A 72,089-nucleotide genomic window follows, 5' to 3' on the forward strand; every position below is an offset into this window, starting at 1 on the left:
TGGCAAGAGTGTAAGTGAAATCAGGGACATGTTAGTCCAAGTTTATGGGGATAACACCATGAAGAAAACAGCAGCCTACAAACGCATTAAATGTTTTTCAGAGGGGAGAGAAATCGTCACTGATGAAGAGAGGTCAAGGCAGCCAGTAACAAGCAGAACTGATGGAAACATTGGAAAAATTTGTCAATTGTGAATCCAAATCACCAGCTGACTGTGCCAAGCATAGTGACCACGTGAGCATCGACAAAGAAACAGTTAAGAACAAACTGAAAATCTTGGGATGACAAAGATGTGTGCGGAAATGGGCTCAAAGGAGCTCCCCAAGGAACACTGTCTGGGAGGGAGTTTTTAGCCAGTAAACAAATAACTGTATTGGAACACCCTCCCGCTCACCTGATCTGGCCCCCAGTGACTTTTTTCTTTACTTGAACCTAAGGGAATATTGAAAGGAAGACATTTTGGTGACATTCAGGATATTAAGGGTAGTATAACGACAGCTTTGATGGCCATTCCAGAAAAAGTTACACAATTGCTTTGGAGGGTAGTCTATGTGCCCGAGTCAGGGCAGCTTCCCCGGGGAGCATTTCAAAGGTGACCACAGTAATTTTCAGCAATGAGATATATAGCACTTTTTCTAGGATGAATTTGTTAACTTAATTGTCAAAGCAAGGCTTAAACAGCAAATTAAATGCTGTTTAAAATGGTGTATATAGAGATTTAAGCCTTTTAAGCAAAAATTTTGTAAGTGTGACCACTTGACTCTCAGGCAGTCTGGTAAGTGCTGGGATTATATTCTGATCTGCAGAGGATGAAAAGATACCTGGACACCCTCACCACCTTCTCACTGGAGGGTGTGAAACTGGGTTTACCCTGAGATGTCTCTCATTTATAATTCTGCCTTTATCCCCTGCATAGCAAATAGCTTTTGGAGGACATAGCTAGTGTCCTGGTCAAGGCTTGTTAGCAGTGGTTCTTCATTCCTCTTAGAGTACAGATTTCCTCTGTACAGAAGCTCCTTCAGTGCCTGATGGGGATGTCCTGGATTCTCACCGTCTGCTTCTGGGCGTGGGCTGAGATGTGGACATGCGACTCAAGCTTGGAAACCTGGACTTTCCTGGTTAATTGAATCTTGAGGGGAATTGTGCAAAGTCTAAAGCAACCGTTGGAGCTCACACATCCAGGGACATTCCCCTGATGGTGATGTGTGGTCCCTGGCCCCATTCCTATCCTGCTCCCATGTTTCCATCAATCTGGGAAGGAGAGAAACAAGGTAACAAATGGCTGTGGGGGCTGAGAATGGCTAGGGAGACCCTCAGGAACCAGAAAGAAGGGAGCAGAGAAGGGCTCAGAGCAAAGCTTCAGCTATTCCCAGAGTCCAGCCAAAGGGACTTTTCTCTTTTTCTTTATTTTGGTTTTTGGCAGGGAAGTTTTCTCCCATCTAAGTACTAACCAGGCCCAATCCTTCTTGGCTTCCGAGATCATATGGGACTGGGCATGTTCAGTGTGATATAGCCGAAAGAGGTAGAGTGGTTTTCTGTTGCATACAATCAGAAAGTTCTAAATGCTGTAGCCAAGCTCTGACCCTGTCTCACCACCTCCCCTGGTCTACTACCTGCCTTCTCTTACCTGGGATACTATAACAGCCTCTTCACTGATTGAAGCAGATAAACACAGGTAGATAGATATGAAAACACTTAGAAGTCAAATCAAGTTGGCTCTCTGCTCAAAACCTCCCCTGGCTCCCCAGTCCACTCTGAGGCAAGAGCAAAACCTCTGTAGTGTCTAGGAAGGCCTGCCACGGCCTGGCTCCCTGTTACTCTATGACCTTACCTGCACCCCCTTCTCCTTCCTTGCTGCCCTGGCCCCCAGTCCTCTCACCAGCTTCCTCCTGCCCCTGCATTTTCACCTGGCTCTTCTCTCTCCTTAGTCACCTTTTCTCCAGAGAGCCACTCTGGCTGATTCTCACCCCACTGTCTGCAGATTACAGGGGATATTCTCTTGGCTTCAGTATTATCTGGATGGTAAGACTGTGATCATCTTTTGTTTATTTAATTTTTTCTTTCTTTCTTTCTTTCTTTCTTTTTTTTTTTTTTTTTTTTTTAGACAGAACCTCAAGCTGTCCCCCTGGGTAGAGTGCTGTGGCATCATAGCTCATAGCAACCTCAAACTCCTGGACTCAAGCGATCCCCTTGCCTCAGCCTTCTGAGTAGCTGGGACTACAAGTGCTAGCCACAATATCTAGTTATTTTTAGAGACAGGGTCTCGCTCTTGTTCCAGCTGGTCTCGAACTCCTGAGCTCAGTCCACCCGCCTCGGCCTCCCAGAGTGCTAGGATTGCAGGCACGTGCCCCCATGCCCAGCCTGATCACCATTTGAAGTAGCCACACTTTTCCACTGCAGATATTTTCTACCCGTTCCTTAGTTTATAATGCATTTTGCCATAGAATTTTATCATCATATAAGATGCCATAGTTATAAAATTGATTTTTAACTGATGCCTGTATTCCTAGCACTCTGGGAGGCTGAGGTGAGTGCCTGAGCAAGAGCAAGATCCCATCTCTAAAAATAGCTGGGATTTGTGGTGGGCGCCTGTCATTCTAGATACTTGGAGGCTGAGGCAAGAGAATCGCTTGAGCCCAAGAGTTTGAGGTTGCTGTGACCTACAAAGGGTAACTGGGGAGACGCAAAACAAACAAACAAATAAATGAAACAAAAACAAAACAAACAAACAAAAAAAGATTTCCTGTGGATGCCCACTGGAATGTAAGCTTCACATAGGCATCAGGCGTGTCCACTGCCGTGTCCCCGCATATAAGAAAATAGAGCTTAGCACATTAATTGTTAAATAAATGATGTAGCCCTGGGGGAGCACCTGGGTATTACTCGACTTATATCCATGAGATCTAGTACAGACCATGGCACAGAATGGGCTATATATATATATATATATATATTTATTATTCCTAGCTGCTGTGACTATTAAACAGGATGGTCTTCAGGATGTAATCTTTTCATGGTTTCGCTGTGGTAGATAAGTGGTTTGTAATGATCATAGGAACTAACTCCACTGGGTATTTGAGCTTACATTCATTTTGATGGGAAAAAAGAAGAAGAAGAAAAAAAAAGCAACCAGATCAGGAAAGAACTTGATTAAAGAAAAGCTGAGATTAGTTTCAGTAAGTTTACACAGTCCAGTCAGCGTTTTGGAGGTGAAACTCTGAAGTGAATCAAGCCAAGAAATACAATTGATCGTCCTCATCTGCAAATTTCATTTGCAATTTCAACTGAAGTGTGAGTGTAATGGGATGTTATTAGTTCTCTTAGAGGCAAAGATTTCCAGGGTAGGAAAATGTGTGTGTGCTCGCTGGGTCAGTGAGACATGGGCTGTTCCCAGACACTCCTTGGAAAGACAGAAGAGAATGTCAGTAAGGAAGACGTTTTGGTCCCTCCATCCTCTTCTCCCCTGCCCCCACCCCCCCAACTGAGCCAAATGGTTGGAGCATTGTGACAAAAAAGAAAGATAATTTTATTCCGAATTTAGTCCATTCTTTCAGTGTGAATATTTCTTTTCTTCCTTTTGCAATCAAGCATTCTAATATTCTCCTCCCATTCCCAAATTGTGTCTTTTAGGCTGGCAGGGCTTCCAATTGTATTACTCATAATTTCTAATTGTTGAAACTGATTATTTCAGTGATTAATGAGAACTACTTCTATGATTATAGGATACTGTTGAACAATGGGCTCTTTTCAAAATCTCATTGGTCAGTTTCGATTTAGTTAGAAAAAAATCACAGAGGCAAAAATATAAGTTTTGAGAAATTAACTTTTTTCGCTTCAGAAAGACACTAACTTACGTTCTTCTTACCAAAAATAGGAGAGGAAAAAATTTGCTGTTTACTTGATAGAGTACTGCTTAAGTTAAACTTTAAAACACAAAAGAACTTTTCCTTCTTGAGATCTGGCAATTTTGAAATGCTGAGCTACTTTAATTCTTTCCTTTTATAACTTAACTCTGGAGTTTCTGCTTTAGATTTGTGAATTCCCAACCTCCAAGAGCATAGTCCAAGTTTATTTTAATGGTTTTTCTTTTTAATAAAAATAATACATGGCATTGACAATATTTGCATTAGATAAATCCCAGTTAAGGTAAAGTCCAACTTGTTTGAGACCTGTTGTTCACGTCAAAGCCACCTGGCCCTGGAGGCGGTTCCTCAGCATTGGTGTCCCCAGGACAGGAACAGCTTCTGAAAGGGAGGAGAGAGTTGAAGCACAGATCTGTCAGATCAGAGGGTGCATAGCAATGGAAGAAATGAGATAAGTATCTAAGAACTACAAGCAAGAATGAACTGTTTTGTTTTGTTCTGGTTTGTTTTTTGTGTTAGGCTTACACGGTTATGGAAATAGAATTTGTTGTTGGATTTTTAATGGATATTCAAATGGCAGCATTGATTTTCTATTTTTATTTTATTTTGTGTCTGATAAGTGTTGTTCTTATACATGTAAGGTCAAATAAAGTAACTGTCTAGCTTGGGAGATCAGTTTTGTTATTTATCAGATAATATGTACTAATAGTCAGCAGAATAATTGTAAGTCCAGATAGCAGGGAATTTTTCTGTTGCCAGAGCTCAGAACACATCCCATCATGCACAGGACACAGTAGGTGCTCTGTTGTACACATGCTTAAGTGAATCCGTTGGACTAATGGGATTTTTTTTTAAATGTTTTTTGACCATTGACCAGAAACTGCATCACTTATCTCTTTCATATGCTCTATTCTCATGCCATTTACAGTTTTTAGGATATGAGCATTAGGTTTATAATAACAGTTCCTTGAGTTTGAGTAACTTTATGAGAAACACTCATATACATTATTGTAGCATGTTCCTACCACATCCCTCTGAGTTAGGAAGCTTGGACACATAAAGGCTAACCAACAACTGTTCATTATCAATATTTATTCTGACACCTTTGCCCATTCTCTACTTTTCCTAACCATTTGGTGGGTGTGATGAACACATTATTAACTTCTAACAAAAAATTTCCTGCCTAAAGACTTGTTGCTTAATAGGGTTAAAATAATGATAAAGCTTCTGACACCTTTGCATTGTTGGCATGAGATTGAAGGTTTTATTTTAAGTAGCTGTTTTCTAAACTGAAGTTCAGCATGATGGAAGAGTAACCTCTAAGGGCTATCTACTTGAAGATTGTTTACTTGGGGATTAGCAAGACGCTTGGTGGCTTATTACAAGTTTGGCTTCTTCCTGGAGACACCTGAAGGTTGGTATGTGCCCACAGATTGCAAAATACTGTAGTTTTTATAGCAAATTCAACACAACAGAAATGTTTTCTGAATTATGAGACTCATGCATGTATTGTTAAATTCCCCAGTGGGAGAATTCAGAGCTGATTTGAAGTGAAAACCAGTATATTACAGAACTTATTTAAGGTCTGCAAACGTATTAGGAAAAAAATAGTCTGTCTTTTCTTAAAGTTGTCTGCCTAAAGTTTTTTCCCTCTGGTTTGCCAATTTTATTGTCTTTGTCTTTCTTACTCTCTTCTCTGCAAAGATGCAAGATCAGTTGCCTCTTCTTCCCGTAAGCAATTTCTGTAGTTGGTCCTTTCAACAAGACAGTGCATATTTATTTGATTAATCAATTTGATTAATATTTTCAGAATTTTAGATCTGGAAAAGTTTTATCGGTTTTGGGTTTTTTGGGCAAAATTTAATCTTAATCATCCTGGTCATCAAGCTTGCCCTTATGTTTGCTCAGACTAAGCTCTCTTCATTTCCTGAATTTTATTGTAGAAATAGAGCTTGGTTTGGCTGGCACTCTCCCTCTCTCTCTCTCTCTCTCTAGTCATCTCACCATGTTGCTCGGGCTGCAAGGCAGTGGTTATTCACAGGTGCAATCATAGCTCAGTGCAGCCTTGAACTCCTGGGGTCAAGGGATCCACCCTCATCAGCCTCCTGAGTAGCTGCAACTAAAGGTACACACCATGCCTGGCTTTGAAATTGTTAATTAATACCTCCAGAAACTTTCCTTAAGGCAACTAAATTGTTCCTCAATTGTTTTTTTCTCTAAATGACCTAATTCAAAATCTTTAAGTATTTTTATTCTTCTTCCTTTTCAATACTCTCTGATTTTAAATATCCTGAAAGACATACCCAACTATAGATTGACTCAGATTTAATTGTAATTTATTGTAACTTTCCATTTTTTCCATCTAACGTGTAAACCTCTTATAGTCAAGGACCTTGCCTTGCTCCATATTCCTCTGTCCAACCTTGTCCTGTAGGAAGTCTCTGTTCCAGTCACAGGACAGGCTTGCATAGGGTTACTTGCTAAATGATCAGTCTGATAGATGTCTGCACCTGTATCGCCGAAGTGTGACGACAAGCACTTTGAACGTCATTCCCACATGAATGTTAGCTACATTAGTGGAGGCAGTAACAGTGAACTTTTTTTTTGTTAACAGAACTGAGGGTTACAGCAGTGATTAATGCATAATGCTGTGTGCCAAAGATGACAGTGAGGTCATCTCCATGTGGCTTTATGTTCTGTCACCTTGTTTACTCTGTCCTTTGATGTCTGAATAGGCATCAATTTAATGACTAGTCTTGTATAGTTATCTTCTTTTCTTCCTTTTTTTTTTCCTTTTGCGACGGAGTCTCATTTTTTCGCCCTTGATAGAGTGCTGTGTTGTCAGAGCTCACAGCAACCTCATACTCTTGGGCTCAAGTGATTCTCTCCTCTCAGTCTCCTGAGTAGCTGAGACTACAGGCGCCTACCAGAATACCTGGCTATTTTTAGAGACGGGGGTCTGCTCTGGCTCAGGCTGGTCTCAAACCTGTGAGCTCAAGTGATCTACCTGCCTTGGCCTCCCAGGGTGCTAGGATTACAGGGGTGAGTCATGTGCCCAGACCTTTTTCTTCCTTGATTACGCTTTTAAAATACTATTCCAATTTTATTTTTATTCATTTATTTATTTTTAGTTTGGGGAGGTTGAGGAACTTTTTCTCCCCAGTTATTTATTTAGCGCTGATTAGCAGTGGGCAAGGAGAGGCCCACCCCACCTCTGGAGCACTCACTCTTGGAGAAGTAACTTCTCTCCTTAAGCAAGGGAGGATGATCAGCTCCTATGTGAAAGGGGGAAAGGGAGAATCCACGGGGGAAGGCTGAGAAAGAGAGAGAAAAAAAGCAGGAAAAGTAATGGGTTTAAAGTGCATAATTCAAACCAGTTTCTAATTCTTCCCATCTTGAGGACAAAACATGGTCACTTGGTGAAGGCACAGGAGACAGGTGCCAGAGCAGCTGTCTGGGTTTCACCAGCTCAGGCCGTGATTCATTCTAAGCTTGTTATCTAACTAGAAGGATTCTCTCATCTTTAAGAGCAAAACCATCATGGATATGTTCTTCAAAGTTGATGACAGGATTTTCTTAACATTTTGAATGGTATCCAAAGTGCTCTTAGATTTTAGAGAGTGAACTTTTGAGTTACTAGGTCAATGACTGCGAACTCCATAAATGTCATATTTCATAGGTAGATAAGAATAATTGTAACTTCTTATTTACAGACACCGCAGTGATCTTTCTCAGTGATGGAGCCGACGTCTAAAGGTTAGCTCTTTAAAGTTAGAGTTTAAGATAGTGAGATACTCCATCAGGTGTGTGAGTGGGTTCTTCATCTGATGTTGAGCACTGTGAGAGGGCTTTGGGCTTTGCCTGCCTGCCTTTGGGTCCTGAATCCTGGCTCTGTCATCTTCTAGCCCTGTGGAAGTGTTAGCCAGTCATCAGCATTTTGGTGTCCATTTTCCTTTTTGTAAAAGTTCCCTCTGAGGATCATTGTGAACTTGAAATGATGTGTATATATACTCAGCTTAAAGTGCTCAGTTTGCACCCAGTAAAAGTCAGATACCATCACTCTTCCCGTTCTATGTCACATCTCTCTATTTTTTTAGCCAACTGCTCCACTTTGTCAGGTGTTCCCTGGCCCGGGGGGACTAGTTCAGGGTCTGGTCCCAGACTTCTTCCCCTGCTGCTCCCCTTTCCTTTCCTCTTTTCCAAGATGGCAGTGTTATGGAAGGCAATATTTCTCATTTCCTATCACTTTCATTGTCAGAGTTTTGACCTTATACTAAGATAAAACAGAGTTCAAAAAGTGTTAGGATGTGTTAAAGCTTAAATTGTACAGAATTCTTACCATTCCAACTTCTGGTATAATTCTTGCTTTCCTTGCAGACATAGTCTCCATTTATTCAAAAAGTACCTGTTTTCTCCTTTCTTCATGAAGACCCTCTTCCTCCAGAAGGATCAGTCCAGATGGTGGTGGGCTTGTGCGATGGGGTGACTACGATAGATTTCTGCTTCATGTAGGAAAGGTCCCTTTGGGAATTCTTTGGCAAACTCAGCACAAAACATGTTGTAGTAATAATTTCTCAAATTCAAAAAGTGCTTGTTGTTACTTAGTATGGGATTTCTAATCTTGCCAAAGCAAAGTATCACTGCAATTGGTGAGGAATCTACGTTCAGAAGTAGATTGTAAAATGGATCTTTTGTAAGCACATTACCCTCTGCAGAAGAACTCATGAGCAAACTGCTGTCTTGCTGAAGTATCAGTTGATTATTGGTTTTCCTAAATGACTGTTTTACTTTATCTTAAAGCTCATACAATGTATAACTGGTAAAGGTCATTTTTTTCTGTTATTTTATGTTTTTTTAACCTCACCTTCCCCCACTTTCTTTTTATTGTTTGCATTTAGACTTAGTGACTTTTCCTGTATTTTAAATACTTTTAAGCTACTTTAAATATTTCCTGAAATCAGGTGTTGCATAAAGCTGTTGTATTTGTGAGTATTCAAATTGTGGCATCTCTAAATCCTTCATTTTCCCACAATAATTATAGTTATTACTTCTTTCTCTCTGTGTTCTGTGAACTGTGTGCAAAAATACTTTGTAAATCATCTCTTTTAAACGCTACAACAGCAGGATGCACAAGATGTTATTTCTCTTTTGTAGGTGAGACAACTAAAGTGTAAAGAGGTTAAGGTCATGAAATTAGTAAATTAGGAAGTCAGATTTTCAACTCAGTCGGACCCAGTGCTTAAGCTCTAGCCTCTACCATTTCTAATTACTTTAAAAAGGTGATAAGGTGAGTTGGTCTTCCTTCTTTTGAAGGCCTATTGACTCTTATCAATGTTAGTATTTTTCTCATTAGTATCTTCATTGACAACAGTATTTGAAGAATTCAATGTTCTAGGACTTTAAAATATGTTGGAATAGTTTAGCATGGTTATCTAATGTCAAATTACAAATCAGGGTGGATATAATAGACATTTTAATTTGCAATCATCCCTAAGTCCCTAAGATAATTTTACCTGAATTTATTTGAAATTTGTAGAGAGTGGTCAGAGGCGATTATTAGATGCATCATTACAAATTATTATTATTGTGAAACTGAAATTGCTCGTGTGAAGACAGGTTCTCCTAGGGTTGAATTTTTATAATTGTTGTTCCTTTAATTTTATTTATTTTATCCCCCTGAGAATTTAGACAGATGTTCATTTTTAAAGTGAATTGTAAATTCATCTGAAAGTGAGCTGATGTCCTTTGGTGTTGCCTCTTACCCTGCCTGGAAGCAGGAGGGCTCCCCACCCACTCCACACCACACCTCTGAGTGGCCCTGACCATCAGGGAAGGAGAAGGGAGAAGAGGGGAGGAGAGGGGAGGAAAGAGGGGAGAGAGGGGAGGAGAGGGGAGGAGAGGGGAGAGAGGGAAGGATTGGGGAGAGAGGGGAGACAGGGGAGGAGAGGGTAGGAGAGGGGAGGAGAGAGGAGGAAAGAGGGGAGAGAAGGAAGGATTGGGGAGAGAGGGGAGACGGGAGGAGAGGGGAGGAGAGAGGAGGAAAGAGGGGAGAGAGGGGAGGAGAGGGGAGGAGAGGGGAGAGAGGGAAGGATTGGGGAGAGAGAGGAGAGAGGGGAGGAGAGGGGAGAGAGGGGAGGAATAGGGGAGGAGATGGGAGAGGAGCCTGTCTTCTCTGCCCTTGACTGAGAAGTCCAAAGGGCTGTTTTCCTCACTTTATGAGTATGGCTTTATGGTTTTATGCATAATATGAAGTGACAGGAGGAAATTATTTTCTTTTTCTCTTTTTGTTCCCAATTCCCTTTTTTTTCCTCCTAATGTTTTGGAAAGCATCCCCTTTCCAGGCATTTAAAAGCTTTTTTGGCATCTAATGCTGCCAGTGTTAACACTGGCAATTGGTGCAATTTACAATAGTACATTAAATATAAATCTGATTTTTACATCACTTACTTAAAGTCTATTTGTGATAACCCTTGTTGGTAATAATAGATATGTATTATAAATTATTGCCTGTGAAGTCTATGCACTTGAACTATATGGAGGAAAGCAATTATGTGTTAATTTAAGAAGTATTAATGAGTCTCTGTAATTTAATTTTTGTTGTGTTTTTGTCAGCTTTGAATAAGGCCAGGAGAGTTTCTATGTCCTTGAGTTAGGTAATTTCCTGTCTGGGAAAGAGACACTGAGTAATTAAAATAAATGATTTTAAGCACTTTTTGGAATTTCAAATTAACTTCTGATAAAAACCTTTCTCATCTGGATAACTTCGCAGCCTTGAAACTTTCGGAGGCATGCCCCGTTCCGCTGGTGTGATTAGAGCATTGCAGGTATGTGAGCATTTGGCTGTTTATTATTCTGCCCTGTGAAGCAGGGTATTTTTTCAGCTTTCCTGGTCTGTCTCTTTCTGTGAATGGGCACATTTGTTTGGGTTTCACTGCCGTGTATTTGATCTTCGTCTGTCTGAGGTCTCCTCCTCTGCAGGCCCTGCAGCTGTGTTTTGCTCAGAGCGCCAGCCTGTGGGGGTCTGGCTTTCCTCTCTGCTACCTTAGTTCTCTAGAGACCTTTTGGCTTCTGTTTCATTTTTCAGTGTTGTACTAGGGTCTGTGCCTTTACCAAACTTGATTTCCCCCTCAATTTAGCCTGGCTTTTTCTTGGCTTCAGCCGAGGTGCAGGTAAGAGAAGCAAGACTTATTGCAAAATATTCCAACAGTTGTTCTCTCGTCCCACGAGAGCGGTGCACACGGGGTCTGGCCCTTCTGGACGCGAGGAAGAGACACGCACTCCGGCCCATTAGTGCCTCCGGGGCTAGTGCAGAGCCCTGATGCAGCACAACAGTCAAACTTGGGTTTGTTTTTTTTTTAAAATTTTTTTTTCAATTTCAAAATATTAAGGGATGAAAATGTTTTAGGTTCCATGGCTTTTTTTGGTAAAGCTTGAGTCTCAGCTGTGGGTGTGTGTCACTCAAGTAGTGCCCTCCCCCGCCCCTCCCCTGGTCCATTTTCCCGGAGGGCGACTCCCCTGTGCAGGCTGTACCCACCGGTTAGCTGCAGTTTAACAGGAGCACATGTGGTGCTTGTTTTCCATTCTTGGGATACTTCACTTAGGAATGGTTTCCAGTTCCATAAAGATTGTTGGAAAAGGCATTAATCCATCTTTTTGGTAGCTGAGTAGTACTCCGTGGTACTCAGATTCTTCTTCTCCTCCTTTTTTTTTTTTTGAGATAGAGTCTCACTCTGTCACCCTAGGTAGAGTATTGTGGGATCATCATAGCTCACAGCAACCTCAAACTTCCAGGCTCAAGACGTCCCCTTGCCTCAGCCTCCTGAGTAGCTAGGACTCCAGGTGCCCAACTCAATGCTCGGCTATTTTTTTTAAGTAAAGACAGAGTCTCACTCTCTCTCAGGCTGGTCTCAAACTCCTGAGATCAAGCGATCCCTCAGCCTCAGCCTTCCGGAGCACCAGGATCCCAGGTGCAAGCTGCCGCAGCTGCCTTTATTCTACTTTTTATTAATCTGCTTGTGAATTGAGGGGCACTTGGTTGGTTGCATCTTTGCAATTGGGAATATTGTTGCAATAAACATTTGAGTGCAGGTGTCTTTTTGGTGAAAAGTTTTCTTTTCCTTTGGGTAAATTCGCAGTCGTGACATTGCTGGGTTGAACAGTAGAAATGTGTACCAAAGGATGGGTGGGACGGCTGACAGTCCCAGTGCCACACTGTGTGGTTTGATGTACAGATCACCTTCCTGATGGACCATCTCATCTCGTAGGAGATGTGCTGGAAATAGGGCCACGGATAGATCTTTAATTAGATTTTTTATTATTCTTTTTTTTTTTTTTCCAAAGGCTTACAGGAGGCCTGGGCTAGGTCAAATATGTTAGTTTCTCTTGCAGCTGAAATGATAAAATAGACAGTGAAATGCCCGAGCTCTGGGGCAGTAGGGCCACATTCATTTTTGTGCTCTCCTCTGTCTTTGGCACCTGCAGTTTCCAGCCTATTTGTGGGTATATGATAAATATTTTTGATAAAAGTAAAATGTAATCTAGACATGATATACTTTGTATACTCATTCTTGATCTTCTCCAATGGGATTTTATATACTTTCATTTAAAATGTCTAGAGATTATAAATAGAACATGAGCCTTGTTATGGCCTTCATGAAAGTGGATAAAAATTCAGAAAATGCTTGCAGGGATTTGTTTCATGAAGAAATTCAACCATCAATATGAGAGCATGCTTCCTGGGATGTCTCTGACAAGAAGCTTGGATACCCTGGTTCCTGGGGCTGTGGCTGACACTGCACGAGACAAGATGAGGCAGGAATACCATCCGACATGTTCCTGTCAGGAGCTGTCATGAGGTGCTGCTTTTACTGGGAAGAAATTGGTCAGTAATATGAAGGCCTTGATACGAGAGTGACTACCCTGGCACAGAATGTGTGAAATAAAGAACTCAGTACCATTTCTCAACCCACTTGGGGATAATTGGGCTCAAAATGACATTGGAGAAGTTTTTCTACATTATATGTACTGAAAACAATGTGGCTGTGGTGACAGGGATCCAATGAGAACACAAAATTATTTAGAAAATGTTCAAGGCATTGACAAGCAGAAAAGCTTATGTGCTTTCAAATGCTATGAAGCTGTTTCTAAAATATATTAATGCTAATAGCATTGTCTTGATTACCTTTGATTTTTATCCAGAGTGTGCTATTATAAGGTATCTCCTACAATTAATGGTGCTTTGTTGAAATCAGTACGACAATAATGTGACATTATGTAAAATGTCATTAGTATTGTTATGAATAAATGTACCAGGTAAGAACCCACACATTTTAAAAATGAAAGAAAGAAAAATAAGATAGGTGAAAGGTTGACAAGGGTAAGTAGAGGTAAGGAGTTAGGATACAGATCCTTAGAAAAAAAGAGAAATTTAGAATGTAGTCCTCCCTAGGCTCCAGCGGTGTCTGACATAGGGCTTGCTAGTTACAGAGCCTTGAGCTGACGTGTCGTGACATCAGTCAGCACCTCCAGTTATTCTTCCAAGGTTGTGCCAGCTTCTCCCTTGACCCTCACCCAAACCCCCAGCAGACATCCAATTACTGAGGCTACAGCCTAGGAGTCATTCTTAATTTTGCCTTCTCCCTATCTCCCACAGACAACTCATCAGCACTTCTGTAGTTCTGTTTCCAAAATAAACTTTAAAACTGCAGTAGAACCTCTGTGAGTTGAACACCCAAGGGACTCTACGAAACTGGTCAACATAAGGAACTGGCCTACTGTTCTGAAACTGAGATCACATGTGGTGCGTGTCTGGGCTATGGAAATTAGGTCAACTTGAGAAGGGAGTCAGTGTGGGGGTGGGTCAGTATGGGAAGGTGGTTACTGTGAGGCAGGTTCAGTGTGGGAGGAGTCAATATGGGAGGGTCAGTGTGGGAGGGCTCAATGTGGGGAGAGGGTCAGCGGAGGAAGGGGTCAATGTGGGTGGGGTTAGTGTGGGAGGGATCAGTGTGGGGAGGGGTCAGTGTGGGGCGGGGTTAATGTGGGTGGGGTTAGTGTGGGAGGGATCAGTGTGGGGAGGGGTCAATGTGGGTGGGGTTAGTGTGAGAGGGATCAGTGTGGGGAGGTGATCAGTGTGTGTCTGTGCCCACTGTGGCATCCCCTCACTCCGGGAATAACCAGGGATGGAAGGTACAAATGTCTGCAAGAGGGGAGCTTCCCATATCTCCAGGGAGAGCCCTGAGCAACCTCTGCTGTGGCCTTTTATTGAAGCATTATACAACAGGTGTGGGGAGGGGGCTACATACTAGGATCATGTGCTTTATGGCCGATAAGTGCTCTTTCCCCACAGGTTGACTCCTACCCTGCTGCACCTTGAATGTTCAAAGTGTAACACCTGCTTGCTAAGAAGCGACTGATCTTATCTCATTAATGCCTGCAGCTGCTTGAGGGCTTGTCTCTGGGCAACCAACATCTCCATGCCAGCTAGGAGATTGTGCTGCTCCCAGTGCTGCTTCCACAAGCCTGGTGCACAGTCTCCTACAAGTGTGGGGAGAGGTCAGTGTGGGGAGGGGCCCTCTGGGTTGTACTTATTTGTCTCATTCTCAGTGCCTGCCCTGGCCCCAAGACACTAGCATTTCTTTTGTGGCCAACTGTAAGATAGTTCTAATCTACATTCTCATCTCCCTTTTCGCACTCTTTTTTTGTTTGTTTTTGGTTTTTATTTCAAAGTAAAGGGGTATAAATGTTTTTGGTTACCTTGGATTACTTTTGTGATGCTTGAGTCCCAGCCACAGGCATGCCCCTCACCCAGACAGAGTTCACTGTACCTGTTAGGTAGGTTTTCCCCCTTCCTTCTCCCCCCTCCCCCTGCTTGATTTCTACTGAGTTTTACTTCCCTCTGTGTACATGTGTGTTCATTATTTAGTTCTAATTAATTTTTTTCCAATGATTTTGGTTGTTTCTATTTTTTTTTCTATTAAAGTCCTTTGATCATCACAACCACCCAGGAAATACAATTAAGGAGAAAGCAAATGTCCAACTGAGATCTAAGAACCCAGAGCTATGGTGGGGACATAGCACTGGACCATTGGGTGTTACAAGGGGGCAGGAGGGTGATCCCCATGAGGTGGGGCCACCACCCTGGAAGACCCAGGACGGAGGCCTGGTCAGGTGGTTATACTCATTGCTGTGCAGTGACGGTGTTGAGCCAGCTGGCTTCATTCAGGGTCTAGCTCTTTGGGAAGGTAGTTATGAGAATAAAGTGGGTGGCAGCTGTAGCTGGCTGGCATTCACAGTGGACAGTTAGATGTCACTGACCCCGCCACTGTGGTTAAAGCTCTGCTCCAGCTCCCCACTGTCGGCAAGCTGAATTTGGATATTTGCAGAAGGCTCTGACTTGGTTAAGATAGAAGAGCTGGATTTGGCTTTATTTTATGCCTGTTGCGCTGGGAAACTGGTGCACAACAACTGGGGTCCGTGCTGCCCAGTTTCTAGCCCTCTCCAGTGAAGGCTCTGAAGGCTCCCGTGGGCTTCATGAAGTCCTCCTCCCACTGTGCCTCCATATCCATGCCCACCTGCCCAGTGTGAGCTGACCTCTGCAGCTCTGCTGATACCTCTCTTCTAGGATAGACTCCAGAAACTGGGCATTGGATGGGTCTTGATAGTTTCTGAGTTCACCACTGTCCAGCCTGAATCCACTCTACCAGACAGCCCATGCTGTATGAAAATCTCAGCTGGAATGCAGCCTCCTTTCTCCTGCTGCAATGGTAGACTCTCCCTCTGGTGCTGCCCCAAGGCAGTAGCCACCCCTGCAAATTTCTCCAGTGCTCTTGGTCACTCACTCCACAGCTACAGCTCCATGCTCTTTGGCACTTTTAAAGAGATAGGGCTGCACCTGTGGCTCAGTGGGTGGGGTGCCTGGCTCAGGAGATAGGACGCTGGCCCCATATACAGAGGACGGTGGGTTCAAGCTCGGCCCTGGGCAAACTGCAACAACAAAAAAATAGCCAGGCATTTTGGCAGGTGCCTGTAGTCCCAGCTACTCGGGAAGCTGAGGCAAGAGAATCGCCTAAGTCCAGGAGTTGGAGGTTGCTGTGAGGCGTGATCCCACGGCATTCTACTGAGGGTGATAAAATGAAGCTCTGTCTCTAAAAAAAAAGAAAGAGAGAGAGAGATTGTTCACCAGCTTGTTGGGACTTTTCTTCCTGGGGAGGCCAATAATCTGCTGTCTACTCCCCTCTATGCCCCAGCATAAAACCTCTGCTGTTCCTTCTCCTTCTCATCCTCATCTTCATCATAACGGGGTCTCTGAAGGATGTCACCCTATCATCACTGCAGGTCTCAGACGACCTTCTTCAACATCTGGCACCACCACAAATGCCCTCAGCACCTCCTGTTCACCACAGCCATCTATGTCCTGTGCTGCTTAGTTCCAGTTTAATACAAACACATGTGGTGTTTGTTTCTACACCCTTGAGACACTTCTTTAGGTTAATGGTCTCCAGATCCATCCAGACCATTGCAAAAGGTATTAATTCAACCTTTTTATGGCTGAGTAGTACTCCGTGGTATGCATAGACCACATCTTGTTAATCCACTCATGAATTGATGGGCACTTTGGTTTATTCCACATCTTTGCAATTGTGAATTGTGCTGCTATAAACATTTAAGTGCATGTGCATTTTTGATAAAAAGACTTCTTTTCCTTTGGGTAAATACCCAGTGGTATGGTTGCTGGATCAAATGGTAGGTCTATTTTAGTTCTTTGAGGAATCTCCCTTCTGTTTTCCATAGAGGTTGTACTAATTTTCAGTCCCACCAGCAGTGTATAAGCATTCTTTTCTCTCTGCATTTGTGCCAGCATCTATTGCTTTTGGACTTTTTAATAAAAGCCATTGTAATAAAGGAAAGTTGATATCTCATTGTGGTTTTAAATCGCATTTCCCTGATGATTAGTGATGTTGAGAATTTTTTCATGTTTGTGGGGTATTTGTCTTTTCTTTTCTTTTTTTTTTTTTTTTTTGCAGTTTTTGGCTGGGGCCGGGTTTGAACCCACCACCTCTGATATAGGTGGCCAGCACTCTACTCCTTTGAGCCACAGGCGCTGCTGCCCAGTCTGTCTGCTTCTGAGAAGCTTCTGTTCATGTCTTTTCCCGCTTTCTAATGGGATTGTTTGTTTTCTCCTTGCTGATTGCTTGAGTTCTTGGTAAGTTTTGGTTATTAGTCCTCTAGCAGATGTGCAGCTGGCAGGTAGTCTCTCCTGTTCTGCAGGCTGTCAGATCTGCAGGTTGTCTCCTCGCTGTCCGGATCTTGCTGTTCCTTTATTTCCTAGCAGACTGATACTTTAAAGCATAAATAAAATTAATTCATTTCTGTGTTTAAAGTCCTACATCGGGTTCCCTTAACTTGGAGGATAGAATGCAAACCCCTGCAGCACTGGAGGGTGCCCCTCAAGCTGTGCCACCCTCTCAGCTGGCTCCAGCCACACTGCTGCCTCTGTCCGTGGAGGGGCTGAGCTTTGTCCTGCTGCAGGATATGTGCTCCTGCTGTTTCCTGGGCATGTCTGTCTTTCTCCTTCTCACCTGTTTTTTCTTTCTTCCAGGTCAGGTCCAGTGTCTCTCTCTGTGAGGATCTTCCCTTTCTATCCTATCCAAAGTCGTCTGCATTTGCCACATTGCTGTGTTATCTCCTTTACAGTGCTCCTTAAGATCTAAAATGTGTTCCCTTTTCTCCACATCCACGCCAGCAACTTTGGTTTTGGGATTTTGTGATATGGGCTAATCTTACTGGAGTTAGGTGATATCTCAAAGTAGTTTTGATTTGCATTTCTCTAATGATTAAGGATGGTGAGCATTTTTTCATATATCTATAGGCCGCACACCTATCTTCTTGGTGAAATTTCTCTTCAAGTCCTTTGCCCACCCCCATGTTTGCATTAATGTATACAGCTATCATTTAATAATAAAAAAAAAAGATCTAAAATGTGTGTACTTTTTCCCTTCCTACTAGGAAAAACCAGTGGCTTTTTCACTGCTGCATTCCCATACTTAGAACAATGTATGGAATTTTTAGTAAGTACTCCATGAACACTAGTTGAGTGAAAGACTTCCTTTCTTAGATGTCCTCCTGTGCCTTTAGGATCCACAGGCTACCACATCTCTCCATATCTCTCTCTCCATGTGACTTAGAGAAATCCATGGACCTTGAACCCCACATTTTGGTTTCCAGATAGCTCTTTCCTGCTCTCCCCAAAACAAACCTCCCGCTAAACAACACAGGCAAATAGGCTACAGGTGGGAGGGGTATGGAAACAATCCCTCTTGTCCTAAAGGTTCAGGCTTGGCTGAATCCCAGTAGCGGCATAGATTGGGCTGAAGCTGGGATTCTTGATGTATTAATCATTAAAGTTTGTGCCAGTTATTCATTCCTCACCGCCAAAGTAAAGTGACTCTTCAGAGATGTGATACATATCTTAGAGGCTTCTGAGAAGAAAAAGTGAAATTATATTGCCCTTCCTGAAATCTCTTTTAATCAAAGAGGGGTTGGGAACATAGCAAATTTCCAGTGTTATATATGCATTTGTGTTTGTGGTTAATTGACATCAGGTGATGGCCAAATGATACTAATTCCCTCACTTTAGAAACGGGATTTTGTAGTAATTTGCACAAAGGGTGTGCCCCTCAGTCTTTGTTGCCAAGAATGTGCACCTCCATGACTTGTTTGTGGTGACCAGTCACAGACGCTCCACTTTCACACTACTATGTACACCTCTTTTCTCTCAAGATTAACTCATTAAGGGATACAAAATTTCTGGAGAAAAGTACATATTTTTAGAGTGTTTTGAAGGGTCTATGACAAGAATTAAAAGTGTCCTTTAAATCAGATAGACACTTTTGAAAATTTCTTAACTTTAATTTTTGTTTCATCGGGTCACTGTGTATTTATTCTTTTGCTGTGGCAAATGTCTTGGGCATAAGGATAACTTTCAAAAACATTTTCTGTTCCTTTTTAGCTCTTTGTATTTAAGATGCTCTCCTTGGGAGACATGTGTCCTTACAAAAGAAAGCATTACGTCACAGTGTTGCCGCCTGGGCCTGCCTCTTGCATGCTGTCTGCTTACTATTTCTGAGGCTCCACTCTGAAGTACACTGCTGCCTCTACTTGGTATGGAAGGTACTTTGTGCCTGTTTCTTTTAGCATCTTCTCTTTGGTCCACATGTCTAGAGAACTAATTATAAAGGCCAGTGGGTGTGCTTCAAGCTTGCAGAACTCTCCCTCCATAGGTTTACTACAACTGGGACATCTATTTGCTAATACCCGTGCTAACCAGTTGGCCAGAAAAGTTTCTGTGGTTTTCCTTGCATTCTTTTAGTCCATGAAGACTCTCAAAGTTCTTCCTTTTTAAGTCCACAAATCCTTTTTAATCTTCCAAATTTAAGATTGTATGTTTCTTATTGTGTGTCCTCACTCACATGTGGGAGCTGAGAAAGTGGCTCTCCTGGATGTGGCCAGGGGCTGGGGAGGGCCTCAGGAAGGGGTTGGGGAAGACAGGTTGGTTAATGGGTACAAGCATACAGCTAGGTGAAAGGAATAAATTATAGTGTTTTGTAGGACAGTAGAGTGACTATATTTATCAGTAATTTATTATATATTTCAAAATAGAAGAAAAGATTTGAAACATTCTCAACACAGAGGTCAAATGTTTGAGGCGATAGATACCCAGTTACAATGAATGTATCAAAATATCACACGTCCTCCATAAATATAGACAATCTTTGTGTGCCAGTAAGAATGATCTGCTGTTCCCTGTTGTGAGCTCTTAGCCTTCTCATTTACAACTTTACTTCTGCTTATTTCTCTCTCTCCCTCCTGTCTTTCAAAACATAGTGTTAACGTTGTTCCCATCATGGTTTCCATCAGACCATACCGCACATTCCGGGACAGATGGAGCAGCTCCCGGCCTCGTTTGTCCTTGTGTTGCTGTGTGATGTTCTGACTGTGTTGTGTGTAAGAGAAATGGAGCAGTTTTCAGATTTTCTGATAAGTGTTCTGTTTTCTGCCCTTTTCCCCTGGGCCTCCTCAGCTGGGTCTGTGTGTGTGCATTATGGCGGCTCTCCTTGCAGACTGAACTGGTTTCAGACGTGGCCCATGGTTGCTGACATCTCCTGAATGGACTTTATTGTTTTGGGTCCTCCTGGGTATGATGTGGCACTTATGTACGTGGGACATCATTTTATTTTTTAAAAATGCTATTTTTCTGAATTATCACAGTCCATGTGAACACTTTCCCCAACTTTCAGGCAGTTCTCAATCTCGGCCATATGGGAGCAAATACGGACTTCCTGGGCTCTCTTTCCTCATGTAGGTCACTGATAAAAATAAACAGTTGGGTGCTTTTCCTCTTGGTGTAGAAAGTAGGTCACTGTGGACTAACGGAGGATATTTCCTTATCTGACTGTGTTCCAGGGATGTGGCTAGCTGTCACGTCAGCCAGTTGCTGTGGCTCCACCATTCACTTTTACTGAAAACTCCATGTGAATATCATGGTGGAGGTTTTGTTTTATTTTACTTCAGCCTGTGTGTTGCGGGGGGGATGTGTGTATGTGCATGTATATAAGGAATAAAGAAATTAAATTTCCAGCTGCATACCACTCTCCCATGATAACCAACATTAACAGAAAGGTCTATAGGCTTCTAAAAATGTTTAAACCTAGAAGCAGATACAGAGGGTTTTAACAATACCATCACATTATACAAAGACTCAGATTTTCCTTTACCTTTTAAAATGCCACAATAAGGATCCCTCTAGGTTAACATCCTGCTCTCTTTAATAGTTACATAATATTCTACAGTCTGTGTGCACAGTGATGTAATTAATCATTACCCGAATGATGGGATGTTAAGGGTTTTTTCTAATTTTTTTTGCCACTAAAAATGTTGTTTTACAACACTATAATGTTACAATGCATATATATTTTCCTTGTGGTGCTTTTATTACTGAAGGATAGATTGCTCAAGGTACAAATGCTAGGCCAAGGTGTACACATGTTTCTTATTGTATTAGATAGTGCCTATACTTTGCAAAAGTTGTAGCCATCATGTTTCAGCCAGCAGTGTCGGCGGACAGTGCCCATTTTCTACGTCCTTGTAAATACACCTTTAATTGAGGACCAAACTTATGGTTAAAAAACAGTATAACAGTATCATGTTTTAATGTTTATTTTTCTTTGTCCACTGAGAAGTCCAGTGGCTTCTTTTGCTTTCTTAGTTTGTTGAAAGTTATGGTCATTTAGATTTCCTCTCGTGAGTCTTGTGAACAGGATAGCCTCTTCTGGCCTCTCATGGCTATCCTGTTCATAGCCTTTGCCTATTCTTATGTTCAGTTTTCTTCTTCTTCTTCTTTTTTTTTTTTTTTTTGCAGTTTTTGGCCAGGGCTGGGTTTGAACCCGCCACCTCTGGTATATGGGGCCGGCGCCTTACTCCTTTGAGCCACAGGCGCCGCCCCTTCAGTTTTCTTCTTTTTAATTTGTAGTGCTATTGATTTGACACAGAGTCTTGCCCTGATGTGTGGGCTAAAGTGCAGTAGTACAATCATAGCTCACTGGAGCCTTGAAGCTTGTGTCAGCTTCAGCTTCCCAAGTGGCTGATGCCACCAGTGTGCACCACCACATCCAGCCAATTATTTTTACTTTATGTGGATCCTGCTGTGTTGCTCATGCTGATCTCAAACTGGATGAGCCACCACACCTGCCTTCAATTTTCTCCTATTACTCACATCTAATATTACACATGGTAGGGCATGTTTGTCACAATTAATGAACCAATATTATACATTATTTTAAACTAAATCTCATGGTTTATTTAGATATCCTTATTTATTGAGTTTTTTTTTTAGTTCTTTCATTAGAGTTTTATACTTTTCCACATAGAGATTTGGTATGCATATTATACATAAGTATTTTATACTTTTGGTGCTGTCGTAAATGGTACTATTGTTCACTGCTTTTATATTACAGAAATCAACTGGACTTGCTTATTAGTTTCCAGGAGGTTTCTGCTGTTGGTGTTTCTTTGAGATGTTTTTTACATTGCTAATCATGCCTTCTCGAAATAAAGACAGTGTTATCCCCTCACTTCCAATTTGCTTACCTTTTATTTCTTCTTCTAATCTTTTTGTGCTAATGAGGACGTCTAGTACAGGGTGAACAGCAGTGGGGACAGGAGCTGTGCTTGCTTTGCTCCTGATCCGAGGGAGGAAGCGTCCACTTTCCCACCCGTATGTGTGACGGTGGCTTTTGCAGATGTTCTTTATCAATTTGAGGAAGTTCCCCTCTATTCCTTGTTTGTGATCTGTCACATATTTTACAAATATCCTCATCCTATAATTTATATTTTATTCAATTTATTGTCATATACACATTTTATGATTATTTTAATGACCTTTATTCCTCAAGATCTTCTTACATGATGTGTCAAATAAACTTCAAGCTTCTTTGTGTCATTTACTTCTTCTGTTATCTCTTTATTTTTCTCTCCAATAACTAAAACCTCTTAGTGTCTGAGGGATTAGGGGCCAGATTTTTCTGGGTTCAATTCCTAGACCGCTACTTACTAGTTATCTGATGTTGGAAAACTTCCTTAACCTCTCTGAGTCTCAGAAAGTTGGGGCATTACGTTTTATTCAGAGGGTCCCTGAAACACAGATGTGAGTGCTCAGCATGGGTTGCTGCCATCTTTACTTTTTGGAATGGCAGACCTGTATTCTTAATTCTTGAAAAGATTAAGATGACACAGTGGGCTTTGTGGCATGTTTGGTGAACAGAAGTGACCAGAATATAGCTCCATTTATGCGTCTGTTTTGCTCTGTGAGCAGAGAGCTATCTTTGTCATCTTCTAGATCCAGCCATGTTATATCACCGTTATAAATCAATGCTCCTTTTCTGATTATTAGTTTTGGCCTGAACAGTGGAAGTGGTCTTCCATATTTAGTGTAGGGAACTCTATGGGAGGCAAATGCTTTATAGTGATTGTAGGTCAATCCAAAGAATATTATTAAAGAGTTACTAGTTCATAAAAGAAAATTCTCAGTGTATGTTATTTATTATTCACATTCAAATGGGGTTTTACTAGTTCATAAAAGAAAATTCTCAGTGTATGTTATTTATTATTCACATTCAAATGGGGTTTGTCGCTCAGCACAGGCAGTTGGCTGTGGGGAGAAGTTGGGGATGACCAGACTGGCTTGTCTCAGTAGGGATTTTGTCTTTCTCATATTGATGTAACAAATTGGGAACTTCTTGTCTAGAAATTGCCAGGGTTCTCGTGGGAAGAGGATTTAATTGGAAATGTGCTATTAGAATTTCTGAATTTAAAGAAGTGTGGTTGTTGAAGACACACGAAACATTATATTTGGAATGTAATATTTGCCAACCGTGTAAGACCAGCATGAGTCTTGGGCTAGACAGGGAGCCATCTGGGTGCAGGGAGCCCATTGTTTCCCTTGCTTGGTATCTCCAGATATAAAATCATAATCATACTTTTCATTATTTAGCTCACAGAATCTTGTGAGAACAGAATAGGATAATGTGGATATAAGAGTCTTCATTTGTTTTCATTACTTAATGGGCTGAAATCCCTATTGCTTCACAATCTCGCCATGGCTGGAAGCACAGGTTCTGCAGTCAGACATGCTGTGGCCCAGACTTCTACTCTGCTACACACAGCCGTGGCCTTGCACACTTCACTTTAAGCTTCACTGTCCCCTCTCGTAACATGGAGATAGGGATGGTCCCTCCGTCTGTCGGCTGGTGTGAGAGTTAAACTGGAGACTGAGTGTCTAGTGTACATGTGGCGTGTAGCACCTTGAATGTGCCCAGCAGAGGTGGCTGCTGGTGTCCACATCACTGCAGCATGTAAGGCTTTTGGTACCTGATTTTTACAACCTCATCTGGCATAATTACTCGTATAAACACACCCTTGTTTATCCTGAATATTCTCCTCTATTATAACCTACCCCATGTATTTCCTGAGTTTTATATACCATTAGACTGTGTCTTTGTGATGCTGAAAATGTTAACTAACTTATTCATAGCTGGATCCTCTTTAGTTATCACTTAGTGGGATCATAGCCAGTTGCCCTGAGAAATTGTGTAGAACTAAACTAGTAGAGGGATACTCACAAATATATTAGAATTGGTCAGATAAATGCACATTCAGTGTGTTAATGATTCAGTGAATGAAAATTTCTATGTATGTTAAGATACCAAATTCAGTATATATGTTTGGCTTCTTGATATTAAAATAAATCAGAAGAATTTCCAATAAAAGTATGAGTTTCTAGCTTCCCTTGACAAGTTTGGGGAACTGGTGGCATTAACTCCATTGATGCAGAGAAGTGGTTGGCATTCTTCCATCAGATCCAGTCTCCACTCAAATGATGGGCGACAAGGACATGTAACACTAGCGGCTCTTCATGTGGCCACTAGCAGAAAGTTTATCCTTCCCTCCAGAAAAAAGGTGATTTTATAAACGCAGAATAAGGGAAAGGAGTGCTCTTTGCTCACTCATCTACCTGGGAGGGAGTAAAACTGATCAACCTGAGGGTGCGGAAGCGACACCCACACCTGCCCCTTGCCTGACCGATGTTCCTCAGCAGACGTGACTTACTAAAATCTGCATCTCGTCCGGCCTGCACAGTCTCGCTATTGAAAATCCTGTTCAAGATTGCTAACGCTGATTTTGTTCTATGCCTTTCTAATAAGCTCTACAGTTTATGAAGATAAATTTGAGTTACTTATGGAGATGGCAGTTATGTTGTATGAGCCCTGCTCTCTTACTCTTGGGTCTATTGCTACCTGCGGGCATGTGGTGCAGCCTTCAGAGGCCTTCAGGCAATACTATTCGGGGCTTAGGTAGGAGAGTGTTTGATGTTGGCATCGGGCCAGATTAAAATTGAGTTTTTTCTTTTTTCATATACCTTCAAATGTTGACCATTACATCTGAGTGATTAAATTCAGGCGTGTCATCGCTTGTGGCTATACATTTATCCCATAAATTCCCATACTTTGGAGAATGCCCACAAACAACAAAGGAACATGATTTAGCAGTGATCTAGTTAATTTGCTCAATGTAAATATCCCAATTGGCTATATCACATTCTGTTTTGAAAACTGAATTTTTTTACATTAAGTGAATTGAATATAAAGTTGCCACATCACTTTATTCTATTCTTTAATTCATACAAGGCAGATTAAACAAAGGGATGTATGTGTGGGAATTTGAGGTTCTTATCAGAGTTTGAAACCTGTAAATGTTAAATTCTTAGCTTGGCATTTCCTGTTTTCAGTTGCCATCAAATATATTTTCTTCTTCTTCTTCTTTTTTTAGAGACAGAGTCTCACTTTATTGCTCTTAGTAGAGCGCTATGCTGTGGCATCTCAGCTCACAGCAACCTCCAGCTCCTGGGCTTAGGTGATTCTCTTGCTTCAGCCTCCCAATTAGCTGGGACTACAGGCGCCCACCACAACACCCAGCTATTTTTTTTTGTTGCAGTTTGGCCCGGGCCGGGTTTGAACCCACCACCCTTGGTACATGGGGCTGGCACCCTACTCACTGAGCCAGAGGCCTCGCCCTGTATTTTCTTCTTCTGAAGCCCCAAGTGAACTTTTGACAGTTTATCTTTAATGCACTCTCATGGGAAAAGATATGGTGGAGGTGCAGCAGGAAAATATTTAAAAACTTACTCAAAAATTTTGTATCATTCAGCTCAGATACAGGAATAAATGTGACTTGTGTGAGTCTTGGCAACTTACCATTCCACTTTCAAAATAAAGCATATCCAAAACAGCTTCCCCGCAGCACCGAACGGCTCCTGCTGTTTGGTAGTTATTGTGCTCTTACCTAATCTCACCCACTCAGACATCCAAAGGAAGGCTCACTTCCCAGAGGCAGCTGGTTCCGTGACTAACTACAGACCCTCAAGTCTGACACTGGTGCTGCTGACTGACATGTGAGACTCTCGGGAGTGTTAGCCAACATTACAGTGTCTGAGATTCCAATGAAGGACAATGGCTTTCCTTCCCCCATCTCTAACATAATGACATCACCTCAACTCACAGGTTGCTGTAAAATGAAGTAATTCAGTGAGTATAGTAAGAATTAACGGAATGTACATACAGACAATCTTTATAACAAGATGTAATAACAGTGACTCAATTTTCATCTTCACCTGACTCGGCTACATGAACGATCATCTTACATAAGCAGTAACTCACAGAAGTAGTCTTTACTTCTTATCTGACCTGTGAAATGGGCTTGATGGGTTAACTTAAACTCCACTGAGGTGGGGACAGTGACCCATATCTAGGTACTTTTAATCTATGACAAGAATCTCCTTCTATGTGAAGCCTTCCCCAACATCTCCCCACTCAGTCCCCTGAGAGGAATTTGCTTTCTTGTGGCTGACTCCACTTTAGAAGCTGTGACCCCAATTTGCTTTTTCCTTTTTCGTGTGGGCCTGACCCTTCACTGAGTGCCTAGAGGGCAGGGTGCAGCTTCGCCATCCTTTTATCCCTTGGGCAGTTAGAGTCCCTGGTCTTCCCTACCCCCTTGCCTGCCGAATACACAATTACTGGGATTATTGAATGGATGAACCTACCCATCAAGCTGGGGTGCTTTGGTAACCATTTACTTTAATGAGGCCAAACAACTTCAACTCTGTAGACTTTTCCATCTTTGATATGAGGATTTGGACTAGCTAGTAAAAAAAACAAAAACAAAAACAAAATAAAGTTGCCTTATGGGTCTAAAATCTGACTATGTAATTTTATATATTGTAAAATGAGGCAAATACATATAACCTGAACTGTGTGGGGGAGACCTTTGTTTGAATGATGTGGGAAAACAGAATGATTCCAAGTTTGACTTATTAAAATACTGTTTAATTTTTACTTATTGGTATATTTATGCTCATTTGTATTTCAGAAAGTATTACTAAATGGTGAAAACTAATTAGGCAGTCAGACATTTGGGAGGCTGTTTAATTTTATACATATACTGGTAAGATGGCCTCTAAGGATTATATCAGGAAAATGAATGATGACTTAAATAACATACTTTTGTGAAATTAAATAATGAAAAAATTTGAAACAATAAAACATAATTAGGTATCTTAATGGCCAGCAAACACCAACCATGAATGTTAACATATAACTGTGGTCCTAGGTAAAAATTCATCCCTTTTGGTGGAAATTTTAATACTTAAAAGCAGTCATGAAGAATTTTGATGTGTTACAAATTCTAGGTAGATTGAGGCTTCTGTACATAAGGAATTACCGTTCTCTTAATACCAGCTGAATCTTCTTATTATAACATGACTACTGACTCCATTCTTTTAAAGATGTGAAGAATTGGGCAAAAAGGAGTATGAGAACTTCTCTTCCTTTAAAGCCATTTGAGGTACTGAAAGTTTTATTTCTTCTTTTCCCAAGCCAGATTTGCCTTGGGGAGATCAAAGCTGAGGGGGCTGTTCAGCTGATACTGTTTAGTGTGCTTACCAAGGTTATGTCCCAGTTGCTCTTTGTTGAGAAAGCCCCTTTGAATTCTTAGTGGTGCTTGTTCCAAAGCTTTCCGTATCATGACTTAATTTCCACTTTGGTGTCTTTTGCTTTTTCCTTGGCCATGACTTTCATTAATTCACTCATTCAAAAACATATACTGGACACCTTTTCTGTAACAAGCACTGTGTTGAATTCTGGAAAGAAAGGGATAAATATATGTTTATTACCTTCCAAAACTTGTTGCTCAGTCTCTACTTTTTTTTGTTTTTTTGGTTTTGGGGTCTTTGCTAGTTGTCTCCACTAGGCAAAGTATAATTTAGAATGCTTAGATTTTGACTCAGACCTTTAAATAATTGATTCCCAAATTCTGGTATATATTTGTGAAAGTCAACCTGCCTAAGCTGACTTTTAACTATTGAGTAATGGTCAGGACTGCTTAATATTAGTCTATCTTTCATTTTTCAAGGGCCTATTTTCAAAAAGAAATTCGAAACTGGGATGATGAACTTGCAACTTTATGCTTTCTGGTAATCATGTCCCTGATCTTGTCTGATTACTACATTTGGGGGTGAATGTGGAAAGGAAAATTTTTAGTTAATTTGTAAAGTCTGACTTCTCACTTCACTCAACTCTATTTAAATCCTCTCATGAGGTTATAAACCTCTTGCTTCCATTCATTGTTTTCTTTCTCCTCAACAGTTATGGATGTGGGAGACAAAAGACTCAGATATCAGTTTTAAACCCACATGAGAGCTAGTAGAGAAAGTATTAGAAGCTTCCAGAGTTCAGGCTGGAGAAACAATGTGTAGTTGTTAATGTACATAAGCTAAAGGAGAGGACATATTAGGGAAAGGCTACTGTGAAGATCCATTAGTGTCAGTTTGTTTGAGCCAAAGAGGAACTGGGGGTAAATAGAACTTATTAATGTTTGGTTTTGATAGTACTTTTCAAAAACATTGAAAATGAATGCTTTAACTTTTTATTGCTTCATATCTTTCCTTTTCTCCTCAGACTTGGTGGTTTAATAAACAACAACTGTTTTATTGTGTCTCCTGATTCTGTGGGCTGACTGGGTTTAGCTGGCTTGTTCTTCTGCTCTGTATGAAGTTACATGGGACTGCAGCTAACTCGGAGTTCAAGTGGGCCACAGCATCCTGGATGTCTAATGGCAGCTCATCTGCCAGGGAGGGGCCTTGACCCTCTGTGAGGCCTCCTGTGCTTCCTCATATGGCTGCTTAGGCATCCTCATAGGATAGTAGCAGCTACTTTTCAAGATGTAGAATGTGGAAGCTGCCAGTCCTCTTAAAGGCTAAGCTTGGAACTGGCACAATTTCACTTCTGCCTTATTCCATTGGTCAAAGCATTTACCAACCCAACTTATATTCAAGGGGTAGAGAAATAGACTCCATCTTTAAGCAGAGGCAGCAACATAGAATTTTCAGTTATCTTTACTATAATAAAACTATGTGTAGTAATTAATGTAAAGCTAATATTTGAAAAAAAGAGAGGGGCATAAAAAGACTAGGTATTTGAGCATAAGATGTCTTCTGACTGCGTGTGATTTAAAGGGGGATGATCATATTCAGGTTGGCTCAAGAAAAGGTTACCTTAGACCAGTGGTTCTCAAACTTCAGAGTTCATCAGAATTACCAGGAGGACTAGCAGGACCCACTCCCAGCATTCAGCTGGCCTCTTGGTGGGACCCCGACATCTACTTTTCTAACAAATCTCGTAGTTATTGTGTTTTGGGAACCACATCTTGAGAACAACTGATTTAGTCTGTATAGCACCAGAAAAAGTGAGAAAATTTTAAAAACAAGAAAATGGGAAATATCATTTTTCTACTAATGGTATTTATAAAAACCTCATATCAGTACCTTAAAGTCAAGTCTCAGGCCACAACAAAGACATTAACATCAGGCCTTTATGTTTGTCATGGTAATTAATCCTAGTGCTGCAATATCAGCCTCTGAAACCTCATTAGTTTAACACGGCAAAGGTTTCTTCTCGCTCATGTAAAGTTCAGCCTGAGTCAGTAGCTTTCCTTTCTATAGCACTGCACCATCTGGAACATGGAACATGTGACCTGCAGTGTTGCTAAGGCAGGAAACTGAAGAAGAAGGAGAGGTGAGAAAGATGAACAAGGCTCTTAGCTGCCTCAGTGGAAGGGACACAGGGTACCTTGTCTCAGAGGCCCTGGCACAACTAGTCACATGACCCCAACTAAGTGCAAAGGAAGTTGGAAAATGTAGGAGAACAGGTGGATGGTTGGAAGCCCCACCTGTCTCTAACGTGACACCCAGCTAACTTCGGTGCCCTGTACTCTGTGATTAGGCATGGCTGAAAGCAGAAAGAGTTTCACGAGGTCTTAGAACTGTAGGTACACTTATCCTTATAATTACTCCAACATTATCATAAATGGTTTTATTCCTAATTTTATGTGTAGCATTAAACAAATCCCAAAACAAAGTTTGTTGTAAGAAAATGTATCCTGTTACAAATAATTTGGTAAAGCCTTTATTATAGGTTATTTAAGTCATTCTGTTGAAGACTGATTAAATAAAACACCATTTCTTTTTCTTTGCTGATTTTGTCAACCACGTAATTCTTTAGGTAATTGTCAAAGTGATTACTTACTCTGCTGAAGTCTAGACAGCCTGTGCCGATTGGCGACAGGGCATTATCAGGACTTTAAAATGATCTTGTGGGCATTTTTTAAAACAAAGGAATGAAATTCATTTTTATCCCATTCACATTAAATCTTTGTTAGCTCAGTATTAGAAAATGTGCTACAGAATATTCTGATTCAGTGAGAAATGAACCAGAATTTTTGTTCAATTTCTTCATCAGATTCCTTTTCACTGCTGTTGCTTACCTTTGTCTGGAATTCTTTTCTTATGATGCCTTCACAAAAACTGACACTGGCAAACAGGACTGCTGGCCGCAGACAGACTCCTCCATCATGTGGAAACGGTTCCTAATTTTCTTCTGCTGCTGGGAAGACTTATCCGACAGATACAATCTCAGGAACATGCTATCCACCTAGTCTCAGAAGCTTTGAGGCAAATTTCCAATTCAATTTTGTGTCTTAAATTCTGCAGGCCTAATCAACTTCTCTGATGTGTTGAAACAACATGATCATGAGATATTCCCTGTGGAGATATGCTTGACTACTAGCAGTCACCTATCTGTTTGGCCAACTAAAATCCAGTATGTCATGATTGTTAGAAAGCTTCTGAGTTTCATACTTTGATGCGTTAGTCATGTGGTCTCAGTTTATACTTAGACTCTTTGTAGGATTTCTCCCCATAATTATTCATTAGGTAGCAGACAGGCAGCTTCTTTAAATGAATTAAGTGACAGATCAGCAATACTCTTCTCACCAATCAGATGAAGAAACTGGGACAATTTCATGACTAGCCCAACATGTCCTGGTGAGTCAGGGACAGAGCTGGGATTAAACTTCAGTTTATATGCTCAGGTCAAAGCACCTTGTGTAATCTTAATGTTAAATTTCTGAAAGCAGGGTCACTATTTTCGTTTAATATTTGCTAGAAAAATCAGATCTTGTGGAGTTATAAGAACTGGAGACTGTTTGAATCAAGTTTTCTGATCCATTTTGGAGGTGAGGCTACCATATCCTATCTGAGCTTGGTGAAGAAATATTTGCATATACACAGAAGGCTGCATGACATGGAGCGAGCAAGAGGCTCAAGTTGGAAGCAGCAGACTCCAGTGGGAGCTGTGTGACCTTGACACACAGACCTAGGTCATGTCACAAACCTCTCAAGAACCTCAGTGTCTTTACTTGTAAAATGTGAGGTGTCAGAATCAAAATTCCCTAAAGTCTGAATATTGCAGAATTTTGAAACTGCTACATTTGTGCTTGGAAGGATTCTAAAATTTAACCAAAGCTCCCATTCTTCTGAAGATTTATTTTTAAATGGAAATTGTTAAGAGAGACAGTTTCCTTGGCTCTTATTGGCATATGGAACCCTCTCTCTGTCATCAGCTCTGCTGAAGAGAACAGAAGGCAAGTGAGAATGAAGAGGCTGAGAGCACAGAGCAGGCTGGAACCTGCGTGGCAAGGCTCTCTCCATGATCCTGCGCCTGTTCTTCCAGGGCTGGAGGCCAGGCCTGAACCTCCTACCCCGCACTGCCTTATTGTGGGTAGGGAGGGTTTTTGCCAGGCTGTTTTGCTAGCAGCCCTGGTATTCACCACCATCCCTATGCCCTAGGTCTGTTGTCCTGGCTTGAGTCTGGGGGAATTTGCTTCATCAGTTTCTTTCTTTCTGTTAACTCTTTTGCCAAGTGAGAAGAACGTGGTGTCCCCCTCACCGAAGAGGACAGTGCCATCCTATTTCTCCAAGTCTGCCCCCTGATCAAGGGAGCTTGATCAGACTCATCAAAGGCCAGGGCTGGGGACTGGAGTCACCTTGAAGGGTTTTCTCTTAGAGGCCCTGGTTTATTTCTAAATATCACTGCCCCAGAGGCCAGTTTCACATCCTGTACAAAACACTCTGAGAGAATGTGTCAGCAGAAGCAGTCTGGCGTGTCTGGACAGAGAATTGATGTAGCATCATCAGCCACATCCACTCTGCTAACTCTTGTGTAAGCATTTGCTGTCTGTGCCCCAGGCACTTTTGGGCTTTAAATGAAAATTTTAGCTCTAAGATTTACATGTGGGTCTATCAGGAGGTTCTTTCAAGGGAAGAAAGTGTAAGATAGCTCATGTCAAGATCAGGTATTCTACTGATAGATGAGAAAATCTCCTCATCTTTTTTTCCCTTCTTCTTCTTCAGTAAAATGGTGGCTGTTATTACCATCTTTGTTCTACTGAATATTTGTTATTTTAAGAATTTTTTTTATTGTTAAATCATGTTTGTGCACATTAATATTCTCATGGGGTACAGTGTGTTGTTTCCATATACAATTTGAAATACTTTCATCCAGTTGGCCAACATAGCCTTCAAAAAAAAAAAAAAGAATTATCTATTAAGCACCAACTGAGAGCTGATGTAGGCATTTGGCTGGGCTGTTCTGATACACTGGAGAACAGAGCAGCCCAGGTCTCTGTCTCCCAAGTTCACGGCTCACAGGGGAGACGGGTCACAGACTAGAGTAACAGGATCTTTCTGTCTCAGTTTCGGCTGAAGCACAAAGAGCAAGGCAGTGGGTGCCAGGCTCCTTGGCTCTCTGCGTCAAGGCACGGACTGCCTCTGCAGGACTTGTAGAAAGGTCCTCAGAACTGGTTCTACCACTTGGAGCCATCATCTTCCTCCAGGGCACTGAAGAGAAGGTTCAATGAATGTTCCTGCAGTTCAAGAGCTGGTAGGGAGTTTCTTGAGGAGACTTGTCACTGTGCTCCGTGGCTCCCCTCACTGCAGGGAGGGCATAATATGTGGTCAAACCCAGTGACCCTAGAGACCTCCTCCGGGGAGCACTGTCTTGTGTTCCCTGGAGGGCAGGGCCCTGGGGGTGATATCTAAGGCATCTCAGGCAGAGGTAGGTGCACTCAAGAGAAGAGGGGCTGGGTGGATAGTGGCCAGCACTCTTAGAGTCTGCCCAGCAACGATCGACTCTTAGGAAGGAGAAGCTGGGTCATCTGGAAAGCAACTTGGCAAGGAGGAGCTATGGAGGAGTGAGGTGAATGGAAACAAGGTGCACCTCTGGCTGGAGTGGCAACGTGGGGCAGTGGGGGAAATTCCTGAGGGGCCAGCCAGAAAGGCCTGTGACTGATAGAGCAGCTATGGGTAGGGTCTCTGAAAACCCCGTAAGAGCAGGCCTGGGGAATGTGGCTGCCTGCCAGGTACAGGGCACTGTCCCCAGATTGCAGCCCTTTCTGGTAACTTGAACCTGTCTTTCCTTTTCCTTTTTGTCCACTGCCCCAATCTTGGAGGGCCTGAATCCACAGCTGGGAAGATGGGAGGAGACAGCTGGGAAAGCTCTTTTCCTGATGAGCTTCTAAGCCTGAAGTCCATCTGGGCTGGAAGAAATTGAAGGCCAAGTTAGGTTTGGAGTTTAGGTATTAAAATCACTGAGGGAAAGAGACTATTTGTTTATGACCTGGAGGTGACTGGGCCAGCTACAGAACTGGCAGGAGACCTTCATACGGAGGTGGCAGGTTCGAGGGCAGAGGTAGGAGAGGGTAAATTGCTTTCTGTTTACATCATACCTATCCCAGTCCCTTTATTTTATTTTTAATTTAATTAATTTTTTTGTGTGTTCAGCCTTTTTTATTTATTTTTTTGTTGTTTTTTATTAAATCATAACTTTGTACATTGATGCATTTTGGGGGTTCAGGGTACTGCTTTGATATACAATGTGAAATGTTTACATTGAACTAAGTAACATCCATCACACTTATACTCTTTTCTTAGTAGGTTTGAAATGTACCATTGCATCATGCACATTAGGCAAAGTCCCCCCAAATACCCTCCCTCCTCCCATATCTCCGCTCCCCTCCCCTCTCTCTCCTCTTCCCTTCTACTTTATGGACTATAGTTATGTTTTGCCATTCATATGAGTGTGTAGGTGGTTATATATTGATTTCATAGTGGTATTGACTACATTGGATACTTTTTTTCCATTCTTGAGATACTTACTAAGAAGAATATGTTCCAGCTCCATCCAGGTAAACATAAAAGATGTAAAGTCTGCATTTTTTTTTATGATGCATAGTATTCCATGGTGTACATATACCACCATTTGTTAATCTATTCATGGGTCGATGGGCACTTGGGCTGTTTCCATGTCTTGGCTATTGTGAATTGGGTTGCAGTGAACATTCTGGTGTAAATGTCTTTGTTGTAAAGTAATTTTTGATCATCTGGGTTTATACCTAGTAGAGGAATTGCAGGATCAAATGGTAGGTTTACTTTTAATTCCTTGAGTGTTCTCCAAACTTCTTTCCAAAAAGGTCATATTAGCTTGCATTCCCAACAGCACTGTAGAAGCATTCCCTTCTCTCTGCATCCATGCCAACATCTGTAGTTTTGAGATTTTGTGATGTGGGCCAATCTTACTGGAGTTAGATGATATCTCAAAGTGGTTTTGATTTGCATTTCTCTGATGATTAAGGCTTATGAGCATTTTTTCATGCATTTGTGGGCCATGTGCCTGTCTTCATCAGAGAAGTTTTTGTTCAAGTCTCTTGCCCACATAGAAATAGGATTATTTGTTCTTTTCTTATTGATTAGTTTGAGTTCTCTGTAGATTCTAGTTATAAGACCTTTGTCAGAAGCATAACCTGCAAAAATATTCTCCCATTCTAAGAGTTGTCTGTTTGCTTTACTTACATGCTCTTGGCTGTGCAAAAGCTTTTTAGTTTGATCAGATCCCAATAATGTATTTTTGGTGTTGCTTCAATTGCCTGGGGGGTCCTCCTCATAAAATATTCTCCCAGGACAATTTCCTCAAGTGTTTTCCCTGCACTCTCTTCTAGTCTTTTTATAGTTTCATGTCTTACATTTAAATCTTTTATCCAGAACCAATTTTTGTTAATGGTGAGAGGTGGGGGTCCAGTTAGAATCTTCTACAGGTTGGCAGCCAGTTCACCCAGCACCATTGTTAAATACTGAATATTTTTGATAGGCTTGTTGAAGATCAAATAGTGATAAGTAGTGGGGTTCATCTCATAGTTCTCTATTCTGTTCTATAAGTCTACTGCTCTGTCTTTGTGCCAGTACCATGATGTTTTGATAGCTATACATTTATAGTATAGCCTGAAGTCTGGTAATGTGATACCTCCTGATTTATTCTTATTTCTGAGTAATGTATTTGCTATTTGAGGATTTTTCTGATTCCATATAAAACAAAGTACTACTTTTTCAAGTTCTTTAACATAAGACAATGGTGCTTTAATAGGGATTGCATTAAATCTGTAAATTGCTTTGGGAAGTATGGACATTTTAACAATGTTGATTCTTCCCAGCCATGAGCATGGTATGTTTTTCCATTTATTAACATCTTCAGCTATTACTTTTCTCAGAGTTTCATAGTTCTCCTTATAGAGCTCTTTCACGTCCTTTGTTAAGTAAATTCCCAGGTATTTCATCATCTTTGGTACTATTGTAAAGGGAACAGAGTCCTTGATTGTTTTTTCAGCTTGACTACTGTTGGCACATATAAAAGCTACTGACTTTTAAGTTTTGATTTTGTATCCAGAGATGTTCCTGTATTCTTTGATCATTTCTAAGAGTTTTGAAGTTGAGTCCCTGGGATTTTCCAGGTAAAGGATCATATCATCAGTGAAGAGTGAGAGTTTGATCTCCTCTGACCCAATTTGCATACCCTTGATCACCCTCTCTTGCCAGATTGTGATGGCTAAGACATCCATTACTGTGTTGAATAGCAGTGGAGACAATGGGCATCCTACCTCATTCCTGATCTGAGTGGAAATGTTTTCAATTTTACACCATTCAATATGATATTGGCTGAGGGTTTGCTGTAGATGGCCTGTATTAGTTTAAGAAATGTCCCTTCTATGCCTATTTTCCTAGGAATTCTGATCATGAAATGATGCTGGATATTATCAAAGACATTTTCTGCATCAATTGAGAGAATCATATGGTCTTTGTTTTTTATTTTATTGATGTGATGTATTATACTTATAGATTTGCATATGTTGAACCAACCCTGTAACCCTGGAATAAAACCAACTTGATCATGGTATATCATTCTTTTGATATGTTGTTGAATTCTGTTTGCTAAGATTTTATTGAATATTTTTGCATCAATATTCATTAATGATATTGATCTATAATTTTCTTTCTTTGTTGCATCCTTTCCTGGTTTGGGCATCAGGGTGATATTTGCTTCATAGAATGTGTTGGGAAGTATTCCTTCTTGTTCTATGCTTTGGAAAATGTTGTTAATATAGGTACTAGTTCCTCTTGAAAGTTTCGATAGAATTTGGATGTGAAGCCATCTAGTCCTGGACTTTTCTTTTAAGGGAGATTTCATATTGTTGATGGTATTTCAGTGGTTGACATAGGTCTATTCAAGGTTTCTAATTCTTTCTGGTTGAGTCTAGCAAGGTGGTGTGCCTCCAGGTATTGGTCCTATTCCTTCAGATTTTCATATTTCTGGCACTAGAGATTTTGGTAGTAATCATTGAAGATTTTTTGAATTTCTAAAATGTCTGTTGTTATTTCTTCTTTATCATTTCTGATAGATGATATTAGAGATTTTGCTTTCTGTTTCTGGTTAGATTGGCCAAAGGTTTATCAATTTTGTTAATCTTTTCAAAAAACCAACTTTTTGTTTCATTGATCTTCTGAATGATTCTTTTATTTCAATTTCATTTAATTTTGCCCTAATTTTGGCTATTTCTTTTCTTCTGCTGGGTTTCTGTTTGGAATATTATTCCTTTTCCAGTTGCTTGAGATGATCCATTAAGTTGTTGGCTTCCTCTCTTTCTTTTTCTTGATGAAAGCTTCTAATGCTATAAGTTTCCCTCGTAGGACTGCCTTTGCAATATCCCACAGGTTTTGATAATTTGAGTCTTCATTGTCATTTTGTTCCAAAAATTTGGTGATTTCCTTCTTAATCTCTTAGTCTTTGACCCAGCTATCATTCAGCCTAAAATTATTATGTTCCATGACTTTGAGTATGAAGATTCCTGTTGCTGTTGAGTTCAACTTTTATTCCATGATGGTCTAAGAATATAAAGGAATAATTTCAACACTTTTAAATTTTATGAGGTTAGACTTGTGTCCTAGGATATGATCAATTTTGGAGGATGATCTGTGGGCAGATGAGAAGAATGTATATTCTGTTTAGTTAGGATGAAATGTTTTGTAGAGGTCTATAAAGGCCATTTGTTCTAGGGTCAAGTTTAAGTCTAATACTTCTTTGTTTAGTTTCTTCTTGGAGGATCTATCCAAAACTGTCAAAGGGGTGTTAAAATCTCCAACTATTATAGTTCAGGGAGATATCAAGTTGTTCATATCCATTTGGGTCTGCTTTATGAATTGAGGAGCATTCTGGTAGGCTGTATAAATGTTAATTATTGAAATCTCTTCATGTTGGGTGTTTCCCTTGACAAATATGTAGTGACCTTCCTTATCTTTCTTTATCTTTGTTGGTTTAAAGCCAATCATATCTGCTAATAAAATTGCAACCCCTCCTTTTTCCTGGTTTCCATTTGCCTGTAATATACAAGTCCATTCCTTCACCTGAGTCTATTTTTATCCTTTAAGGTAAGGTGAGATTCTTGTATACATCAGATATCTGGTCTGAGTTTATGTATCCAGTCAGCCAGCCTGTGCCTCCGGAGAGTACAATTTAAACCATTCACATTAATTGAGAGAATTGATAAGCCTGGTTGTATTTTGGGTGTCATGATTTTTGGATGTCTAGTGGAAATTTTTAATCCTTTCTCCGCTGTGGAAGTTGGGTTTTGTTCAAAAATTTCTGGGTGAGTTTACTTTGGAGGTAGAGCATTGCGCTGGTCATTGTGGAGGATGGGTCTAAGAATATCCTGGAAAGCTGGTTTAGTTATGGCAAATTTCTTCAACATGTCTATGTCACTAAATTATTTGATTTTCATATAAAACGTAATTTAGCTGGATAGAGAATCCTGGGCTGGAAACTGTTTTGTTTTAGGAGACTGAAGTTCAATGACCATCTTCTTCTAGCTTGAAGCATTTTGGCTGAGAGATCTGCAGTCATTCTGATATTTCTCCCTTTGTAGGTGATGCTTTTCTTACTTCTGGCTGCTTGCAGAATTTTCTCCTCTGTCTTAACTTTGGCAAAGTTAATCACAATGTGTCTAGGAGATGCTTTATTTGGATTGAGTCTTGCTGGTTTTCTGAAACATTCTGCTATCTGAAGTTCTGTATCTCTTGCAGTGCTTGGGAAATTCTCCTCAAAAATATCTTAGAGTAGAGCATCTGTACCTTTAGGACCATCCTCTTCTCCTTTGGGAACCAGTCTCTTTACTAGCACAATGTAGTTATGCTAGTAAATAGGTAAAGTGTAGAATTACAAAACTGTGATGCTGGGTGAGGTGGTGCACCTGTAGTCCCATCTGCTCAGGAGGCTGAGGCAAGAGGATCACTTGAGACCAGGAGTTCAAGTCTAGCCTGGGCAACATAGCAAGACCCTGTCTTTAAAAAGTAGTAAGAATAAAAGAATTATAAAACTATGCTGTTAGGAGATCACAGAGAGGGGCAGGTGTGGTGGGAGCCTGTTTAGGTAAGGCAAGAAGGATAAGCCCTCAGGAAGTGATATTTGTGTAGGAGCAGAAGCCAGCTGTGCTGCACTTAGGGAGCTGTAGGGTGGTGGCACAGAGGACCCCAAGTGCATGGTTTATGTGGAGGCATATGAGAAGCATCCCATTAGCATTTGGACAATAAAACATTTTTATTCTTTGTCTGGGGCCCTATGTTAAATGTTCTTAAGAACAGGATAAGAGCCTCCACTGAAGTTTGAAGTTTTATTACTCAACATTAAGGAGAAAAATAGAAAACAACAACACTTTGATAAAAGGTGAGATCTAAAGGCTGGAAAGTGTCAAGAAGCTCCTGCCCTCTCCCAAGTTCCTGCTGACCTCAGATGACTCTCTTCTGAGTATTGCCACGACCCTCAGCCTCTCCTGTTGTGCTGGTACCTTTCACTGAGTGTAGGGGCAGCTGGGTGAAGTGACACAGAGTGCCACTGACAGTCCCAGAAGAGAGGGAGATAAAACTTCACCCACTGTAGGGCACTGCTGATATGGCAGGATTAGGAAAGCTACTTGGAAATATAATGTCCAGGGTAAGAGAGGTAGGACGCACAGCTTTCAAGGGGCAGATGTCACTCCTTGCATTGACACGGTGGTTGGAGAAGTAGCTTGCCTTTTCTGGCATAAGTTTTGTCCACTCAGGGAATGAAAAGAGCAGAAAGATGAGCTGGTGGCCTGGGGAGAGTCTCTGGAAGAATGTGGAGTCGTCTATTCAAAGCTTATGTCCTGGGAAGATGGTGACCTTGGCAAGAGCCCAGGCATGTGGGTGGCAGTCTCTCAGGCCCCACTGGGCTTCCAGCTGGCACTCAGTCTCCACCAGGAGATGGACCATCTCCACAGGGCAAATAGCAGCATGCTTCCTCTCCATGGTCACTTGCAGAACCTACCCAAAGAGGTGAAGTCAGAGGGAAAACTCCGCTCCTGTGAATGGCAGGGAAAGGCAGAGTGATCTAAATTACTAGAGATCACCACACTTCTAGTTTTTACCTATGTATATTTGCTTTCTAAATAACACATGCTTAACAAAGAAGCGGTCAAAAACGTAAAAAATAAATTATTTCCATTTTAAAAGTACATTCCATAAATAGAGGAGGGACTTCTGAGTTATGGAGGAAAGAGCCTGAGCTGTGTGTTCCCTCTTTTCTGCTGGGGGAGAGTAGTCATTTGCTCTGTTAGAACCTGCCCTTCTTAGAGAGAAGTCAGTCTCCAAACAGGCTTCCTGGCACAGAAATTCTCAATAAATTTATTTAATAATCAAATGAAAAAAATTAGAAATCTGAATTTTTTTTTAAATTAAAAAAAATTGAATTTGAGTTCTTGTAATGAGTTGCTCTTGCCAGTATAGAAATGAATATCAGATCATAAGGTACATTCTTTGGGATGGAAGGACAATCTGGCTGTATCTCCTGTCTCCCAGGGATTGCCAGAGTTGATTCTGTGGATAGCATGCCTGGGTGAGAGTCCCCTTTCCCCGACCTCTCCAAGGGCATTCAAGTGCCTTCTGAAGCTGCATGCTCAGCTGAAGAGGACCGCCTTCCCTGGTAGAGGAGGACTGTTCCTTAGTCCAGGGCTTGTGACCAGCTGCTTGCCCTCTAGGACCTCTATACACCCTCAAGACAGGCTCACTGATACTCTTTAATTTAAAAATATGGATAAAAAGTCTCAGAAATCAGTCTTCATTTTTTTTTATTAAGTCAAATACACATAAATCATGAATACATTCATGCATATGTGGGGTACAATGTGCTGATTTTGATTTTTTTTAATACATTCTGACATGGTTACATTAAACTAATCAACATAGCTTTCACCTCATTTACTTGATTATTGTGCCAAAACATCTATGTTCTACACTTCATAGATTTGATTTGTACCCTTGTCATATGCTCCATAGGTGTAGTCCCACCCCAGGATGAAGGAGAGAAATGGAGTGAGAAAGGAGGAGAGAGATCAGTCTTCCAAGTTGCTGTTCTAGTCCTTGGGTATACTTTTTTTGCTTGACAGCAGAGTAGAAAGACCATGATCATTTGGTCTGCAACTCTTAGACCTGGGGTCTGGGGCCCTGTTCTGGATCTCCACTTTGGAGGGTTCCCTTTGACCCTCTGTGAGGTACCCTCTTCCTACACACACATAGAGACATCTAAGGGGCCCCCCCAAACCTCTGTCCCCAGGCTCTCAGGACTCAGGAATTCCCTGCCCAGGTGGCTGGATGCATGCTTCCAGGGACTGCTGAAGCCCAGCACAGGCTGGCTGCTGCAGGATGGAGCCTGACAGGAGTGGGAAGAAGGCAGGGTGTGGCAGTGGGCTGGGAGACCTCCACTTATACTCTTACCTTGGGCCCTAGAAATGTCAGGGGCAGGTCCCTCCTCTGCCTCTGGGTTATACTGCTTGCAAATGACTTGACCTTTCTGAAAATTCCTTCCCTGTATGACAAAATGGGTATAAGAATTTGTATCCTGCAGATTTTAAGGCTCCAATTGGATTATTATATAAAAACAATTGTAGCAATTATAGTAAAATAATTAATCATTATTATAAATCTTGACTGCAATTTCAAGCTAAACTCTAGCCCAAATATCTGTTAAAGTCACCATATAACTGAAATGCATTACTAGTTTTATTACTAGCACTGACAATATTTCAGGCTATAGTCCTTGATCTGAAATCTTTGAAGGCAGATCTTTTTAGAATTTTTTTGATTTTCAAAATCCAAATATATCTAAATAGATGTATAAACCATATATTGCATTACACCTGGAATATTTGAGGCAGGGTCTCAACATATTATTATTTGAGGTAATAATATGGTAATAAACATATATTTCCACAGCAAAATCTATTAAATAAATATGTGCGATAAGTAAAGATCATACGTAGCTTCTTGTCAGTTCAGGTCACTTTTAAAAACAATAACCTTTTAAAAATATATTTCTTTTATATTTTAATTTCAGATTAATGTGAAGGTATAAACAAATAGTTATAATGTTTGTATTGTTGGTTGGAGTTCCTCTTGTAGCTGTGTCCCACACCCAGGAGGTATGCCATACACCCTTACATTGTGCCCATTCAGTGGGAGCTCCCACATCCCCTACTTCATCCCCTCCCCCTCCCTTCTTCTCCCTCTCTCCATCCTGAATTAAATTGAGTTTTTCTCTTGTTGTGGGCATGCATTAGATTGTCTATTGGCTTCACATCATGTTTCCCCTCAAATAAGACCTACCCCCCAAATAAGCCCTACCAGGAATTCTATGTGTTTGTTAAATATAAGCCCTACCCCAATGATAAGACCTAGTGATGGGCATGGCTATGCAGTGTATCTGTATAGCCACACCATGCATTTCAGCACAGAATGGTAAGGAAGATTAGAACACCTTTTATCTGCCATAGCTCCTTTCTCCAAGCCGCTCGCACTTGCGTGGGTGTGTGTGCGGTAACTGCTGTCACAGGCATCCTATTGTGCATGTGTGAATGGCTAGGGGAAAGGTGTAGCAGCCCATATAGCTTATGGCTAGGAAAAGTGAGAGTTATAAGAAATACCTGTATAGCTCAATAATGGAACACCATGGTGGAAAGGGCATGGAGAGAGATTTAGCTCTCCTAATAAGCATGAGAGCTCACAAGATGAGAACAGTGGTGAATTGGCAGTTTCTACACCTATGGTGTTGAGAAGCACGAGATCAGCCTTATATTAGGCTGGAGGAGAAGGCAATAAGGAAGTGTGCACTTTCTAGCATGGACTTCTTACTCTGACTCTGTTCCTTCTCCTGCCTACAGAATGCCAGCACGGTGTCTCTCTGCTTGAAGATTTCCAAGCTCTGAAAGACTAAGATCTATGCTAAGAAGACTGCTTTACTCTAATAAGGTGACCAGACGTCCGCTTTTGGCGGGACAGTCCCGATTTTTAGCAATTTGTCCTGCATCCTGTGGCGTTTTTAAAAAGTCCCAATTTTTGGAAAGAATGCACTACAAGCTAGGGAACAGTGGGAAAACGGGAAGGGAATCTATGGTTTTCAGCTGCCATGTGGGTATTTCACCAGGATATGAGTTTCATATTATTTTTGTTAATTTTATAATGTTAAACTTTTTTTAATAACAAATAATTGTGGAGAACTTATTATCAAGAACTGCTTATCAAAGTTTGCATTGTTGATCAGTTGTTAGAATTTGACCACCATTGTTTGGACTTAATGAACAATGGCATTTTTTGGCATTGGCAACCACGAAAACATTTTGTAACTGTCTCTCAGATGATACACATCATACTGAGTGCTAGTGCTAGTTAAACAAGTGATGTCAACAAATCAGCTATTCAGATAATTTAGGTAAGTTATTTATTTATTTATTTCATGAATTTAGCAGACAGTACTCGTATTATTTATATTTTATAGTGGCAGCAAAAAGTCTAGTGCTGGCCTTGAATGTGACATGACTTACGAGGTATCATTATTAAAAAATATATTGATAAGGAAAAGGTTAAATCTTGGGCATCAGCAAACATTACAATAGAGAACAAATGGTTAGAAATATTTCATTATTTTGAAACAAACCATGTTCCATACAATAATGCACTAAAAATTGTGAGATACGTGCTCTCCTTATCAGGAACTTTGCTGCAACTGAACACATTTTTCCTACAGTAAATAAAGTATGGACATCAGAAAAATCACAATTAAGTGTTGAGACTTTGAAAGCCATTTTATGTGTGAAATATAATTTAACAAATTCTTGTGAAGAATTTCATGACCTTTTAAAGAAGGACAGCAATCTACTAAAAAAAATTCACTCAAATGAGAAATATGCCAAAGAATAAAATAATACTATACATAATTTTTTAATGTATTATATTTGTAAATTGTACTTATGTTGAAATTAAAAAAATATATTACAATACTATTTTTGCATTCTATGAAAATTTTTGTTGCTCTATATAGACCAAATTTTTAATTAAGAACCCCTCCCCCCTGGTCAATGGTGTCTTGCTTTACCAATGTTAAAATCTGGTCACCTTACTCTAAGACACACACTGTCTCTCTCCAGCTAAGGTAGATAGCCCTCAGGCACCTAAGAGAAACTGTTCCTGAGCAAGGTAGCTTAGTGGTCCATATCCGGAACCTACCTAAGCCAGGCCCCAAACCTGGCCAGTCCTGGGTCCTGACAAGTGGTGTCAGAATTGGGATAGTGAATGCCACTGACAAATGGTGCTGTGAGCAGGATTCAGTGAACATGGACCAAGAGGGAAATAAGCTTTAGTAAATAAGAAAAAAAAAAGAGAAATAGAAATTATAGAAAGAAAAGAAATATCTAAGAAAGACCAACAACAGGCCTTTCTCATTTGTTTTTTCCTCTTCTTTCCTACATTTTCTCTTTCCAAATTCTATCTATTTCTCCTGTGGGAAAAAAGCTGATAAAAGGCTTTAGCCTCTTCTGGGAAGTGGCTGGGAAAAAATAAAAAGCAGAAAATAGCCTTTAGACAAGAAGGAAAGAGAAAAGATAGAACTAGGAGATAAGAACCGTTAGCAAACAAGCCGTTAGCCTCAGGAGTGAGAAAAGCCTTTGGTAAACAGCAAAGAGAAAAGTTTGGGAATAGGTTGCAAGAGTTTATTAAGTTAGGGAAGAGAACTTCTAACTGCCTTTCCCTATATCTTTGCTCATTGCCAGCAGGAAATAGCTTTTGAGAGACCAACACCAAATCCCTTTTTGGCAGTTAAGAGTTCTGTTTAAAAAGAAAAGAAGTGAGGTAGATTAAGGAGGCTGGTGAAAAAATAGAGGAAGTGAGGTTTTGTAAAACTAAGACTCCAAAATAAAAGGAAACAGCTAAAGAGTTCCTGTCCCTTTAAGGCAGCCAAAGGTTCTAAGACAGGTGTCCTCAAACTATGGCCCACGGGCCACATGCAGCCCACCTAGGACATTTATTGGGCTCACCGGGTGTTTTTGCCACCACTGCCTGTCCTGCTTAGCAGCCAACTGGTCCCAGGCCCACAGTCTGGCCCTCCAATGGTCTGAAGGACAGTGAAGTGGCCCCCTGAATTGAAAAGGAAAGATTGTAAAAAGTAGAAGGCTGAAAGAAAGTCAGTAGAAAAAAATCATGGAAAATTAGATATAGCAGTTGAAGTATCAGATGGAACAGCTTAAAGACCAAATTAAGATCATGGAAGCTGATATAAAACAGTTGTGAGATCAGATAAATCTTATAGTTGAAGCAGGTAAATGCTATATTGACATGACAATTCAAATTGGGCAGCTGGAAGATCAGAGGGTAAATCCCCCAGTTAACATCAAATGCCATAAATGTGGGATGTCAGGCCATAAGAGAAAAGAGCGTTTAAAAGGGAAAAGAATGCTGAATGCTAAAGAAAAGGAACAAAGAGCATAGAAACCTTCAGGTGTATGTCCCAAGTGTAAAAAAGGCTTTCATTGGGCAAACAAATGCCATTATCAATTTGATAAAGATGGGACACCTTTACTGTAGGGAAATTATCAGTTGGGCCAGAATCAGGACCCATTGGTAAATGAAAGAAGTTAAAACAGTTTCTTTAATATTTTCATTTCAAACTATTCTCAGAAAAAAAAAAAAACCAATATAATTCAGTTCTATGCCATGGGAGCACTCTGACAGCTTGGTTAGACCTGTGGTGCCTCAGCATAAAACTGAGGAAATTAAACCAGACCAATGGATGATGATGGAGAATAATTAGATTAAATATGTTTGTGGAATATTTGGTTATCCTGCATGGTGAAGGGTAACCCACCTCTCATCAGCATCTGTGTACTACAAATGGGTCAAGCTAAAGAGCCTGGACATGGCCCAAAGGGGAAAGGGACACTCTGAAACAAGTGACTCCTTTGGAAGATTATGAGAGGGAGAACAAAGGGAGGGAAGAGTAACTAGAGTTAAACCACCTTTGTGCTAGGGAGCTCTATTTGAAAAAAGAGTCTGGAATCAATTAGCAAAACTTCCGCTGGAAAAGCAGCTTGAAAGCAGGAAAAACTCCACTACTGAGGAACTGTGAAGTGCAGTACCACTGAAGGACTGTAATAAAGCCTTTGAGAGGAACTGTGAAGTGCAAGACGCTTAGTCCACAAGTAACAGTCTTTTGAGATCTGTGAAGGGTGGATTTAGGACCGTGAGTAGTAAAGCCTTTGGAATAGCAAGAGAAAAATCCTTGCTTGCAAAGATTGCAAGGAAAGTGTTATCTTTTGTTTGTCTGTTAAATAAGTATCAAAGGAAAGTTCCTACAGTTAAAGAAATGGTAAATTCTCTCAGCAAAGATTTTCTCAGTTTGTTTTCTCAGTTTAAAAGGACCTTTAAGGGAATTAACATTACAATCATTGGTTTTCCAGCTGCTAATAGTTTACATCTATATTGGGCTTCCTCATTTAAAGAGCCCATACCTGGAATTCTGAACTTTGATAATTACCATATTTTGCCTAGCAAGAAAAGGGCTAGATAACAGGAAGAACTGCCCTTACCACATTAAAAATTATTTTGTTTGTATATAAAAAGGGGGAAATGTAGCAGCCCATATAGCTTATGGCTAGGAAGAGTGAGAATTATAAGAAATACCTGTATAGCTCAATAATGGAACATGTTGGTGGAAAGGGCATGGAAAGAGATTTAGCTCTCCTAACAAGCATGAGAGCTTGCAAGATGAGAACAGTGGTGAATTGGCAGTCTCTGCACCTGTGGTGTTGAGAAGCACGAGATCAGCCTTATATTAGGCTGGAGGAGAAGGCAATAGGGAAGCGTGCATTTCTATCACAGACTTGCTTACTCAGACTTTGTCTCTTCCTGCCTACAGAATGCCAGCATGGTGTCTCTCTGCTGAAGATTATCAAGCTCTGCTAAAGATTAAGATCTATCTATGCTAAGAAGATTGCTTGACTCTCTCTAAGACACACACACACACACACACACTTTCTCTCCAGCTAAGGTAGATAGCCCTCAGGCACCTAAGAGAAACTGTTCCTGAGCAAAGTAGCTTAGTGGTCTGCATCTGGAACCTACCTAAGCCAGGCCCCACACCTGGCCAGTCCTGGGTCCTGACAGAAAGGAGTTCATGCATCACTAGTGCCAGCCCCACTAACAAGGTTGGCTCCCCCTGTCAGGTTCCAGAAGAAGATGAATTAACTGTATTTGAATAAGTGTAGATTGTTGTATTATACTTAAAAATAAGACATACCCTGAAAATAAGCCCTGGTGTGTCTTCTTGAGAAAAAATAAGTATAAGACAGTGTCTTATTTTCAGGGAAACACAGTATTAGAATTGAATACATTGGATACTTGCTTTTCCATTCTTGTGATGTGTTCCAGCTCCATCTAGGTTAATACAAAAGATATAAAGTCACCACCCTTTTATGGCTGAATAGTATTCCATGGTATACATAACTAAAGCTTGTTAATCCATTCATGAGTTGATGAGCATTTAGGTTGTTTCCACATCTTGGTGATTATAAATTGAGCTGTGATAAACAGTCTAGTGCAAATGTCCTTAGGATTCTTTTTTCTTCTGGGTAGATGCCTAGTAATGGAATTATAGATCAAATGGGAGGTGTAATTTGAGTTCTTTGAGGATTCTCCATACCTCTTTCTAAAGGGACTGTATTAGTTTGTAGTCTCAACAACAGTGTAAAAGTGTTCCCTTCTCTCCACTTCTGTGCCAACATCTGCAGCTTTGGGACTTTGTGATATCTAAGGGTGGTTTTGATTTGCATTTCTTTGCTGATTAGGGACAATGAGCATTTTTCATTTGTTTGTTCACCCTTCATCTTTCTTCCTCAGAGGAGGCTCTGTTTTAGCTCAGTGATAGGAGGAATTGTTTGCTCTTTTTTTTGTAGATTAATCTGAGTTCTCTGTAGCTTCTAGTTATTGAACCTTTGTCTGATGCGTAACATGCAAATATCTTTTCCCAGTCAGAAGGCTATCTTTTTGTTTTACTTGTTGTATCCTTAGCTCTGCAGAAGCTTTTCAGCTTAATTAAATCTCATTTGTTTATTTTGGTTGTTGTCGCAATTGCCATTGAAGTCTCCTTCATCAAATCTTTCTCCAAGCTAACATCCTTAAGAGATTTCTCCACATTTTATAAATCCTCTAAGATTTATATTGTTTCATCTCTTAGATTTAAATTTTTTATCCTTTTGAATCAATTTTTGTAAGGGGTGAAAGGTGCAGGTCCAGTTTCAGTATTTTACATGTGGTTATCCAGTTCTCCCAGCACCATTTATTGAATCAGGATTCTTTTCCCCAGTGTATGCTTTTGTTTGGTTTGTTAAAGATCAGATAGCATTAAGAGACTGGTTTCATCTCTCAGTTTTCTATTCTGTTCCATATGTCTATGTCTCTATTTTTGTGCTAATACTATGCTGTTTTGATTACTGTGAACTTGTAATATAACCTGAAGTCTGGTAGGGGGATATCTCTGGCTTTGTTTTTATTACTAAGAATTACCTTTACTATATGGGGTTTTTTTTGTTTCCATACAAAACAAAGAATTATTTTCTCCAATTCTTCAAAGTATGATGTTGGTATTTTAATGAGGATTGCATTAAATCTATAGATTGGTTTGGGTAGTATAGACATTTTAGTAATGTTGATTCTTCCCAGCCAAAAGCATGCTATGTTCTTCTATTTGTTAATGTCTTCTGCTATAAAACAATAATGTTTTATTCATGATAAGTCTGATAAACATGGCAAGACTCCAACTCTACAGAAAAATTAAAAAATTAGCCTGGTATGGTGGTGGGCACCTGTAGTCCCAGTTGCTAACAATGCCAAGGCAGGAGGATTGCTTGAGCCCAGGAGTTTGAGGTTGCAGTGAGCTATGATGACATCACTGCACTGTAGCCTTGGACAATAAAGCAAGACTCTGTCTCAAAACAAAACAAAACAAAACAAAATAACTTTTAAAATTTTGAACAGTTTTAGATTTTCAGGAAAATGCAAAGACATGGGAAAGTGTGGACAGCAACAAACCTATAGTTGGTCACGGTAACAGTAACATGTAACCATAAGATCTCCTACTAAGTGCGGAGAGTTCTCATATATCCTGTGCACAGTTTTCCCTGATATTGATATCTTACATCAATATGGTGTATTTGTCACAATTACCGAATCAATAGTTTTGATACATTAACTAAAGTCTTCTAGGGATGTCTCACCTTTTCTTTCTCTGGCACACAATGGAAAAATAAGAGGTGTCTTCAGGCACACAGTGAATACCCAACAATAATGAAAACTGATCAGCAAAAAAGAAAAGTCCATGCATACTTTTCATGACATCAGACACCAGATAAACAAAGGCACCCTAACAAAATCAGCCTTAGGCCCATGGGCCACAGGTTGGACACCTCTGGTCCTATATTCAAATTTCCTTAACTTTTACTTAATGTCCTTTTCCTGATCCAGGACACCCTCACTGTATTTAGTTGTCACATCTCTATAGCCTCCTAGGACCATGATGGATCTCAGATTTATTGTTTTTGATGACTTTGACAGTTTCAGCAGTACTGCTCAAGTATCTTGTAGAATATTTCTCAAATGGGATTTATCTGGTGTTTTCCTCATGAGTAGACTTGAGATAGACTGGAGATAGAGGTTTAGAGACTTTACCCAGAGGTAAAGTGCCATCCTCATCACATAGTAGAACTTACTGTTACGATGACTCATTGTTCTGGCGGAGGCAGCATTGGGCAGGTTTCCCCACTGTAAACGTACTCTTTCTGTTTCCTTTTCATGCTGTGCTGTGAGAAGGAAGTCAGTGTGAGGTGTGGCCTGCATTTGAGCAGTGAGGAGTTATACTCCACCTCCACCTCACACATTCTCAGGGTTGAATTTCCAGCTTGTGCAGTTGCTTGCTGAGGCCCAGAGAAGACATTCAATCAGAGCAACAGTGTCACCTGCTATAGGTTTGTTGCTGCACACACTTTCCCAAGAAGCCTACAAGCTTATGCATTGATGGGCTTGGGGCAAACTCACAAGGTATGAGCCCTGGGCAGCATTAGTATTGTTAAAATAGAAGGGGCGCCAGGAGCAGTGGCTTATACCTGTAATCCCAGCACTCTGGGAGGCTGAAGCGAGTGGATTACTTGAGCCCAGGAGTTCAAGTTCAAGATCAGTCTGAGTGAGTGTGAGGCCAGAGTGCATCTCTATTAAAAATAGAAAAATCAACAGAGCTTTTATGACTCGTGTCAGTAATTCCAGCCATTTGCGAGGCTGAGGCAAGAGGATCGCTTGAGCCGAAGAGTTTGAGGTTGCTTTGAGCTATGATGCCATGGCACTCTCCCAGGGTGACTAAGTGAGACTCTGTCTCAAAAATAAATAAATAAAAGAACCTGAAGGGAATGTATCTGTAGAAGTTTTTTCCTACTACAGTTTCAAAGGAACCCAGTAGAAGTTTCTCTTGTATGAGTTTCAGTTGATCCCTCCTCAGCCTATGATGCGTGTGCATCCAGTCGCATGGTCTCTTTAGTAAGAGGTGGGTGATCCTATCTCTTTTGCCTAATTTAAAGGAGTAATGTGAATGTTCAGAAAATGGTACAAACTTTTGAGGAAAAAAAGTTACATGTAATTTAGAAGATGAGTACTCTTTAAATAACTCCATGAATCTGAGCTCCAATTAGGAAGAAATAATTAAGCATGTTGGCATTGAAGAAATAAAATATTTCAAATCACTCTCTGATCTTGATTATGTCTCTTTTTCAAGTCCAAACATTAAACATGATGATGGACTAGATACATAAGCTTATCATTCCCCATCTGGTTGTGCTGCTTGGTGGGTTAATGGAGTTCCTTGGAGACCTTCTCAAAGATCCTCCTGGGGGTCAAAATCCCTCCATATCTAGTTTTTAGGGTGCCTTTGAGCTGCCTACAGCAAAAGTGTCTAAATATTTTTTGTCAATTTTATTCATGAAAATTATTTGTTACTGAACACTTTCTACACATTTACTGTTAAAGTATTATGTATGTTATCAAATCATCTGCACCAGTCATTTGCACATTTCTTATGTGTTACCTTGTGACACATCTTCCATTGTATGTTGAATTTTTTTTTAAGTAGCTAACTGTGATTTATGTTTTCATAGCTAATGTTTTTTTCCCTCTGCCTAGGTTTATAAAACTGTTAAGGTCAAGAATTTATTCTCTGGTTACAAGAGTCTTTTGCATAACCAACACTTTGGACCAAAGAGCTTCAGAGTCTTGACTGGTTTTGTCCCCCCTGTGTGATCACCAGTAAGCCAAGTGACTTCCAGAGGTCCTGGTGATCTCTTCTGTAAAGGGAGGGTGGACCAGATGACTTCTAGGATCCCTCCAGCTTGATAATTGGAGGGACTATAGGGTTTGGCAAGTTTCCCAAAAGGACATCCTCTATGTTTGAGAAGGCTATCCTAATCTTGACCACAGATGCTACAGATTTGGAAAAACTCTTGGAAAACTCTCCAAAGATGGAAACACACTCACTGGCATGGGGGTGTGGTACCGCTCATGTCTGCGTTGGCACTGCTGTCCCTTACACTGTGTCGGGGGTGCTGTGGGGGATGCCTCACCCATAGCATCACCACAGCAAGGGCTGGTTACACATTAGGATTGTGAAACTGAGCATTGTTCATAAAGGAACCTCAGATTAGAGCTGAATTTAATCATTTTCAGCCTGATTAGCCAACAATTGGCCTTCTCACTTTTCCTGGTTGCATTATGTTAAAAATCTTTGTTTACTTTTCAAAAACCTTATGTGCAGGTTCTGGTGTTTAGAGAAATACATGCATAAAAAATAAAAATAAAAATGTCACATCCTGTAAACATACCATAAGCTGATTATATTTTTGATGTTTTCTTTATTTAAGCAGGTGGATTTAGGGCATGACAGTAATAATAAACATTTATCTAAAGAACAGATTTTGATCAAGGAAGTCTTCCATTGGTCCCATATATAATCATTTACTCTTTTGGTTTTCCCAGGGCAAAAATCACACAAAAGAAATGAACCACAGCTCTTGAAACATAATATCAGTCAAAAAAAAAATCTACCAATCAAAAAACAAACACAAAACAAAACCTCAATACAAAAACCAACCTAACAATGCCAACTACAATGTAATAGGACTCTCCCACTCCTCGGCAGCCACCCATATCAAGTCTGCATGCCGGAAAGACTTAAGACCAAGCAAGCTGAGCAGAGACATGGAAAGAGTCGGTCATGGATTTTTAATTTGTAAGCAAAGACTAATCCAGGGAAGACTTATGGCAAATTTTATTCCAATGCCTTTTATTCCTTTTTAATCCTACAATCTGTGTCTGTCAGCAGCAGCCTTTGATTGCTTCTCTAGCCCATCTGAAATGCTGGGAGGATCCTTGCCTAACCAGTTTTGAATAACTGCACCCCAGGCCACCCTCACCAGCACTTCCCTGGCTTTCAGGGCCAGATTTCTTTACTCATCAGATATGATATTAAAGGATCTACAATAATGTGATTAACGTGGGGAGGGGGTGACAGTAATTATACAGGAAATGAGAAGTCAAGAGTCTTATTACTGTCCCACGCATGTCAGCTCTGCCACAGCACCCCTTCCCATGGCAGCATTATCTGATGACACTCGTGACACCCCATTTGCCATGTTTTTTTATGAAAGGTGCTTCTAGTTGTCATGCCAAAAATACTAATGAGCAGTGTGCACTGGCATCTAGTACACAAGCAGGTGTGGAGGCTGTGGATAAACACACGGGAAATTAACAAATGTGTATTTCATGGAGGTGACCCTCAGCCCTGATGCATGTGAGTGGTGCTGTCCTCAGTAACAAGAGTACAGAAGAAGTGCCAGTTTTTATTTCACACCATACTTTGCACATCAGTTAGCTTAATAACAATGATTATAAGATTTAATGCTTAAATTGACTTAGCGGCACTACTAATTTTGCATTTTGTGACCCTCAGTAGTTCAAGCTAGTTGTTTTGCTTGCCAGGTTTGCTCCAGCTGGAAAAAGACAAATGTCTAGGAGCTGATGGAATCTGATGGAGGCCTTCCTTTAGGTTTAAAAAGAAAAAAATTTAAAGCATAAAATTTCACTATGGAAAATATGCTGGTGAAATGACCATAGCATGTTCCACTCAGAGAGGACACAATCCAGGCGTTTACCTCCTGATTCTTCACTGGCCCAAGTCCTTGGGAGGCTGTGAGTCAGCACCTTCTCTTGGGGCCCTTCCCCCCTTTTCCTGCCTGGGGGAGCCAGTGTGGGCAGGACAAGCCTTACCTGTGGGGATAGTAGGTGACTCTCCTTAAAATGCTACTTTCTCCCTATTAATTGGTCTGCATGAAAATTTTTAAATTACAGAAGTAGATATTTAATAAGCTAAACAGTGCAAAGCTATAGAAAGTGAAACCATGAACAGATGTACAAAGACAAAGCTAACAAGGCCATCTTAAGGACACCCACGTTCTGTCCTGCTGCTGGTCGAGCCCTTTCCTGTCCTCATACAAACACATCCAGGCAGGTATACACATTTGCAGATTTTTGTTCTGTATTTCACAAAAACAGGATAAAATGCATATTACTCTATACATTTTATTTTGGGGGGCTGCAAAATAAATTTTTGTTAGGCCAGTAGATAACCATATAACTAACTTACTGCTTTTGTCTATTATAGTTTAGTCTGCTGCTTCATCTTTTTTCTTTAACTTTTTAGACAGAGAAACTGTTTTTATTTATTTATTTATTTATTTTGAATTATTATGGATACACAATGTTTGTACAGCTATATGCGTGTAGTACAGATGTGATGTTTTGATACAGGCATGTAACGTGGGGCAATCACATCAGGGTAATTGGGGTATCCATCACCTCAGGATTTTATCATTTTTTTGTGTTAGGAACATTCCAATTTCACTCTTTTAGTTGTGTTAAAGTATACTCTAATTTACTGTTCATTATAGTCACTTTGTTGTGCTATCATACATTGTTCATTCTGTCTGACTCTCTGTCTAGATTTTTGCATCCATCACCCATCCCCATGTTTGTTCCGAAACAATAGCTTTATGAGCTATAATTCACATACCATACAATTCACTCTTTTGCAGTGTAAATAACCTTTTGTATGTTCATGGAGTTGTGCAACCATCATTACTGTGTAATTTTAGAACATCTCACCATCCCAAAAGGAAACTTCATACGTGTTAGCAGTCATTCTCTATTCCCCTCTATTCAGTGCCTGGCTCCCACTAAAATACTTTCTGTCTGCACACAGGGATTTGTGTTTGTTGAGGGATTTGCACACCCTCAACATTGGATGCAAGTGGAGTCACGCACTGTGCAGCCTTCGGGTCTGGCTTCACTCACATGTGGAATCCAAGGTTCATCTATGTTGTGGCAAATATCAGTGCTTTATTCTTTGTTTTTGTTTTTATTAAATCATAATTGTGTACATTGATGCATTTATGGGGTTCAGTGTACTGATGTGATATATAATGTGAAATGCTTACATTGAACTGATTAAGACATCCATCACAATTATACTCTTTCTTAGTAGGTTTGAAATGTACCATTGCATCATGTACATTAGGTGAAGTCCCCCCAAATGCCCTTTCTCCTCCCATATCCTCCCTCCCCTCTCCTCTCTCTCCTCTTCCTTTCTACTTTCTGGACTATAGTTATGTTTTGCCATCTGTATGAGTGTATAGGTGATTATATATTGATTTCATAGTAGTATTGAGTACATTGGATACTTTTTTCCATCCTTGAGATACTTTACTAAGAAGAATATGTTCCAGCTCCATCCAGGTAAACATAAAAGATGTGAAGTCCCCATCTTTTTATGGCTGCATAGTATTCCATGGTGTACATATACCACAATTTGTTAATCCATTCATGGGTTGATTGGCACTTGGGCTGTTTCCGTGTCTTGGCTATTATGAATTGGGCTGCATTAAACATTCTGGTGCAAATGTCTTTGTTGTAAAATGGTTTTTGATCATCTGGGTATATTCCTGTAGAGGAATTACAGGATCAAATGGTAGGTCTACTTTTAGTTCCTTGAGTGTTCTCCAAACTTCTTTCCAAAAAGATTGTATTAGCTTGCATTCCCACCCTTGTCTTTACATCCTTGCCCACATCTGCAGTGGGTTTTGGGATTTTGTTATGTAGGTTAATGTTATAAAGTTAAATGATACCTCAAAGTGCTTTTGATTTGCATTTTTCTGATGATTAAGGCTGATGAGCATTTTTTCATGTGTTTGTAGGCCATGCTCCTGTCTTCATCAGAGAAGTTTCTGTTCAAGTCTCTTGCCCACATAGAAATGGGCTTATTTGTTCTTTTCTTATTGATTGGTTTGAGTTCTCTGTGGATTCTAGTTATCAGACCTTTGTTGGAAACATAACCTACAGAAATCTTCTCCCATTCTGAATGTTGCCTGTTTGCTTTACTTACTGTGTTCTTGGCTGTGCAAAAGCTTTTTAGTTGATAAGATCCCAGTAATATATTTTTGGTGTTGCTTCAATTGCCCAGGGGTCTTTCTCACAAAATATTCTCCCAGGCCGATTTCTTCAAGTGTTTTCCCTGAACTCTCTTCTAGGATTTTTTATAGTTTTATGTCTTAAGTTTAATCTTTTATCCAGTGAGAATCAATTTTTGTTAATGGTGACATGTGGGGGTCCGGTTTCAGTCTTCTACATGTGGCCAGTTCTCCCAGCACTATTTGTGAAATAGGGATCGTTCCTCCAGTGAATGTTTTTGATAGGCTTATCAAAGATTAAATGCTGATAAGTAGGTGGGTTCATCTCTTGGTTCTCTATTCTGTTCCCTATATCTACCTCTCTGTGACTGAATAATATTTCATTGTATGAATATACGATATTTTGTCAATGCATTCATTAGTTGATGAACATTCATTTTTTTTCCCTTTTGGGCTCTTATGATTAATACTGCTACGAACATTTGTGTACAAGTTTTTGCTTAAACATGTTTTTAATTTTCTTCAGCATATACCTAGAGTGGAATTTCTGGGCCATATGATAACTCATATTTAACATTTTGAGGAACTGCAAAACTGTTTTTCTAAGTAACTGTACCATATTACAGTCCTACCAGCAATGCATGAAGCCTCCAATTCCTCCATATCCTCACCAAAACGTCCTATCATCTGTCTTTTTTGTTTGTTTTAGACACCCTAGTAGGTACAAAGTGGTACCTCACTGAGATATTGGTTTAAATTTTCCCACTGACTAATGATGCACAACTTATCATATGCTATTGGCCATTTGTATATTTTCTTGAGGAAACTTCTAAAATCATTTGTCCATCTTTTACTTAGGTTATCTTTTTGTCATTGAGTTGTAGGGCTCCTTTATATATTCCAGAGATATATCAGATATATGATATATAATTTTGAAAGTATTTTTTAATCTTTCTGTGTGTCTTATTTTCCTTTTCTTAATGGTGTCCTTTGAAACTCAAAATTTTAAAGATTTTTGAGTATCAATTTATTTTTTGTTTTGGCACTTGTGTTTTTGATATCTTATCCAAAAAGAATCATTGCCTAAAAGCTATGATGCCACCTTTTGTGTTCTTTTATCTCTTATATCTAAGCTGATGGTCTAGTTTGAGTTAGATTTATGTATAGTGTGAGTCAGGTGGTCCAGCTTCATTCTTTTGCATGCGCTATTGTTGAGTTACAAAAATTCTTTATAAATTATCTCAGAGCCGTTTGTTGAAAAGATCATTCTTTCCTTATTGAATCATGTTGGCACCCCTGTTGAAAACTAAATTACCACAAATGGTTTATTTCTGAATTCTTAATTCTATCCTGTTCATCTATGGGTCTGTCCTCATGCCAGTGTGACCTTATTTTGATTAATAGGAGCTTAATGTAAATTTTGAAAGTTCTTGTACTTCGTTCTTTTTAAAGATGGTTTTTGCTGTTCTCACACTTTGACTTGAAATTTAGGATCAGCCTGCCAATTTCTGCAAAAAGACAGGAGAGATTTTGATAGAGATTGCATTGACTCTGTAGATCACTTAAATTATTAAATTTTCTGATCAATGAACATGGGATGTCTTTTCATTCATTTACATCTTTAATTTCTTCTAATAATGTGTTACAGTATTCAGTGTGCAAGTCTTGTTATTCTCTTGTTAAATGTATTCCTGGTTATTTTATTTTTTGAATGTTATTGTTTTCTAATTGGAAAATGGAATTTGAAAAAGTTATTTTCCTAATGTTCCTTGCTGGCATATAGATGTATAAATTATTTTTGTATGTTGATCTTATATCCTGGATTATATCCAATCATCCCACCTGGGTCTCCCAGAGTGCTAGGATTTGGTGTGTGAGCTACTGTGCCTAGCCAAATAATGTATTTTTTAATATTTTATTTTACCAATATGGTAAGGTACATAGTTTGATTTTCATGTATTAAAATAATTCTCTACTCTTGAGGTAGTTGATCATAGTGTATAATCTTTTTTAATCTATTGTATTCAATTGAATTTCCTAGTATTTGTTGAGGATTTTTGTGTTTATATTCATAAGGAATTTTGGTTAATAGCTTTCATTTCTTATTATGTTTTTGTCTGGATTTGTTACCAGTGTAATACAGTTCTCTTATAATGATCTAGAGAATGTTTTTCCTCTTCTAAGTTTTGGAAGAGTTTGTAAAGATTTGGTTTAATTCTTCTACTAATGTTTACTTGGATGTAATAGTGATGTCGTCTGGGCCTGAGCCCTTCCTTGTGGGTAACTTTTAAATTATCAATTCAACGTCTGTCTTTCCTTTTTATAGGTTTACTCAGATTTTTTTTATTTCTTCATGAGTCAGTTTCAGTAGTTTGTATCTTTCTGGGAATGTGCTCATCTTCCTCTAGGTTGTTCCACTTGTTGGCCAATTATTTTTTGTCCTCTCTTATAGGCCTTTTTATTTCTTAGAAGGTTGGTAGCTTTGTCTCCTTTTTCATTTCTGATTTTAATGATTTGTGTTTCCTCTTTTTTCTTCATGAGTCTAGCTGAAGTTTTCTTTATCTTGTTAACCTTTTAAAAAAATCAATTTGTGATATTGTTATTTTCTATTTCTTTTCTATTCTATATTTACTATTTAACCCTTACCGATTGTATGTCAGACAAAAACACTTTAATTACTTTATGTAACCTAAAATAGATAATAAGTAATCAGGGGAGTTTATATTCATATATTTCTCCTTTAAAGCTATAGGATAATTATAAGTAATCCACTAACCTCTTTCCTGCCGCCCCAAAATAAGTGCTGGGGAGTGTGCTGGTGGCACAAAAATTGGATTGGAAAGGTTAACTCTTAGTGGCAATTTAAGATGTTTGCCATTATTACCAATGCCAAAATAGATATCCTTGCTTGTATGATCTTATGTTCTAGTACTTTAAATTCTGTAGGATAGATTCATAAAATGGGATTATTGTACAATTTTAATTTTAACAGATATTGCTAGATTACTTTCTGAATGGTGGTCTTAGAAAAGTAAAAGAATGTTCTTTTAAGCTATTTGCCGCTATTGTCTGACCACTGGGCATGAATCCAATCAAGTATCAAGACTCATGTTGGGAACATTCCTAACACTGAATTTGAGGTTGTAATATTTATAGTCCATTACTGAAGTTTTTCCTTACTCACTGTGAAATCTTGGGCAAGTTACTAATTTTCCTAGACTTCATTTCCTTTTTCTTTGCAAAAATGGGTTCTGCCTACCCAATAAGATAGTTGTGAGGATCAGATACAATATCAATAGCATTGTTACCATGCAGTCACTGCCAACTCCATAGGCTTCAGTTCCAGCCCTGTTGTGTATAAGCTATTAAACCTTGGACAGATTACTTAAAATCTTCGTTTCTTCATCTGTAGAATGGACATGATGTAACATTATCTTAACTCATAGGATTGCTGTAAGAATTAAATGAATTAGTATGTAAAAAACCCTCAAACTACTGCCTGGGTCCTAGAGTAAGCAGTTCATAAGCACTGCCTAGAAGATGAATATTGGTCTCTCCCATGTACATATGTTTTGGGAAGAAAATAATATATATGTACATGTGTGTAGGAAGGAAGCGTACTCAACTGGGAAAATGCATTGAGTACATTTCTTTATTAGGTGTACAGAAGTCAGAAAAATAAATGTCAATCCTTTCATGGAAATGTGTGGGACATGAGACATGTCCACTTATGAATGTGTAATATAAAGCAGGAAGTGTCACCTGGTATAAAGGAACAGAGCTGAAGTGCTCTTTCCTTTGGGTTAAAAGGAAACTATATTCTGGGTACAGTCTCACTTTGGCTCCCGTTTGGAGAGCTGGTCTGGCCACTGCCCATCACCTGGCAGAATGGGAAATAGTGGAGCCCCTGAGAAGTAGGGTTTGCTGGATGAGCTCACAACTGAGATCAGGGAGTGGGTTGATTGATGGTTAATAAGCAGCTTGTGAATGTCTATGGAGTCCCCACTCTGTGCCAGGAAGTGAGGAGCCAGAGGAGAGCGAGATGGACTTAGCCTTTGCCCTCCCAAAGCCTGGAAGTCAGATTAATGAGCAGCATGGGAAGCTAGAGTGCAGGAGAACATGTGTGCAGAGAAGAGAGACGGGAAAATGGAACTTAGGCTGCTACAGTGATGCCTCAGGTTGGTCAAGAATGCGAGTAAATACCATAAGCATAGATCTAGTGTTTTCCTCTTCTGCTATCTCTTTTTGGACTGAGTCTGTGAGTTAGGTGGCAGTTGTAGGAACTATACAGCAAGCAGGTTCTGGAAGGGTCGAGGATCTGGCAGGGAGAAGGGAGAAGAGGGAAGGGGTCACTGGTGGTCAGGCTTGCTAGTGGGGTGGGACAAGAAGAGTGGGAATTTTGGAAAGATCTGAGTGTATATGTTGTTCAGCACTGAGGAGGCCATTGTTTAATGGTTATATTTATAAACAGTTGGATTTTGAGAAGATTAGAAGTGGCTGAGGAAGTGAGGGCTCTGAGAGGGTTCTGAGAGTGGTGTCAGGAGAGGTGAGTGCAGCAGGGAATCTAACAGCTCAGCAAACTCCTTGTCTTTTCTCCTACTGGCTGAAGGGACAGTGTCCTTGGGTTAGTAATAAAAGAAGACAAACAGAATGGAGAAGGGGACCGAGCAGAAGCCTGAGCCACCCCTGGGCTGAGTGCTTCTCTTACTGGGATGAGATGTGCTTGGAGAGGGTAGAGGATAGACAAGCACAGAGTTTAAACCAGAAAAGTCTACGTGGAAATGTATTAAGAACTTTGAAGAGTTGCAAAATGTAAGAATTAATTGTATTTATTGCTTCAATTTATGCCTCAACTCTGCCCTCCCTCTTTCCTTCTACTTCTTTCTGTTTTTATTTTTTAAAGTCGTGATTAGGAGATATAATTTCTTCTTCTGTTTTCCTGCTGAATAACTACCCAGTAGTGTAGTTATTAAGAAAAAAAAAAGTATATATATATGTATGTGTGTATATATATACACATATATATCACATACATACACAAAATGTATTATAAAATTTTTTCTATGAAGAATGTATATTACAAAATTAAAAAATTAAAAAACATACAATAGTCTTTATTGTAAGTTCCTCATGCCAGTTGATTCTCACAGATTGCTTTGTGCCAAATTCCTATATTTCTAGCCAACCTGTGGTTGCAACTGATGAAAGATCATAGTTCTGATGTGAATGTTAGTTGTATTTTCATTTATGTTAACAGATAAAATGAAAATGAATTGATAATGACGTTTGTTAGAAGTTCATTCCTTTATCAATGACTTCTTTGCTAAGCCAGATAATAATTTTTGAAAATTGGAAGAATATCTCCTAAAGTTTTTCCCCTAAGTTATTCATAATGTAACAGTTACACATAGGACACACTTTCAAGTTTAATCTGCATTATTAATGTGTTTTCATTTTCATTATCTGTTATTAACACAACAGCACTTTCTTAAGTCTAAACAACAAAACAACATATCAAGCCCTGGTTGGTCGCCCATATCTGCAGTTGTCAACATTAATGTTCCATCATCGGGCCACGGAGTGTCCAGCTGGTAAGTGGTGGGCAGCAGTGTACTATGCCATGGTGCTTTCCCACATTCGTACGTGATAGATCTAGATAAACTCAAGAGCATAGATAATGGTAAATGCAGCAAAATAATTAGGGAATGATGTGTTTTTGAGTAGTATTACCTTTACTTTCATATTATTTTGAGCCTATTGTTTTTAATATAATGAAGATAGTTTTTATACAATTTAATTTTTAATAATAATAGTACCTAACAAAAGGTTTGCAAAATTCCTGAAAATTTAACACTCAGCTCTCATGAACTCTCATGGGCTTCAGCACACCCTGCAGGTGTATGTCCTTCGGTGGGGTCTGAAGGTCTGTGCCCCAGGATTGCTCTCTGGCTTGACAGACCATCCAAAGGCCACCAGAGCAAACAATTTCAGTTCTCCATACAGATGTCTTTTCTTAATGATTGCATTTATAATTATCTTTATTTTGGAAAAAATTGAAGAAAAATGTCTCTTAACTATTTAAATCAAGAGATTCAATTGAAGAGTAACCTTGGCCATCATGGGGTTGATTTGAATAGTGTTGCAGAAAGCTGGATCATTCAAGACCCAAACTTCTTGCGCTCATTCATGAATGCAGATTTTCAAGAAATTAATAAACTTAATCATAGGTATTATATGAGTAGTCTAGATTGTTGGGGTTATTGAATATGACATTCTGAATCATTCAATATTGGCCCCAGGTGTGTGGTGATATGTGGTTTGTCTAAAGTGTGAACAATTTTCCACTAAAAGAAGGGCAACTGCTACTTCTAGGGTTGATGTATGTAGAAAAGTTCCAGGAATAAGAAAGAAATGGCCTTTGTGCATGTCTTGATATTTTAGAATAAATTAAAATACAGGGGGAGAACAATAATTCTGAGATATATTAATCAGTATTCTGAGTTGCAAACAACAGATCCATCTCTAGTTAGTTTAAGCAGAAAAGAAATTTACTGTAGGATATTGTGTATTCACGATTATTTGAGAGAGCCAGGGCATCAGGCCTAGCAGCCATGTACCCAGGAACAATGCTTACACGCTGGCTTGCTCCAGCAGAAGCTCCACTGCTGTCATTTCTGGACACAAACACTGGAACTTCTTCTACCGAGTCTGACTAATGGATATCAAAATTTCCACCACCACTTCCCCCAGATTCTGGGCACATATCCCACTATCCTTACTAGCAGATGAAATTTAGGTGGTTCCTGCTTATGAATCCAGCGTTCTCTTGTGAAATCCATGTCGCAGATGGGCATTTCTTATTGGTAGATCTGACATCCTACCTGTGGAGTAGACATCAACAGGCTAGGAATGTGCCTTTCTAATTTCTGCTTTGTGGTGAAGTGACTACAAAGGTTGAAACTCTCCAAATACAGGAAAGATGTTTGAAAGATTCTCGGTGGTCCCCAAAAGCAACACAGACCTACTGCCCAGAGCCAGGAAGAGGGCGGTGTTAAACTGGGCATGACGTTCCACATGGAGGAGCAAAAATTGTCCACTATCAAATCATTCACAGCTGTAAGATTTTGCAAGGATCTGGGGAACAGACCTCATGAATGTAAAAGGTTTTTGTACTATGAAATATAATGTGAACAATTTGCAAACTGTACAAGAATATTCACCAGTATAAAGGTATTTACAAGGAATTTAATTAGAATTTGAAGGTTTAACATTTGGAGTAAAAATAGATACTATAGTGGCCCAGCTGGAATACCCTCAAATCTAATACCAGAAGCTATGAAAAATGTGTCTCAAGCAGATAGATATGATGACAGTATCTAGAAGATATTGGTATCTCTTTGGTATATGTGATAATAATTTATGCTGTATGGAGGTGTTTTTATAAGTCATTCTTTTGAACATCAAAAATCCTGTCATGGGCTTGGCACTCGTAGCTCAGTGAGTAGGGCGCCGGCCACATACACTGAAGGTGGTGGGTTTGAGCCTGGCCCCGGCCTGCTAAATACCAATAACAACTGCAACCAAAGGGACAGTGACAGGCGCTGTTGTGGGTGCCTGTAGTCCCACCTACTTGGGAGGCTGAGCCAAGAGAATGGCTTAAGCCCAAGAGTTGGAGGTTGCTGTGAGCTATGACACCATAGCACTCTACTGAGGGTGACATGGTGAGACTCTGTCTCAAAAAAAAAAAAAATCCTGTTATGCATTTGGCTTATTATTTTCATTATTCTATTATTTGGGAATCTAAATGTCAGAGAGATAAACTTGTTTGTTTAAGTCATATACCTACCAAGTGACACATGGGTTTTGAACCCGGAGGTTTTACTTTAAATTTCATGAAGATACCCTTCAGAGAATCTAGAGAAAGCATCCCCTGCCTTGTACAAAACAGAGCTGATGCACAGAGGGAGTCTGAGGTCCCCCCAAACCCCTTTGGGCTCCCAAACTTGCTGCTTTTGTCCTTTCTATGTCTGGTCCTGTCTAATTAAAAGAATTCTAGTTCTGATTCTTCTTGGACCACACTTGTAGTTCCAATTACTGCTATGAAAGATGCTTTCCAATTTGCATAGGCAATCAATTAATGAAATGATCAATAAACAGGTACTTGTTGAGTAACTGTGAACAAGGACCTATGCTGGGTGCTGTGATCATCTTTCCTCCTCTGTAGCCCTACTGGCAGCTTGCCCCCCTCCTGCAAGGGGGCCTGGGTGATGGCAGGTGCGTCTGCTGCCACCTGGGTTCTAGTTTTATGGGGTCCCCACTCTAGTTGGAATTAGTAGTTTAATATTGGGAACTTTCTTTGACCTGATGATCTGGTAATATCATTTCATTTTCTCTCTTCCTCTCTCCCTCCTCCTTCCCCTCTTGTTTCTACTTCATGATTAGTAATCTCATTAATCTTCTCTTTTCTGTCAATCAAAATAGGGAAAGTGACCCAGACTAGCGACCCCACAGACTGGGTGTGGTGTGGCTATGTGCAGCCCTTGTGATTGGTCCGAAATAGAGTGTGTGGTCCTCTAAGATTTTGGCAAAGCACATATGTATTTAAATATTTTATATTCAGTCTTTAATGAATTTAAATGCTTTCCTCCTTAATTAACCCTTTCTATTAACTTCAGATTTATCTAAGCAAACCAACATTAATGTTTTCTTAAGTCAATAGGTTGATGATGTATTTTGACTAGATTTTCTAATATATATAAAAAAATTTAACCTTAGATATTTATATAAATGTATCAAACCAGAAGAAAAACATCACAAATTTTTAGAACACAACTTAGAAGATATCAATTTTTCTTACTTTTATTATTGGTACCCTAATAGTAATACTCCGAAAATATAGCATAAACTAATTATAAAATAGCTCACTGACTTGAACGAAGTCAGTAGCTTGCCACCAGATGGGACTTGCTAGTTGATGAGGGGAGCCTACTAGTACCTGTGAGCCATGGGTCAAATGCAAGGGGCTTTCAGCTCTGGGCAACCAGTGCCAGTGAAAGTCCCCACTGGCCAAGATGGGAATGTAGTTTTGTGGTCCCTGACTTCATATTCATTAAAAAGATGTATTGATCATTTTCTGAATGCCAAGGACTCATCTGAGTCTGAGGATACTCAGCACTGAACAAGACAAATGATATTCCTGCTTTTATGGAAATCGTCATTTAAAAGACATAACCAAAAATAAGCAAGTGAACACAGAAACAATTAAGACAATCGCAAAGAGCTAGACGTGTACTTTACTCAGGGTTGGTCCATGATGTCCTTTCTAAGAAAGTGACATTGTTCCTGAGACCTGAATGACAAACAGCTTTCTGTGGAACAATGTGCATTAGCATTTCACACGGACACCAGGCTTGTTTTGTTTTAATGGTAACTGGAGTGATGCTACCACTCGGTGAGGCGGAGCAGTAAGTTTAGAGATATGTTATTTTTCTCACCTTGCTGTGACTTTTCTTACATCACATCCTGGTTACTTTTCTTATTCTTACACCAGCACTAAGAGTACAGATTAGTTCCTTTATGAGTGACTATCTGAAGCCCAACGGCCGATGTATAATTTCACAAACACCGCTGTGCCTTCAGTAACCATCACTGCCTTGTGTCAGTGAGAGTCCAGTGGGTAAGTGCTGCTTAATAGAAACCACAGGGTGCTAAGGGCCTGTCTGGCTTTATTTTGCAGGCTAGATAAGGCTCCCTGAAATAACAGATTTTTAAACTGTGACCTAAAGAACAAAGAGAAGTTTCCCAGGCAAAGGAACCAGGGGGACAGGAGAGGAAATCTATGCAGAGAGATGTGTACAAAGGCCTCCAGGGAGAGAGAGCAAAGCAGTCGGGAAACTGCACATGGTCTGCACTGAGCTGCAGCTGGTAGGGCAGAAGGGACAGTGCCAGGAGGGGAGAGAGGGACAGGATGGACAGGAGCTGGTACAGGTGAGTTTTGCTGAAGACTTAATTTAGGCCAAGGAAAAGGCCAACTTCCGTTAATTCATTTGACACAGTGTTATTAAGTAGCTTATGTACCATGCACTGTTTTAGGCACCAGGACACATCAGGGAAGAATCCAAGGTTCCTGCCTCACTCTGTCTACAATCTTGGGGAGGAGATAGATAATAAACTAAGTAATTCTTGGTCAAGTAAGATGCCAAGAATTTGAAGACTGTTGGGCTTGACACAATATGGAAGCAATGTTTTAATTGGGAGCACTTAAGAGGTCACAGGTACATACCAATGGACATTTATATTTTTGACAATTACACTTGTGATCTTGGCATACTTTTACTTTACTGAGTTTCTCAGACACAATACTTTCCTTTTTTTTTTTACTTAATATTTATTAAATCATAACTGTATACATTTATGGGGTATAATGTGATGATTTTATATACAATGTGGAATGCTTAAATCAAACTAATTAACATAACCATCTCCTCACTTACTTATTTTTGTGGTATGACATTTATAATATACTTTCAGCTGTTTGAAAATGTACCCTTGCATTGTATATAATAGGGGAGATCCCACCAAATACCCTCCCTTCACTCACCCTCCCCACTCCTTCCCTCTCCTTCCTCTCCCCTCTTTCTTTCTGGACTGTGTTTTATCATTCCTATGAATGTGTAAGTGTCTATATATTGGTTTCATAATAGTATTGAGTACCTTGGATACTTTTTTCCCTATTCTTGAGATATTTTACTAAGACGAATATGTTCTAGCTCCATTCAAGTAAACATAAAAGATGTAAAGTCTCCCATTTTTTATAGCTGCATAGTACTCCATGGTTACATATACCACCATTTGTCTATCCATTCATGAGTTGATGGGCATTTAGGCTGCCTCCACAACTTGGCTACTGTGAATTGGGCTGCAATATTATTACTAGGTATTACCCAGATGAACAAAAGTCATGTTACACAAAGACATTTGCAACAGAATGTTTACTGCAGCCTGAGCCCTTTCTGATCAGAACCTTTCCACAACCTGGACCCCATGGGTTCTCAGTAGTGCTAATTCAATAGAGCAGTGAGCTGGGAGCAAGAGTGCTGTGGGTTTCTTCAATTATTTGGACTCAATGACATTATATTGTTTTGCAGAGATTCTTCAATAAGCTTAGGCTGTGACTGCTAAACTCTGCCATAGAACTTTTAAAAAATTATACTAACCTTGGGGGACTATGTTGTTATAATACTTAGGAATTCAAAGAACTTATTTCTCAATGTATTTTCTCTATAGTAATTAAGAGTTGGTCACATGTGTGACCAACATCGGTTACTACTCAGAGTTTTGTGGTTAAGCAGATTTATTATTGTTGTTGTTGTTGTTGTGGAGATGGTGAAATTATGTTTGATTTAAACAAACAAACAAAAAAACTACTCTGTGCTTTTCCAACAGGGCAGATTTTGCTGCAGTGCCAAGAGATTGCTCTAAAGATAAGTTCTAAATTACCACCAACTTCCTCTTTTTGAAGAAAAGAAAGGAATCCAGTTTTAAGCCTCTATCTCTTTAAAACAAAATGTGAGGTGCTGAACTACGTGGCACTTTTGATTATATGTTGAAACCACACTAAGTCCCTGAAATCCAAGGGAACATTGCACTCTGGTCCTTTGTGCAGAATGCTCACATGAGTGCTTACAGGCCCCAGTCCAGAAGCAGATTGCTGCTGATAGTAACTGACAGCATGAATTACTGCATTTTCAGAGACTCTGCAGGATCAGCTGTGTGATCTCACTGTGCTCACATGGCAAGCTGAATACGGCCAGTGCTACCATCAGCCTCCCAGGTTCAGGGGATGGCAAGATATCTCAGCAGTTGTTTGAAAATAGCCAGCGCCTTTGAAATGAGTGACTGTGGCATCTAGCTGGCTCAGACTTACAAAGCTAGGTTTATCTTTGATAAATTTCCAACCCCAAGCATGTAGAGTCTCCTAGAAAAAGGTGAAACCAACTCATCTGCTTATTTGTCATATGAAAACCAGACAGGTCAATGGATACTGGGGACAGCAGCAGCTGCTCCGCAGCAAGCAGAGCCGCTTCGGGCTGCCACTTGCTGTGGCCCACTGGGGGGTGTGGTCCACTGGGCAACAGTCTACAGTTGGTAATTGCCTTCTTAATTCTTAACAACTTTCAGAAATCTTCCTCTAATTTGGAATAAATACAAACTGTACTCTCTATTAGAGATGCTCAATTGAACTAAACTATAAATGATGGAAATGCTCTAAGAACAAGTTTATATTTGTGTATACCAACACACCCCAAATCACCAAAATATAATTCAAACATGAGAATATCTTATCCCAAATATACCTGTTTGGAAAGAAAAGCAGGAACTGGAAACATTTATCCAAAATATGAAAACATATGTCCAATATCCACAGCTCAGGTTCAGTTTTGAGATTTCTTCCATTATTTCAAGTTATTATAAAACTCCCCTAAATAGTACCCAAACTTCAGGGGAGACCCCTGCACAATTTAATGCCTTTTCCCACCAATAGCAATATAATCTACTGTTTTCTGAGGAAACCTAGACTTGTTTGAGGTCTTGAACTCTGCTCTTGGCAGGTAAAAGCCTTCTAGATCATCTTTAAAGACATATTTATTTTTAAATCTACACATTTTCTGTTAATAAGTTGGAGGCTTAAACATGGTTATTATTCATTCTTTTATTTACTTTAGAAAGTGCTCATTTCTCCAGAAACAATGGTCTCTTTGGAGATGGGCTTAATAGAATAGACAAACTAGCCTTTCCTTCTTCTGTCAGTGTTTTGCTTTCCCTGGAAGAGGTGACCCACTCCAGCTCTCATGTGGAGTATTTCTCCTGCATTAGCCCTGCACTAATGAGGGCCTCTGAGAGGGAGAGGGAAAATGGGAGAGCCTTGTTTTCTGTTTTCTTTTTTTCTTTTCGTTCATTTTTTTGAGACAGAGTCTCACTTTCTCACCCTGGGTAGAGTGCACTGGCATCATAGCTCACAACAACCTCAAACTCTTGGGCTCACTCTTATTCAGACTGGACTCAAACTCCTGAGCTCGAATAATCCACCTGCACCAGGTTCCCAGAGTGCTAGGATTACAGGTGTGAGTCACTGCACCTGCTGGGAACATTGTTTTCAAGGGGAAGCATTGGCTGGTTGAGGACAATCTCAAGGGGGGCAGATTTCATTATTTTTTTAATTTTAAATGTTTATATCTTCCGGTAGAGACTGGAAAATCTGCTAAACAAATTCTAAAAGAGCTATAACACTAAGGGGGGTATATTTCAGATTGGAGAGCCCCTTCTGTCTGGGGGAAGTTGGAGTGGAGAGAGATACCCTGATCTGGGGCTGTTGGGGGAACATGAAGGGGACAGGCTGGGTGCTGAGAGCAATCTGGACATTCCATGAGTGTGGCTCATTCATTCAATGGGCTCAGAACTCAACTGACTACTTCTTTCTCCTCCTCCTGTATTCCTGATCTCAAAGAAAGGCCTACCTTCCACCCCAGCAAGAAAACAGAGGAACTTGGGGGTTCCCTCTTGGCTCTTTTCTTCACCCTGTGCACCACAGCCAATTATTACCAAGCTCTTTCATTTCTGTATCTCAAATTCTGTCCTACATCCTTCATTTCCACACTGAATACACACGTCATCTCCTCTACACATAAGCTTCCTAAGTGCCCTGTCTTATTCTCTCTAATCTGATCTCTGCACTTTCTAAAACACACATCTGATCATCTCATTCTTCTGCTTAGAAGGTTCTCTATTGTCTTCAAGCAAATAAATAAATAAATAAAAGAACTGGAGAAATACTATTTTATATTACAAGTGCTCTTTATGTAAATAACTGAAAAACGGCCAAACATGTAGTGTTTCATCTGTAGGTGCGTAAGTGTACAGACTTAACAACAAACGCAGTGAGGCTCACTATAACTCCCCCGGGCTGCTGTGTCAACACACCAGGGAGGTTAGAAGCCACACTGTCACTGTTACTCTTCCAACAGTCAGAAAAACTCAGTGGCACTAGTTTTCAAAACACAGCATTTTTCTCATTTCTGTACAATGGATGAAGAAGATAAGAGCTATGTTAACTTCTTAATTACATGCATAACATTTATATAAATCCCTATGATCAAAGAATGCCTTTCATGTTTAGTCTGCAGCTCTCACTTCCTCAGCAAGGCTCTTAATATAGGAGAAACTTTGTGAGGTTTTTTCTCTCTTTTCTCTTCCTCATGTGTACTTCCATGTCTTATGCCTTGGCAAATAGCCCTCTGGATTAGAAGTTGCTTCCAAAATTTCTGGGGTCTCTCCTAATTAGCCCATTTTTTGGCTGTAGGGCACCGTTGGGAAGGCATCTAGGATACTCTTGGCTGGTGCAGAGGTCCTTACTTGAGCTTGGAAGTAGGGTCTGGAGTAAGGCCTGGGTTTCACCTCTAGAACCCTTCCATGTGGTGGGATAATGAAGGAGGAACAGGTCTTGGCTGCCATCTAAGATTTTAATTATAAATTGAGTATAAAGTAAAACCTGTGAGCTGGTGTCGGGGAAGGATGGATTGATTTTAAATCAGGTGTAAGTGAAGTTTTTTACCCATCCAAATAATGGTATTTTGTGTCAGATTTTCCATGTAAATATTGGACATGATGTTTGACATGCAGCGGCTAGTGCAGAGGTCCAGTTCAATGTAGCATCGATTCATTACCTGTTCAGCGGGTATGTATTGAGTAGACTCTGTCAGTCAGATGCTATGATAAATGCTAAAGAATTTGTAAGCAAAAACAACACAATCTCTGCTCTAATATAGTTTACTTTAAAAATACAGTGTCTTTGGATATACAATATTCAGTAAAAGCAAGAGAGTACCTATTTTAAAAATATATTTTTATTTCTACTTTGATGAAACAAAAATTATATATAAGGAGATGATTAGGTATTTACCATTTTCCTGACTACTTTATCTAATGAAATAAAAAAATTATTTACAATAACTATGTAATCATTTAAATAATGTAATAATGAATTAAAATAGTTTAAAAAGAAATATTTCATATTTTGATAGCCAATATATTTTGTCCTGGTAGGAAAGATCTAAAGAAAAAAAGAATTCCTTAAAAGCCCTTTGGAATTTCTTTCAGAAACATTGATAATCATAGATGTATTACCAATAACATCTAATTCTTAAGAATTACTTTTTAAAATTATTTTCAATTTTTTTGACCTTCTCATTTTTCTTCCAGCTAGTATCAAGAAGAAAGGACTTGCATTCAAAATTTGGTTTAAGTCCAGGGTTTGCTCTTTGTGGTTGTATAATTTTAGGAAGTCATATTTCCCCTTTTTGGCCTTGTTTCTTCATGTGTAAAATGATACGATAGGATATATTGAATAATAGTTGAGGTCCTTTCCAATTTTAACATTCTCTGGTTCTTTAATCTTCTAGATTTGAGGTTGGAATGTAGACACAGGGATATGAACAGTTGAAATATGCTATTAAAAATATAAACAACCCAGGATTTCAGATTTAGTTGGAATTATGAATGAGTTCTGGTTTGCTTATATCACAACACAGACTTCTGTACTCTGCTCCATTTATACTTTGCCAGTTCGTATGTTCTAAGGAAAAATGCATGTGTGTGGGAAGGGGGGCATTTAGGATGAACACAGCGTTTCATAACAGGAAGTGAGGCCATCCCAGCTACAGACACTGATGTCGTCCTTGGCTGGGGCAGGCACGGTTCAGAGAAGGGCACCCTTAGATGAAGTCCTGCCCCAGTGCATCCTGGCGCTGGCTCACAGGTGCCCTGTCGGCAAGGCCCAGCCCCCTCACTCACTCTGACGCCTCCTTCTTAGTTTCTCCCGATCTGTTCCTAAGTTGGAAGGACTCTCTTACTTCTTTATGGTCCAAGTCACATTTGTTCAGTCTCAGCGTTAGAATTAGCTGTGCACAACTCTCTCTTGCTCTGGTTTGTAAGCTCCCTGAGAGAAAGGATCATGTCTTATCTTTGCATTTCCTCTACCACCTTGTATAAAGTGGGTGCTCAGTATTTCCGCGGAAGTAAATAGTTTGACTCAGTAGCTGAGTTTACTGATTGAAAAAAATCCCCCAGTGTTTTAGTTCCTCAAGTCCCAGCGTAAGGTTGAGCTTTGAAGGCACGCTGAAAACTGAGCTTGGTAAAGGCAGGAGGGCCTCCTGTGAGGAGTTCCATCTCTACTGAACTGAGGGGATCTTGGCACCTCAGACTGAAAACAGATTTTTGCTTAGGGTTCTGGGAGGGGACTCCCAGTGTCTTTGTTGTTATCCAAAGAATGACATTTGCCTTCGGTGGGCTAGTCAACGAGTAGCCACTCTCCTACCTGGGGAAGTCCATGTTCTCCCACAGAGCTCGGCTACATGGCTGATCACGTCCTGTTTATGTAGGGATGAGCCTTTGTTTTGTACAGAATAGTGCTCCCCCCAGGAGAGAGGGAGACACTCCCTAAAAAAGCCGTGAGTATAAAAGATCTAGTAGTAAAATATACCATTCTCTGTCCTTTTTGCAAATCTCATTCTTTTCTGTTAAAATCACTTTTAGCTTCTTAAATTGGATTTTTCTATGAATCTAGTAATACATTTCTATTGCTATTTCTTGATTAATCAACTTTAAATGTTATCGATGATTTTCTGCTCAGGGTGCTGTGGATTTGACTTATTGAAACACTGCTCAATTTTCTTCCATTCTTTTTCTCTCATAGTGTTTGCTATGTGCAGATACATACAATAGCATATATATTTAGGCATATTTTTGTCTACTATTTGTGTGTTTGTTTGTTTTTGAGATAGAGTCTCACTCTGTCACCCTGTGTAGAGTGCCATGGCATCATCATAGCTCACAGCAACCTCAAACTCTTGTGCTCAAGTGATCCTCCTGTCTCAGTGTCTGAGTAGCTGGCACTACAGGTGTGTGTCATGACACCTGGCTGGTCTTGAACTCCTGATGTCAAGCAATTCACCTG

General features: G+C 40.0%; 1 long non-coding RNA gene, 1 other non-coding gene and 1 pseudogene across 2 annotated transcripts; 1 reads left to right on the forward strand and 2 right to left on the reverse strand.

Moving 5' to 3' along the window:
- The first annotated feature begins 4,863 nt into the window (after window positions 1-4,863).
- Window positions 4,864-12,737, forward strand: LOC111723935. Its single transcript, XR_002772342.1, has 3 exons — window positions 4,864-5,276; window positions 10,632-10,686; window positions 12,550-12,737. It is a non-coding gene; the product is annotated as an uncharacterized LOC111723935 (long non-coding RNA).
- A 2,349-nt stretch (window positions 12,738-15,086) lies between these two features.
- LOC100942484 lies at window positions 15,087-30,447 on the reverse strand (annotated as a pseudogene).
- Window positions 30,448-68,308: 37,861 nt separating this feature from the next.
- On the reverse strand, window positions 68,309-68,370 carry LOC111723981. The gene has a single exon (XR_002772376.1). It is a non-coding gene; the product is annotated as a U7 small nuclear RNA (small nuclear RNA).
- Between the last annotated feature and the right edge of the window lie 3,719 nt (window positions 68,371-72,089).

This window comes from Otolemur garnettii, unplaced genomic scaffold (genome assembly GCF_000181295.1).
Source record: "Otolemur garnettii isolate 467f Iridium unplaced genomic scaffold, OtoGar3 scaffold00017, whole genome shotgun sequence".
Lineage (NCBI taxonomy): Eukaryota > Metazoa > Chordata > Mammalia > Primates > Galagidae > Otolemur > Otolemur garnettii.